Source organism: Magnolia sinica, unplaced genomic scaffold, assembly GCF_029962835.1.
Source record: "Magnolia sinica isolate HGM2019 unplaced genomic scaffold, MsV1 ctg100, whole genome shotgun sequence".
In the NCBI taxonomy this organism is placed as follows: domain Eukaryota; kingdom Viridiplantae; phylum Streptophyta; class Magnoliopsida; order Magnoliales; family Magnoliaceae; genus Magnolia; species Magnolia sinica.
The window spans coordinates 167,202-239,290 of NW_026682755.1; the positions used below are offsets into that span (position 1 = coordinate 167,202).

At 41.1% G+C, this 72,089-nt stretch overlaps 3 protein-coding genes across 4 annotated transcripts in view; 1 reads left to right on the forward strand and 2 right to left on the reverse strand.

The window, feature by feature from the left end:
- The first annotated feature begins 17,566 nt into the window (after nucleotides 1-17,566).
- On the forward strand, nucleotides 17,567-32,968 carry LOC131235981 (heat shock 70 kDa protein 6, chloroplastic-like). The gene is made up of 9 exons (XM_058233086.1): nucleotides 17,567-17,812; nucleotides 17,970-18,607; nucleotides 19,616-19,868; nucleotides 21,686-21,765; nucleotides 21,885-22,027; nucleotides 22,135-22,233; nucleotides 31,370-31,559; nucleotides 31,737-32,135; nucleotides 32,428-32,968. Exons 2-9 carry the CDS (start codon nucleotides 18,041-18,043, stop codon nucleotides 32,818-32,820), a joined length of 2,124 nt encoding a protein of 707 aa, XP_058089069.1. The 5' UTR covers nucleotides 17,567-17,812; nucleotides 17,970-18,040; the 3' UTR covers nucleotides 32,821-32,968.
- Nucleotides 32,969-35,286: 2,318 nt separating this feature from the next.
- On the reverse strand, nucleotides 35,287-42,852 carry LOC131235983 (uncharacterized). Of its 2 annotated transcripts, XM_058233088.1 has the most exons (4): nucleotides 42,590-42,852; nucleotides 38,648-38,697; nucleotides 38,157-38,458; nucleotides 35,287-36,370 (listed from the first exon to the last, which is right to left on the reverse strand). In XM_058233088.1, exons 3-4 carry the CDS (start codon nucleotides 38,308-38,310, stop codon nucleotides 35,619-35,621), a joined length of 906 nt encoding a protein of 301 aa, XP_058089071.1. In that variant the 5' UTR covers nucleotides 38,311-38,458; nucleotides 38,648-38,697; nucleotides 42,590-42,852; the 3' UTR covers nucleotides 35,287-35,618. The 2 variants fall into 2 exon arrangements, with proteins under 2 accessions (XP_058089071.1, XP_058089072.1); XM_058233089.1 differs by lacking the exon at nucleotides 38,648-38,697.
- Nucleotides 42,853-71,580: 28,728 nt separating this feature from the next.
- The window catches only part of LOC131235980 (F-box protein At3g07870-like), a 1,137-nt gene continuing 628 nt past the window's right edge, over nucleotides 71,581-72,089 (reverse strand). Inside the window, exon 1 of the mRNA XM_058233085.1 lies at nucleotides 71,581-72,089. This exon is cut by the window's right edge and continues 628 nt beyond it. Within this exon, the coding sequence (XP_058089068.1) occupies nucleotides 71,581-72,089 (509 nt within the window).

A 72,089-nucleotide genomic window follows, 5' to 3' on the forward strand; every position in this document is an offset into this window, starting at 1 on the left:
CGCTGTCAGAAGTCGACGTCGAATGATGTCAACTTTCTCTGAAGTCACCTGCACCAACTCCGGGCCAAGCAAACTACGCTCACCAATTTCTTCCCAGCAATGTGGTGCTCTACACGGGCGACCATACAGCGCCTCATAGGGAGCCATGCCGAAACTCGCCTGAAAACTATTATTATACGCGAACTCTGCATACTGAAGACAATCATCCCAACTGTCCTTGAAATCCAAAACACAAGCTCGCAACATATCTTCCAGGACTTGATTCACGCGCTCCGTTTGCCCATCTGTTTGCGGATGAAACGCGGTGCTGAACTTCAATTTCACACCCATTGCTTCTTGAATACGAGTCCAGAAGATAGATGTGAAACGCGTGTCTTTATCAGACACAATCTCCAGGGGAACTCCATGCAGACGTACTATCTCCTTGATATACAACTTAGCCAACTCGTCTGCAGAGTAAGTGACTCTGATCGGTAAGAAATGCGCCGACTCCGTTAATCGGTCGACGATCACCCAAATAGAGTCATATTCCTTCCTTGTCCTCGGCAACCCAAAAATAAAATCCATAGAGATGAAATCCCACTTCCATTCAGCTATGGGCATGGGCTGCAACAATCCAAGAGGTCGGCGATGCTCTGCCTTGACCTGCTGGCACGTGAGACAATGAGAAACAAATTCAGCAATCTGGACCTTCATATTGTCCCACCAATAACATCTCCTCGTATCCTGATACATCTTCGTGCTACCTGGATGTATCGCAAGTTTAGAACTATGGGCTAACTCGAGAACCTCCCGTCTCAAGTCAGGGATGTCGGGAACACATAACCGCCACGAAAACGTAGGCCCCCATCGAACTAACACTCCGGTCGGAGTTCCCATCTGTACCAACCCGCCGCCTCATCTTCACTAAGAGCTCATCATCTGCCCGAGCCGCAACGATCCTCTCGTCGATAGCGGGTGTACACGAATGTGTGCGATAACCTCATACGGCTCAACCACCGTAAGCTTCGCTCAAAATCGCGCACGAACTCCAACATCTCCCACTCTGCTATCATCGGAGGAGCAAACTTCAAAGCCGTCTTGCGACTCAACGCATCTGCCACAAGGTTCGCCTTACCAGGATGGTAAGAAACATCGAACTTGAAGTCCTTCAATGTTTCCATCCATTTGCGCTGCCTCATATTCAAATCACGCTGCGTGAATATATACTTAAGGCTCTTGTGGTCGCAAAAGAGCTCGAACTCCTCACCATAGAGGTAATGTCTCCAAAGCTTTAATGCGAAGATGACGACCACTTCCAAGTCGTGCGTAGGGTAATTCTCTTCGTGTTTCCTTAATCGACGCGAAGCATAAGCAATCACCATGTCCTTCTGCATAAGGACACAACCTGGGCCCACGAGAGGCGTCGGTATATATAATATACTTAACCCCTTGCTCGGCAATACTAGCACGAGGCGGACGTCAACTTGTCCTTGAGCCTGAAAAGCTAACTCCGCTGCTCACTCCAAGCAAACTTCAAATCCTTCCGTGTCACCTACGACAACGATCTGAATCTTCGAGAAGTCCTTAATAAAGCGTCGATAATATCTGCAAGGCCAAGAAAACTCCTCACCTCGATAACCGAACCAGGTTCCTGCACTGCACCTACCTTGGCAAGGTCGACGGCTATACCTTCCTTGGACACCACATGTCCCAGGGAACTTGACTTCCTCTTTCCGGAAATCACACTTCTTGAATTGTGCGAAAAGCTGATGCTCCTAAGAGTACCCAAAACCGCTCTTAAGTGCTCCTCGTGCTCTGCCCGGCCGAATAAATCAAGATGTCATCAATAAATACAATGACGAATCGAAACAGAAACGGCCAATACCCTGTTCATCGGATCCATGAACACGGCCGGTGCGTTCGTCCGATCGAACGACATCACAAGGAACTCATAATGACCGAAGCGGTCCTGCACGTCCCCATCCTCGACGCGCAAACTGGTGATACCCCGATTGCAGATCAACCTTCGAAAAGTACCGTGCCCCCTTCAACCGATCAAACAGATCATCAATCACCGGGCAAGGGGTACTTATTCTTCACAGCGACTTGTGGTTCAACTGCGATAATCAATACACAATCGCAAGGAACCATCCTTCTTCTTCACAAACAAAACAGGTGCTCCCCAAGGAGACACACTGGGCCGAATAAAACCCAATTCTAGCAAACCATCTATCTGCTTCCTCAACTCCTCCATTTCACTCGGAGGCATCCGATAGGTGGGTAAAGAAATGGGCGCCGCACCAGGCATAAGATCGATAGCAAAATCAATCTCACGCTGAGGAGGTAATCCAGGAATCGACTCAAACACATCTTCAAACTCCTGAACTACTGGCGTACTAACCAACGCCGACTCGGCCGAACTCTCCAACAGAGAAGAATAAAAATCAATACGAATAGGGTAACTGACCTGAACCGGGAAAGTAACAGTCTCGCCCTCAGGTCCATGGATTGTCACCGACTTGCTTCACAATCAATCTCAGCTCGCATCCTCGTGAGCCAATCCATACCCATAATAACATCGTAGTGATAAAGCGGTGCGACTAGCAAATCAACACGGATCGATCCACTTCCATGATCAATCACAGCACAACACCAAAAACAAACCACATGCATTCCATTAACCAAAATCGTCGCAATACAAGTAGTGCAGCAATACATGAATCACGACTAGGAAAGCATGAAAACAACAACATCTAACACCTCAAACAACCACAACTACTACAACCACTAACAGCTACAACACTACAACAACACCAACTACAAGCCAACAACGGCCACACACAGAAAGAAACACCAAACAAAGCAAAGACGGCCACGACGATGCTACTCGTCGGAATCAGGAGACGGAGGCGGGGCACCCTTATCCTGCAAGCAACACAGGATAGACTTCAAAGTCCGGGACATCTTCTTGAACTTGTGCTTAACCAAGCCTCGAAGATCCACCATCTCCTGGCGTAAAGCAGCTTGCCCTTCTTCAAGCCGTGTAAGACGGGCATCTCTGGCAACCTGCTCTGCGCCCTGCTCTGGCACCACAGGAGGAGAGCGATCACTCGAATCCTGTGCCTCAATCTCTTCCTCGTCTTGCTCTGCTTCTTCCTCAGACTCCGCACCACCTTCAGCATAACTCTCATCGTCACCACTCTCAGACCCGGCCTCACCCTCAGAGGCAAGCCGACCAGAACCAACCTCCATCAGCTTAAGGGTCCTCAAGTTGACATGGCGAACAGGGACCGGCTTCTCAGCTCCAAGCCTATAGCCAAACTCATGTGCGATCTTGCAAATGAGGCGGCCAAAGGGAAGAGACTCGGTCCGTCTACTCGAACGAGCGATGAGAATAATCTGACGCAGGACGTCGGCACACACAACTTCGCATCCTGCCCCACCTGATATAGAAAATCTACCATCAGGCGCGTACACTCGCTGCGATTGCTCCACCTGGGATACACATTGAACGTAAAGATGTGGTGAAGCAAACGGAAGTCGTCCGTCATGTGAGAAGCCAAAAGACTCTTATTCGGCTGCCATTCGACCAGACGACCACACAAGGATCGGGTGCGACGATCCCTCTCGCGCACACTGTCCACATTCTTCTCGCTGGCATGCACTTCCCCAAGTGGCACCTTCAAGAGTCGGGATATCAAAGCAACATTGACAATTCCAACTCGACCGCTACCACAGGGAATCTTGAACTGCAGAGGATCCAGCGAAGGCTCCAGAATGTTGGCATAGAAGGCCCGAACAGTGCTAGCATTCGCGCGATACTCGCCTTCGAACAAGGGACCCCAACCAGCCCCTTCTAGGCGCTCCAACAAGAAGAACTCTCCAAAGAGCCGCGGATCAACATGAGCCTCAAAAAGGACTCTACGCCCCTCATAGACTCCATGCGACAATTCCGCCAACAAGGTCCTACTGACAGGAGCTCGAGGATCGAGGTCCCGCTTCGTCTGGAATTCGCGCGTGGCGGACGTGCTAGCGGCGGCACCTCTCGGCCTCCGTGCACGGGTTGGGCGGCTCGGCCCGGCTTCATCCACGGGCGCTCTCTTCTTCCCCATCAAGGAAAGAAGGGAAGAAATGGAAAAGATGGCCGTCACAATCTCAAAGAGGGCCATGAGAACTGAGAGAAAGAGAGAAATAGGAAGATGGTGAAGCTTCCACACAACTATGAGCCAAAAAGGGAATGAAAGGGCTCAAATGAGAGGGAAAGATGGAGAAATCAGCAATGGAATGGAAGATTTGAGAATGGAGTGATGGGTTTGCACGAAAATGGGAGGAAGATGAAGATTTGGGAGAGATTTGAGAGAGTTTGGAGAGGTTTTGGAAGAAAAGGAAAGCTTGGAGGTGGGTGTTGTGAAGGAAATAGATGAAAGGAAGGGTTTTAAAATGAAAACCGTGGAGGGGTGGGCCACACAAGCCTCATGGACGATCGGCCCGCGTCGGCCCGGCCCGCCGACCGGCGATCCCTCGCCGAACCGGCGATGGCATCGCCGGTCTCTGGACATATCGGCGATGCCTCGCCGATTTGGCGAGGTCCTCCTGGTCCTCCTTGGTCCAAATGATGTGGTCCCCCCTGGGTCCCACAGAAAATGCCCCGATTGGCCCCTTGTGTAGTTTGAAGCCTATCGGGTCATTCTGACAGAAATCACAGCGATTTCTGGAAGGTTTAAAAATGAATAATGGGAAGATAGACCATCTACACTCATTAATAGAGGGTCTAGAACAGGTTTCGGGTCGCTGTGTGTGATCAGGTAAGGGTACAGACTCGATCTCGGCAAAGGTTTTCAGGAAACTTTCGCCGATAGAAACTACGGAGCACAAACACAAAGCGATGATAGACCCGCACCCAATTACACTATAGTGGCGACAACGTGCGGTGTGTGACCATAACCCAGGTCCGGTTTAATCCAGATCATGCTCTGATACCAACTTGTAACGCCCTGAAATTCGGGGGTCGAGCATAACTCAGCTCCCGAGTTCCAAAACATCACTTATGCAACATAATTAATGAGAGATGTATGTTGACTGTATTAGTGCATAAACATGGGATAGATTAAGCCAAAACACAGATATGATTCAGGGATAAGTGAATAAAGCAAGCGGAAGACTTATAGTAAAATACGTGTACAAGTGTAAGTCCCTGAATTACATATACAACCAGATCATGTAAAAGTGTTATTTATCAAAATTATAAGTACAAGTTACATCATTTCGTTCCCAAAATAGTAATCCCATAGATCCGCGCAACGATCGAGGCTCGCTAGAACCCGTCTCAAAACCGCATATAGGAGAAGGCGGCCTCGTCGTCATCCAGCTCCTGCTCTGCCTCGGGCGTCGCATCCACATCTGCAACATCGGGGCCTAAGAGAGTCCGGTGGGTGTGTAACACCGCCGAAACGTGGGAGTGAGTGATCAACTCGGTGGAACAATAAGGCACATAGGTTAACATGTTATCGTTCAATCAAACAGTAATGATAAAGGAGGACAATTAAATAAATCCTAAGTACTCTTATTAATGCAGTATGAATGCAATATGATGCGTGCCCTCACGCGTACACCCTCGCCGTCTTCATCTTACGTTACGCATGACATCGCCTCAAAGTGCGCCACATCTACAAAGCACATGCAAATGCGGTGCATGGATATGATTACCAAGTTGTGATTAGTCCCATTCATACAGCAGGATTGGGAAGCTAAGATACCTTCCTCATATCACCATCCAACCGTGATCCATACTAGGGTCGTCAATCCTAGACATCTCATACGATCATATAGTTGAGGTCGTAGCAAAGGGCTCGTCACCAATCAATGCACGCCTTTCATGCCCTTACTACCACAGATCGGCTCGTCACCTCCTTGCGGTATCCAGGTATGCTCGAGGTCACTACAAAGGGCTCGTCACCAATCAATGTAGGCCGACAGCACGAATATAGTGTCCCATACCACCATAATCGGCTCACGAGTTTAGTTGCTCACTGGTCACTACGGGGAGGCTCGTCACCCCAGCGTAGGCCGACAGCTCGACCACGGTGTCCCATACCACCATGTCCGGCTCATGAGTCTTAGCGGATCAGGTACCATGGTTATTAGGATTTCACTGGTAAGTTCGGTACCCTAGATTCAAGCAGTAGCGTCCATACATGGTTAACATACACTGGACAATCGGGTTAGTTGACGAACTCGACTAGCACGAGCGCACGTTGAATTGAACGACATAGAGTGCGCAAACACTCCGCGTGGCCAAACCACTGCCGCCAACTCTAATACGACTCGGGTTCGTCTAATGCGTCTCACGTGGCGAAAGCAATCTCAACCACGACCATAGGGTCAATTACCGATTTCCTGGACTAAGGCATAGTCCCAAACATCCTACACTACGACAGATATTCATATGGAATGTAAAACAGTAATGGAACAACCACTCAAATCATGGTGCATACACATCTGAAGAATATCAACTTAACATAAATGTAAGCATAGGAATGCTTGAATTTAAATAACTTGGAATGTAAATGCATAAGGGAAATCATGCGCATCCATAGAAGTATTGAGAATCACTTCTCAACGCCTGCATTTAGTGTAATCAGTTACACGTAGATCATTCATGCATTTCTACAAACACTTAGCATTCATGGAACAACATACATGACGTATGTTGAAACACATGCACTTAGACATTTCCTTTTCCCAAGGAGTTGTCATACATGCATCTAGCATACATACATGACCAATAATCATGGCAAGCACAAGTGCGTATTTTATACGTATACGGTACTTTATAAATACACTTAGAATACACAAATCTCAATATAGCACATGCATATCAGAAAGCAATGCAAACATAACATTTGACATGTGAAATCTCATCCATAACAAGAATAAATCACTAATCGGGATTGAAAGCCTTGAAAACCATAACCTATACACTTAAAGTCCGCACCTTAAGCGAAGAAAGAACCGCCGAACTGATTTAGACCGAGTTGTCTTCGTCAACGGCGCAAGAATACCCTAAAATAAGGATAGAAATGAGATACAACAACACCAAGTCTAATCTAAGCTCTAACACAAATTAGGGTTAGTTTAACTTACCCCAAAGATCTCAGAATCGTCAGAGGAACGATTCAAAGTGAAGGTTCAAAGGTGAAGAAGAACAAGGAAGAATCAAGATGATTCACCAATCAATCTCTCTCACTAACTCTCTCTTTTCCACTCTCTTTCCAAGCTAGGGTTAGAGAAAATTCGTATGGAAATGAGAGCTAGGGTTTAAGGACTATATATAGGCCTTAAAATGATGGAAATAACCCTAGGGTCAAGGTATACTTAGGTTATAACCAAAGTACGCCTTTCTCGATCCAACGAAGCACTTCGGTGGGCCTATAACCACGAAAGGTCGGACTTAAGCTCACCGACCATGGATCTAGGTCAGCTGAGTTTTCGTACCGACCGGCTCTTGAGATCACCGTGGCGGACCACACTCAATTCAATGGTCACGAAACTCGATCAGGTCCACAAGCACTAGGATATGCCTGGGCCAACCATCCTGATCAGAGGGTGAAATTGGGTCAGAATCCAACGGTCAGAATGCTTAAAATCGTCGCGCAAGCGACACGACTCAGATTTCATAAAAAGCTTATTAAATTCCAACCGTTCTCACACTCTTCACTCCGAACTCAACCAAATCGACCCAGAACATCAGATCGACTTGATTTTCGAGGTGAAGACCAAGCCCAACTCAGTGACCGCAACAGCCTAAGATCATCGCCATCGGACTTTCGACGCGCGGTCTAGGTCCGATCCAGATCTTCCAAAAATTTCCCAGAACAACTGGATTTAGCGATGGATCCCAGATTTCAGAGTAACGTAGCGCTCACTAATCTGCACATTTAGAGCCATGCAGATACAATTTAAAGTGATTGATGCGAATTTCACAAGCAATCAAGTAGAGCGCTAATTACCCCAAAAACAACTACTTAAGGAAAGATTAGCACCAAAAATTCCAAGGTCGTTACAGTGAGGGATGGGCAATGCCAAAATTACAAGCTACTATGGACCCAACATATGAGTATATGTCGAATGTTTCTAAATCTATGGTCTTCTTTTATATACGACACAAAGGCGCAGATGAAAATGAATTACAGCTACTGGTTACAACTAAGTCAGTCATGTATAAGATGAGGATGAACAAGACTATTGTAGAAGCTAAGATGTCCACATTGATGAGCGGTGGAGATGATAAGGGCCCATTTAGTTATTACCAAATAAGTAGCTTTTTTAACTTATGGAAAGTACTGCATAAAGAAATCGTAGTTGACACGAGGATTCAACAGAGAGGCAACTATGTAGTGTCCAGATATGAATGATGTGGACAAAATCCTAGGTCCTCTCCTCAAGCTGAAATGATAGACCATCTCTTTTCCACATGCGTAACAATATTAAAGGTATATGATTTCTACAACTCAAATTTTTTTACCTCCCATTCTCATCCCTCTCGGTTGTTAGTAGAGCCAATCAGTGGTGGACGGTTGCTTCGGGTATTAATTGTTACTCTATCCTTAAGGGCCTTATTACCAGTTTAATTTTCTGGAAATTGTGGTTATCTAGGAATGTCACTAGGTTGGAGTGGGAATTAATGAATGCGCCCAGCATCATTCGTTGGGTCCAGCGGTGGATACACATGATTAGTCCATCCTTCAAGGCTCCTAGGGAGACAAGTGGCACGCATGTGCCCTCCTCCAGGCTTTGAGTTTATATCCTCTGCCCATCTCCTAACGACCTTTGTTTCGACAAGAAATGAATGCATTTTGTTTGGGAAATTATCATTCAATAATAATAAAGAAAATAGAAGAACATTCATCATTATAGATTTTATTAATTTTGAGTTTCAATTACATCCTCGTATCTCCCTTGATTCTGAAACAAAGTACAAAGAATTAATGCAAGCTTGAAAGGAGAAGCAGTTTAATGGCAATTTCAGCAGCATTTTTGTGTGTTTTGCATTTATTATAGCGACAGAGGAGTTGTGCGGATCCAAAATCCCTGCTTCAAACCAACATACAAGAAGTGTATTCTTCAGAAGATGAAGTGTGGAGAGAACCCACAAAACTGCATTTCACAACAAAGCTCATGTTGCATCGAGGCGCACAACTCACTCGAGTTGCGCGTTTGCGCACAACTCATCTTCAGCTGTGCGGGTTCGCATAACTTATCTTGAGTTGGGCAGGTTCGCACAACTCATCTTCAATATTCATATTGAGTTACGCGGGTCTCTATAACTCATTTTGAGTTGCGCAGGTCCGCGTAACTCATCTTCCATTCTCTCTCTCTGTACTCCTGACACCTATCTAAAACTTTTGATCCTCCAAATGAGAGGGGGATGGAGTATTTATAGGCTTCCACACGTGTGAAGCATCGATTTACATGTCGTAGGCTCCATTCCGTGTAATACCACCTGCGCAACTATTCACTGCGGCACTATTCACCTGCGCAATTATTCATCGCAGTACTATTCATCATTGCACTATTCACCGTACACTATTCACTGCAGCACTATTTATCGTAGCACTATTCATCACAGCACTATTCACACGCCACAGATTTTCTAGAGAATAGAGAGAGGGTTGTGTAATGAGCAGGGTTACCTATCTTGGATCCTTGATGCACAACAAACCAATCTCCTATTGACTCGTGCATTTTTTGTGTCCCAACAGCCTTTAAACGTCATTAAGTGGTCTAAACCCCGAGTGGGATGGGTCAAACTTAACGTAGATGGATTTGCAAAGGCCAGCCTAGGCCTTTCTTTGGGGGGGGGGGTATGTAAAGGTAGAAATGGGAAGCTGCTTTTTGCCTTCTCATCAAGGTATATGTATGGGTCCAACACCCACGCCAAATCAGGGCAGTGGTTTAGGGGCTTTCTTTGTGCGTTAGTTTTGGATTTTTAAAAGTGGAGGTTATCACCGATTCAAAGATAGTGGTGGGTCTCCTCAACAAGAACTTCCCTACGACTTGGGCTATGTGATATTGGTGGGCCAGGGTCAACTCCCTTAGGCAGATAACAGACCTTAGCATTACTCATATGCTAAGGGAAGTTAATTTTGTGGTGGATAACTTAGCTAAATTGGGAAGTGAATCCCAAAATCTTCGGGTTCTTTAAGAGGTGAGAGATTTGCCCCGTCTCATTAGGGGGCATCTCTTACTGGACATGGTGGGGCTGGGTTCCCTTCGTATGAGCCGACTTTTATAATTAACATATTGGGGGGGCACGCTCTTGAAATTTGGTATGTTTATATATATATATATATATATATATATATAAAGTCATGCTCACCTGCTCACATGCATACCTTTGCACACGTGTCATGGGTGTCTAATATGAATAGTCCACGTGATGTGGAATCCCATGAAACCCCAAAGGACAAATTTTCATTCTAATATAAAATCATGGTTGGCTATAGAAAAGAGAAACGTAAATCAAGGGAGGAAATTGTTTTCATTTTTCATGGCCAACCAATGTTTTGGATCAAAGTAAAAATTGGGCCCGGGGGTTTCATGAGGTGTTGTTTCACGTGGACTGTTCAGATTATGGAGTCACATCACGTATGATGAGTTCTCAAAAAAAGTTCGCACGAGTTCTGTGCGAATTGGTGCGCTAACCATTCGAATTTTGAAGAAAAAAAATTATGAAAAGTAACTTAAACCACCATCACTGTGAAGAGTAGTGTGCTTTAATTGTGATGAATAGATGTGCCATGTTATAAAATCCACCCATAACTTTTTTGAGAAATTCACTTTGTTAACTATTTTATTCATCTCATTTTAGGAGGTGGGCCCAAATATGATATATATCCAGCACTCAAGTGGGTCGCATGACTTGTAGCAGTGGTATTGAATGCCCACCATTGAACCACACCCATTGTTGTGTTGCCCACCATGATGTTTATGAGAATACAACCCATCCACTAGTTTCTCAATTGATTTTAATCGATGAGCCAAAATATAATGAAGATCAAAAACTCGAGTAGACCAGGCAGCTTGAAACAATGTTATTAAACCCCCACCGTCGAAATGGAGAAGTTCAAAAAATTGGTGTGTCCCACCATGATGTTTTTGAGAACCCATCCTGTTCATCATTTTTGTTAGCTCATTTTAGGTCGTGGGCCCAAATATGAGACAAATCCAACACTAAGTGGACTACTATAATCAATAGTATTGAACCACACTATTAAATAGTCATGAGGCCTACATTGATTTTTTGAAACATCCACTTGTCCACCGGTTTCTTCCTATGATCTTATGGGTCTAGGAATGACTTTGTGACCAGTTTGCATGTCATACAATTAGGCTACTTAAGCTTTGGATCTGCCTCATTTTTGGGTCTTTATCCTAACATGATCTGGTAAAATGGATGGGCGGGGTGGATTTCTACGAAACATCATGGTTGACCTATGCATGTGGAGTTGGGTTCACTCACCAATATGCCTCTAGCAAGAGGAGTGAAGAAGATAAGGAAAATAACTTATTTAGTCGAGTTAGTTTTGGATGTCATATAATCAACCCACTTAAGCTTTAGATTTGCCTCATTTTTGGGCCCATCGCCTAACATGATATGGTAAAATAGATGGATAGGGTGGATTTCTAAAAAAAACATCATGGTGGACCTATGCACATGGAGTTGGGTTCACCCACTGATCTGCCTCCAACAAGAGGAGTGGAGGAGATAAGGGAAATAAATTGTTTAGACAGGCCGTGATTGTGGACCCACCTTAATGTATGTCTTGCATATCCATGCCTTCCATCCAATTTTCCAACTCATTTCAGGGCATGAGCCCAAAAAATGAAGCAGATTCAAATCTCAGGTGGACCACACCATAAGAAACATGGTGAATGAACACCCATCGTTAAAAACTTCTTGGGGGTCACAAAAGTTTTAGAGCAAAATAGTCTTTGTGTTTTCCTTCATCTTGATCCATGTGACCTTATCAATAGGTTGGATGGAAAATAAATATTATAGTGGGCCCTTGGAGGTTTTTAATGGTGAGCATTAACAACCATTGTTTCCTGTGGTGTGGTCCACCTAAGATTTGGATTAGGTTCATTATTGGGCCAATATCTAAAATGAGCTAGTAAAATAGATGAATGGAGTGGATATCTAACACATACATTAAAGTGGGCCCATGGTTATGGCATTATCAAACTTAACGTAGGGCTTTTATGTTGAGGTGTTTTAAAAACATACTTACCAAACATGCTTATATGTTGATTAAGTAGAAACCAATATGAGCTACTTAAGGCACAAGTAGCTTATGTTAAGTAACTTACCATCTAAACATGTTCTATATGTCCCAAGGGACTGGATAAGCAGTATCGCACTAGATTTGATTTATGTGAGTTTGGTTTAATTGATTTTTATCCCGCGTTCTTTTTTACTATTTATAAACATTTTAATGATGTCTTGATAATAATTGTTGCTTATGTGGCGGCATCGTGTATTGATGGCTGTAAAGTAGCAGTTGCCTTTAGTCGTTCATGCATTACCGTCATTGAACATGTCATTATCAAGATAGTCAGTTATACATCGTGCATTGATGCTGATGTAGCCCTATTGATTTCTTGTTTTTATTTATGGGTAACCCAAACGATACAACTCTTCGACACCTGGTTTTTAATGAGCCATCCTTTATATATTTGACTTACATCGTAAGGATTTCATGCTTGCTACGTAGCTGCATTTGTAACGTTGAATCTGACGTTGTTAGATCTTGCCCAAACAACCTATAATTTATAGGCTTACATCACACAGAGCAATAAAATCCTCTAAAATATTCAAATCACATAAAAGAATTGATGTAAAATGGACTATTATGTTGAACCCATTTTGATAAAATATTAAGCCGGTACTTGAGCTAAATCATACATTAATAGAACTAAAAAAGTAAGCCCATTATTTTTAAATGTCATTGAATGAAGAGAGACTATTTAAGGCTAGTTTTTTTTATGCCAATTATCCTATTAATGTAAAAAGAAGAAGTCATAATTACGATTTTATCATTACCAAACAAAACATGAAAATCGTGTATCAAATGTTGAAGTATTCAACAGTCAAAAGAATTTACAATCATTGCACTTTTTTATTGCATCACCATAAAAATCTTAAATTCAAATATTAAGTAATGAAAAAATGCCATCATTATGATTTACTGTTAATAAACCGATAAACCAAAGAATTAATGGTTAGAAAATAAGTAAATGTAAATTTCCTTTACATTACAATGGTAATCAGTAAACAAATAAGCCCTTAATATAAACAATTAGATATAAAATACCAGTAAATTAATAATAACAAAATGTTTTAACATAATCTTTCAACAAATATGGCATTCAACGATCAAGTGGACCACACAACAAGCAACGGTTGGGATGGTGGCTCTCACCATTCACAAAGTATGATTATGTGTGGGGCCCACCATGAACTAAGTGCCATTTAATCCAATCAAATAGTTCAATTGACTAGGATGATTAGGGACCACGAGGGACAATTACGACAAGTACACCTACTATTAAAGCTACTAGATGGTTGGTATGGCTCATCTAATTTTAAGATCGAGTTAATTTTTTGAGTCCAACTATGGAAAAATGGAAAATATACGAATTGAATGACCTACATAAATTATGCTAGCCTCACAAATAATACATATATATAATTATTTTTTTTTAAAATAATAATAATAGAGGACGCTGAATCATTTTCTTCTTCTCTTCCAATTGAATCATTTTTTGTCATAGATAGCGTCTAAGGGCCTTTTGTATAGCCGTAAGATGTTGATAGATGTCTTAAATCTGTAATTCATCTGTCTGTCGATGACAGATTCGATGCCATTGAGCAGGCTTCAAAGTCATCGAAGTCGGCTCGATGTTATCAAGATTTTTCAGAAAAATCGATTTGGTTGTTGGACACTTTGGTGCCCTTTAAGATGTCATCGAAGATTGTTCGATGTCATCGAAGGTTGTTCGATGCCATCAAAGGTCTGGTTGATGTCATCAGTAATATCCGGATTTTCATGTTTGGTCGCTGGAACGTTTTAATATGTTTTTTATGCCATCGAATGATAAGTTTGGATGATATCAAAGTATGTTTAATGTCATCGAACGATTCCGCGCAGATTTTCGTATATTGTGAATTTGTGAGATTTGTTTTTAATTTTGATTGAGATTATCCTAGAGACTATATATTTGGGTATAATCGGGATTTAGATGTATCTAAGGCTTTATAATTCGTTCCTAGGATTTCAAGGGCTTATAAAGGGAGATTTGACGCTTATTTGAATCGAGTATTTTCTTTATCTTTTTTAATTTATGCTTTTATAGTGCTTTCTGTTTGCTTTGTGCTATAATTTTTTCCATAAGAATTTTTTCACGTTAAATTCAGAGTATTTGTGTTGTGCTTGGTTGGTGTGATTAAATTACTTCATTTGATTCATCTGTATGTGCTTCCGCGGTCCCCCAAACAGAAGAATGGAGGATATTTTAAAAATGTAATAATTTCTCATCATTACATTTTACTTTCTAAAAACGGTAAACCTTTGTAGAATATAAAATATTTATGAATAATTACAAGGCCCTTTTTCATATGGTATAAATATAATTAAGGTAAGCAGTGGTAAAACCATAATAACGAATAATGACAATTATTTAAAATATGCAAGGATAAAACCCAACACCATATAAGCAAAATCATATAGATGGTCCATGATGTGTATTATATCTACACCATCTATTAATTTTCTCATACCTAAAACGGCATGAGTGCAAAAATAGGTAAATTCAAAGTTCAAATAGACCACACCACAAAAAGCGGTGAGCTCAACTGTGTGTGTTATTATTGTCCAAAGCCTCATTTTTGGGCTGGTGTCTTGACATGATATGATAAAATGAATTGACAACTTGGATAAAACATATATATCATGATAGGGCATATAAGTATATCAAGTGACAACTTGAGTTGCAGTACCTGTCAAAGATTAATATAGTAAATAAAAATTAAATAAATAACAACCAGTCTGCAAACACACCAATAGCCCATATGTGTCTTTCCATGTAAACATAACCCTTTGATGTCCTTTAAAATTCAAAGGTACTAACTATGTGGAGATTTTGTCCAAGAAAGTTTCATTTCGGCCTAGCCTTAGGTCGTCCATGTTCACATTTTAATTTCTTCGATTCCAAGACCACTTCAGGAAACGTGAGAAAGAGAATATCACTGATGATGAAAGGTGATACGTCACTGGCGGGACCAACGCATGCTTAACGTGGGAGGTAAAGGGTAGCGGATTAGGCGACACCCCTGCTTCACCAAAGATGGTGTGGCCATTGCTGTGAGCCTCCCTTGATTTATTTATTCTGTATCCATTCCGTCCATCTATTTTTTCTGATCATTTTAGCGAACTATCTCAAAAATCAAGTATATCCAATCATCAGGTGGGCCATACCATAGGAAATAGTGATGATTGAATGCTCTACCATTAAAATTTTTTTAAGGCACACCTTAATGTTTATGTAGTGTTTATTTGTCATCTAATCTATTGATAATGTGAGACAAACTTGGATGAAGGGAAAAAACAAATTTCAGCTTGATAAAAAACTTTTATGTCCCATTAATAGTCAATCACTACTGCTTCATGTGATATAGCCCACCTGATAATTAGATCTGCTTTATTTTTCTGGGTTAATGCCCTAAAATGATATGAAAAAACGGATGAACGGTTTAGATGTAGACTGCATACACAAAGATGGCCCCCACAGTGACGGTCACACGTCTTGGGTGAGTATGGGTCTCAACTGATCTGTTCCCGAGGAAAAGTAGTCCGTATTATTCTTCCCACGTGAAAATAACCGCACGTAGAATCAATAAGTCCATGCGCGGGTGGACTTGTCACGTTTTTTGCATGCGCGCATAGTACCAGCAGGAGCTCTTACGCATTGCTAGATGTGAACGGAAACGGATTGGCTACTTGGTTGGTGCTATGTGGGCCCCATCATTATGTATGTGTTTCATCCATGCCGTCCATTTATCTTTCTAAATCATTTTATAGTATGAGATCAAAAATTAGATATATTCCAATCTCACGTGGACCACATTACAGGAAACAGTGTTGAATGAAAGTTGACCATTAAATTTTTTTTAGGGACAATAAAAGTTTTGTATCAAGCTGATCTTTGTTTTTTTCCCTTCATCTGGGTCTGTATGACCTAATCACCAGATTGGATTTCAAATAACTTAGGAAGTTTTTAATAGTGGATTTCCAATCACTATTGTTTTAATGTGGTGTGGTCTACCTGATATTTATATTCTTCTCATTTTTGATATTAAGTAATAAAATGATCTTTAAAATTGGATGAATGGAATGGATGAAACACATACATCATGGTAGGGCCCATAGAGCACCAACCACCAGCCACCAGACTGGTGGCTGGAGTAGCCAATCCGCATCCGATGTGAACGGATTAGGTGAGACCCAGACTCACCCAAGACGGAAGGGCACTTACCGCCCCACCTTGATGTAAACATTCCGTGTCTACGCCGTCCATTTGTTTTTTCAAAAATAATTCTAATACAATATCTCAAAAAAATGAAGCAGATCCGACGACGATTAAGTGGAAACAGGGATGATTGAATGCTCTAACATTAAAAGCTTCTTAAGACACATTTTAACAGTTTTTTAGGTTTTTTTAGGCCATCCAATATGTTGTTAAAGTCATGCGAGCTTCTACGAAAGAAAGAATAAAAACAAATATAAGCTTGATTCAAAACTTTTAAATGCATAGTTCAACCCACCATTAGCAGGAAATCCGCGTCCATACACCTGCCGTTAATCTAGTGGGACCACCTAATCACTGAAGAAACTAATGCTCTGGATCGGAGTGGTGTGGGCCCAACTGCCTGATACGCGTCCGAAAGTGGGCACAGAATCGGTGACGCGGCTTAGCTACTACCGATGTGGTTGGGATCTGACCGTGGGGGCCACCTCGATGTATGCATTGTGTATCCACGCCGTTCATCCATTTTTCAGCTTATTTTAGAACAGGGTACCTAAAATGAACCACATAAAAATCTTAGGTGGACCACACCATAGGAAATAGTGGACAATGACAATTAAAAATATTTTGTGGGCTACAAAAGTTTTCAATCAAGCTCGTAATTGTGTTTTCCCTTCATCTAGGTCTGTGTCACATTATCTACGGATTGGATGGTAAATGAAAATTACGGTGGGCCATGGAAGTTTTTAATGGTTAGAGTTCAATGAACACTGTTTCTTATGGTGTAGTCCGCCTAGGATTTTTATGTACTTCAATTTTAGTACTGTTATCTAAAATAATCTATAAAAACGGATAGACGTCGTGGATATACAATGCATACATCTAGGTGGGCCCATGATCAGGGTCCTACCCACATCGTTGGTTCCTGGTCGCAGCTAAGTCGCGTCCCAGAATCGAGCCTCTCGTCGTCCGGATACTCGAAGAAGAGACTCAGGCTAGCCAGAAGCTCCTCGACCTTTCCGACCGGGCAGACCCGAGCCCGATCCTAAGACAAGATATAGCTGCCCGTCATCCTACGGGCAGCGAGTTTTCCAGAACGTCCACATGTCAGCACGCAACCCACCTTCCCTCCATAAAACCCTCGCTCCTCTCATCCTTTCTTATCATCTCCCCGTAGACATCAAAGCTACTCAGAAGTAGAAAAACAGCAAAGGAAAAACCAGTGTTCATTTCCAGTGCTTCTAGGGTTAGGGTTTTTTCATTCTATTTCCAGATCTTTGAATTCTCTCTCTATCGAACTTCTGTTACAGTTCTAGGATTCTGAATTCCCTCTCTATCGAACTTCTGTTACAGTTCTAGGATTCTTTTTCGATTTTCCCGTAATCTCTCATTTATTGAATCAGACCCCTCAGGACCCCTCTTTTTGGCATCCAACACCCTTATTTCTTGGAGACTTACCTGATTACGGTCGAAAATGGCGTCGTCGTCGGCAGCACAGATCCACGTTCTGGGCGGCGGCGCTGGATTCGGTTATTCGACGCCGAAGAGGACAGGGAGCTCCGCCGCGCCGAGGACGGTTTTTTTGGGGCAAAGATTGGGTAGCAGTGGCTTGCCACGGTCGGCTTTCTTGAAGATGGGGAAGAGGAACGGAAGCACCAGGACTACGGTGGGGCCTGTTCGAGTTGTCAATGAGAAGGTTGTGGGGATTGATCTTGGCACCACGAACTCGGCTGTGGCGGCAATGGAAGGTGGGAAGCCAACGATTGTGACTAATGCTGAGGGGCAGCGTACGACACCGTCCGTCGTTGCCTACACGAAGAATGGGGACCGCCTCGTTGGGCAGATTGCAAAGAGGCAGGCTGTTGTTAACCCTGAGAACACGTTCTTTTCTGTCAAGAGGTTCATTGGAAGGAAGATGTCAGAGGTTGATGAGGAGTCGAAGCAGGTGTCATACCGAGTGGTGAGGGACGAGAACGGGAATGTCAAACTTGAGTGCCCTGCAATTGGGAAGCAGTTTGCAGCTGAGGAGATCTCTGCTCAGGTTCGAATCTTCTATCATTTTATCTTTTTGAGGGTTATGCTAATGTGCGCTGAAAGTGATACTGTTCTCTTTATCCTTAACCACCTGTGGTGGATTGTGGTTTTAATTATGGAAATTGTTGATATGGAAATTTTGAGATATTGACATTTGCAATGCTGGAGAACTTTTATATTTGTTATCGGGAAGCTAACAAAAAAATCTTGGGAAGAAAGCATATTGAGAACCCACCTGAAGTAGTTGATTTATTCTCATTGATCGATTTGATTTACTCCATTTAATGGTTTTGAATTAGTTGTATGAATGCTCAGTTTTTTACATAATTGAATAGTGACAACATGTTTGAGCGAGTGCAATACTTTATTGTCTGAAGCAGCTTGTAATTCTACCAGTTGTGTTGTTAAAAGTAGTGATTGGTGCTATTGTATTCTGGAAGAGAATTATTGGTTTCGAGCTCATCTTCTTCATCAGTCCCTTGCTTTTTGTTAGTATAAGGATGCTTCTTTGTATCTTTTAGCTAGTCTGTATTTGGAAGTAAAAGTGCACATGCTTTCTTTGTGAAAAAAAAAATAGTATTGATCATGTTATTTATTGAATGCGGATGGTGAATATAAGATTGTTGTAGGCTCCAAACCATGGCTCAGTTGTAGACAGTGGGTTTCATCATTGAGGTCGTCACAGGTTTGAGTCCATGTAACCTTTCAAAAAAAGAATATAAGATTGTTGTTAATCCGGGAGTCCAGAAATTACATTGTGTTCCTGGTTCTCCTTCAGTAAGGAAGTTATTGCATTTGTTTCTCCTTAATGCATCGACGATTGAGTCATTTATTTACAAGGGAAAAAAATCAACCACAGTAGACCAGCGCCTGTTCTCTAATTTTTATTATATCAAGTTTTACCTATTTATTCACAACTGCGCACCTTTTGGTTGGAGATTTGAAAATCTAGCTGTTTGGGCACACATTTTCATGACATTAAGCTAACATGGAAGCATTATTCTTGTATGTTCAGGTTTTGAGGAAGCTTGTGGATGATGCATCAAAGTTTTTAAATGACAAGGTCACTAAAGCAGTTGTTACTGTTCCTGCATACTTCAATGATTCCCAAAGGACAGCAACAAAAGATGCTGGTCGTATTGCTGGTTTAGAAGTTCTTCGCATCATCAATGAGCCCACTGCTGCTTCATTGGCATATGGATTTGAGAAGAAGAACAATGAAACCATTCTTGTATTTGACCTAGGGGGTGGCACCTTTGACGTGTCAGGTATTAAGAAGACTTATGTTATTGCTTCATCTTGCTTGCCTTTGTCTAACATGATTGAATCCTTCATTCCTTTTCTCTACCAGTGTATCTTAGTTTAGGGAGCTGCAACATAATAAATATTGTCTGGAATAGTTAAAAACCTGTTATGGTGTTCACTGAACTCCCATGGCAACTCACATGAACTGGGTTGCCGCAAGAAAATAATCTTCTTACCACTTCTGGCATTCATATGCATGTGAGTGTACTTTTGAGTATGAATATATTTATGATGTGGCGGCACTATTATATTTGCCACTTGGAGACTCTTGACCCTTTACAGCTTTTTGGAGGCAATTTCTCAACAATGGCTTTCTTTTTTCCCTTTTAAAAAAGAAGTGAATGTCGATGGTCGAGCTTATTATTAAGCTCTGGTAATGGGGTCTGGATGCCTTTTATAGGTGTTCATCATGGTGTACCTTTATCCATGACTAATGCTGCTACAAACCCGTCGTGCATTACAAGCCATTGCATTTTTTGTAATCGTGTGCATGCGACCTTCCTGGTAATGGTTCCTGCAAAAAATTACTAATAGCGACGTTTCTTGGATTCTTTGTCAGCATAATTGGTCCTTTTCTTATTGGGATGTATTTTGACGTATAAACGATTGATTTTTTGCCTTGTCATCGAGTAATTACAAGATACTACTAAATTATAATGGTTATTGTTTTGAATATTTATTTGTATGGATGAGTAGGAAGTCACCGACTGACACCCCATATCCATGGCCATGTTCTGCATGCATGCCTTTTTCCAAGTCACATAAAGACTGTCAGTTACCCTTTGTTCCACATCTATTAGTTAATAATTTTGAATGCCAATGAGATATTTTCATTTCTCACAATAAATCCTGTATGTTTCTTTCTTTTGAACTACACACACACACACACGCATACATACATACTTGGCTGTAATGCTGTATCTGCCTTTCTATTTTGAGTATGGCGATCATTTTTACTGTTGTAGTTCCTGTAATCTCCTCAAGAGTCATTCAAGCTTGTCATCTAGTTGGCACTTTCTGTTATTGTATTTCAGAGTCTGTTCTATTGTGGTTCTAGTGTCATGTTCACATGAAGCATTGCTGCTACCTTTTGCGTCGAACATGTTATGTTGTAGACACTGTTGCTACCTTTTGCCTTGAACATGTCATGTTGTACAACAACTGTTCCGTTAACTTAAAAAAAAAATAAAATTGTTCCCTTCTTTATGTAGAGATTGCCAATGGATTTTTTATTTTTATTTTCTTTAATTCTAAGCATTTGAAAGGAAGTGGTTGTCAAACTCGAGCAACTATTTGGAGTGCTAGCGTCCATCTGTGGTTTGGAGCTTTCAACTAGGGAAAATTTTAGGTATGACTAATATTAAAAAAGAAAAAAAATCAGATATGAGCTTTCAACGCAAGGAAATGGCTCAGTGACAAGGATGCTGATTGCAGAGAATTTTGCTTGAATCACTCAGTTCTATCTTGATTACTAATAGTCCTCAAGAAAAAGGACTTCCAGTATCACAGCAGTCCTTTTCGTGGCTATCAGTTGGACCTATTTAATTTCATAGATTGATGTTAAAGCAACTGCGAGAAAGTCCTTTTCAAGCTAGAACTTGGACTTGGGCCTAGTTAGGGGTGGATAGGAGGGGTCAGGTGGGTGAAATGGGTGTGTATGAGAGGTTGTGCATTGCCTTGTTTGGCATGTGTGCAATTAAACCATCATGTAACTTGTTAATGACCAAGTTCTATGATGTACCTACTGTTTTAACTAAATGTTTGGTTTTTGGGATTGCAGTTCTTGAGGTTGGAGATGGAGTATTTGAGGTACTCTCTACCTCTGGGGATACACATTTGGGTGGTGATGACTTTGACAAGGTTGGATTCTTATCCATCACCATTATTTATGAGAAAAATTTTAAGAGTTGTCACCTTTGGTATTGTAGATGGTAATTATGGTTTGTTGGATTTTAAACATGCACCATTAATTCAAACAGAGAGTTGTTGATTGGCTTGCTTCGAACTTCAAGAGAGATGAAGGTATTGATCTTCTAAGGGACAAACAAGCTCTCCAGCGTCTCACTGAGACGGCAGAGAAGGCCAAGATGGAGTTGTCTTCCTTGACTCAGACAAATATTAGGTTCGTTGATTTGTCTTTATGCTCCCAGGAGCTTGATGGTTCTCATGCAGGTTGTTTTTTATTCCTTATTAGTATCTCTTCCTAAAAATGACTCTCCTTTTTGTCAGTTTACCATTCATTACTGCAACTGCGGATGGCCCCAAGCACATTGAAACAACTCTTACAAGGGCCAAGTTTGAAGAATTGTGCTCTGACCTACTTGATCGGTAAGTAATTTCTTTTCTATTAATGCTATTGTTCATAATCTTTATTTCTTTTTTGAAAGGCAAAGAATTTTATTAAAAGAAGATCAAAAGAATACAACCCAAAGGAAATAAGAAAAACAACACAAGACGCCCCCAAATTGGGGACCTAATCCCATTGTATACCAAAATGTTTATGTAATGGCTGTTACATAATGGTAACAACCATAAACGTTACGTGTTATGGAGCTGAAAGGACCGTCACAGAAAAAGTGCCCCGTTACAGACCATAATGGCCCCATAATGGTCCCAAATCAGTTATTGTTTTCAAAAAAATAAAAAAGGCCCAACAGCCATAACAGCCCGTATCATAACAGTAATGCCGGTGGCTGTAACGGCCACCGTTATTGTTATCGAGCACCTTGCCCAATCGCTGATTAGTAAGAAAGCCTTAGAAATTGTTGCCGAAATAGAGGCACTCAAATTCTTGCCCCCCCCCCCCCACCAAAAAAAAAAACAAAAACAAAACAAAAACCACCCACCCAATGGTCCAAAGACCAGCAAGCAAGGCTTTCCTCCGCTTGTTTCTTCTGGATCTGATTAGCATTCCATCGTGCCATGAAAATAGCCAACCCTTCCGCTAAGTGCGGCATCACCCAAGGGATGTTGACGAAATTCAAAATATCGTCCCCCATACCTCCAACAAATGGGTATAGGACAAAGCTATCTCATAGCATAATGTGTAGTGAATGCTATAGAATGTAGTGTAGCTAAAATGCTACGTGGTGTAAGCTACAGAGCATGTAGCATAGTGGGTAGCATATGCTACCCACAGTAGCTCGTAGCATAATGTGTAGTGTACGCTACGGAATGTAGCGTAGCTAAAACACTACATAGTGTATGCAGGTAGCGTAAGTTATAGAGCATGTAGCATAGCGTGTATGCTACCCGAAATCTCATTTTTTAAGTGTTTCTTCTATGTTAGTTCAACACCTATTTTAAAATGGCAGTGGCTCATTCCCATCACACATGTCATTACATTAGATCAATCTAGGCTATCCATATTGTGGATAGAGTACTTGGATCAATTTAGACCATCCAAATTGTGGTCCATAATGTGAATTTGTGTAAGATATATATATATATATATATATATATATATATATATCTTTGTGAAGATCGTTATGTAAAAACACATTTTTGACATCCAATTGATGTAGAGGCCAACCGCGGTTTATGGCGATAGACAAGATGCATATATAGTTTAATTTGGTCACTGTGACAAGTTTCATTGTAATCTTCTTCATACTTACGAGTGAAGTCCTTGGCAACTAGCCATGTTTTATATCTGTCTATTGATCCATCAACTTTATATTTAACGATGAACATCCAATTTGCATACGATGGTATGTTTGGTTGGTGGAAGAGTGATTAATTCTCAAATATTTAGGGTCACACAGGGCATCTACAATCTTGGTTGGGAAAAATATAGATGATATAGATTAAAAAAAGTATGGTAAGGAGAGAGACTTATGGGAGACATAGTTGCTAATGGAATGATGTGTACAATACTGAGGTCCTTTGTGGAGGGCAACTGGGCAATCCATTTGTTCTGGTTCTAACGTTGAACAATGGTGTTTGAGGCGAGTGGGAATTTTCTTCCTCTAAGAGTAGACCTTGAGTTAATTGGTTGGAGTGGGGTTTAAGACCTCTTAAATATGAGATTCATTAATGAGAGGAAGTGGAAGAGGTGTAAGTGTGTGTATATTGTCTTGTGAATTGAAATAAGGTACGCTCTTAAAGGATGTGACATCCTTGGAAACATATCTTTTCTTATTTACAAGATGATAACATTTGTACCCTTTCTCAGAGTTTTGCATACCCCACGAACACATTTTATTGATTGTGGACCTAGGTTTGTGCGAGATGGTGCACCCAAAACACTTTTGGAGGTAGGATAAATAGAGATGCATGAGGTTGCAAAACTTGTAATGGGTAGTTGCCTATGAAAACATCGGTACTTGTAATGGGTAGTTGCCTATGAAAACATCGGTCAGAGACCGATTGATTTTATATGTACTTGTGTAGCAAGGAGAATAGCTTTATCTCAATTTTTTGGTATTGATATGCCTATTAGTAAAGATTGGGTGACTTTTAATAATGTCGATTTTTACATTTAGCTACTTTGTTTTGTTGCCTTGTGTAAGGGCACAAGGTTTGAAATTCTACATTACATATGCGAAATATTTTTGTAAGTCCTAGTGTATATATTCTCAAGCATTATTAGATTAAAATGTTTTAACCTTGGTATTGTATTGTGTAGTAACTATATATATATATATATATATATATATATATATATATATAAGGTTCTATGCGGTCGAGGTCGAGCTGTGTGGGCCCCACCATGATGCATGTCTAACATCAACACTGTGCATTTGATGGGCCCCCTTTAAATGATGGGATATCCCAAAAATCAGCTGTATATGTAACTCAAGTGGGCCATACCATCTAAAATCATGTGAAGACATGCCCAAAACACATAAAAGCACTTGGTGGGGCCCACACGAAATTTGGATGCATCTGAAGCTTGGTCTGACCCCTCACCCAAGTGGGACACACATGATGGATGGGCTGGATTTGTGAACCACATCTCGGTGGGCCCAACAAATGATTATGAATGTTTTGATGGACGGTAACCCCTCTCAACTTTTGTATGTGGTGTGGCCCACACAAGTCATAAATTGACTTGATTTTTAAGCCCTAGGCCCACCATGGAATGGTGCATCTGATTGATGGGGTAGATGTTCGACACGCATCACGGTGGGCCCACACAACTCGTGCTCATGGGAAATTCCCATGAGCTCGACCGCATAGAACTTTTTCCCATATATATATATATATCTGGAAAAAGTTCTATATATATATATATATATATATATATATATATATATATATATATATATATATATATATATATATATATATAGAGTCATGCTCACCCTACGCACCTATGCACGTGCATACCTTTGCTCACGTGTCATGGGTGTCTAATCTAAATGGTTCATATGATGTGGAATCCCATGAAACCCCATGGGACAAATTTTCGCTCAGATCTAAAATTCCAGCCGACCATAGCAAAGATAAATGAAAATCAAGGGAGGAAACTGTTTTCATTTTTCATGTCCCATCAAAGTTTTAGATCAAAGTAAAACTTGGGCCTGGGGGGTTTCACGAGGTGCTGCTTCACATGAACGGTTCAGATTTTGGATTCATATCACGTATGATGGATTCTCAAAAAAGTTCGTATGTAGTGTACGAATTGGTTCGCAGGTGAGCGTTTCGTATATATATATATATATATATATATATATATATATAGATATATATATATATATATATATATATATATATATATATATATAAAATCAATATTTTTCATAACAATGAGAAGATAAACCATGTAAATCGCGAAAATTCATTGATAAATGATAGGAGACGTAGTTGCTAATGGAATGATGCGTACAAGACCGAGGTCCTTTGTAGAGGGCAACTAGGCAATCCATTTGTTCTGGTTCCAACGTTGAAGAGTGGTGTTTGAGGCGAGTGGGAATTTTCTTCCTCTGAGAGTAGACCTTGAGTTAATTGGTTGGAGTGGGGTTTAAGACCTCTTAAATATGAGATTCGTTAATGAGAGGAAGTGGAAGCGGTGTAAGAGTATGTATATTATCTCGTGAATTGAAATAAGGTATGTTCTCAAAGGATGTGACATCCTTAGCAACGTATCTTTTCTTATTTACAGGATGATAACATTTGTACCCTTTCTCAGAGTTTTGAGTACCCCACAAACACATTTTATTGATTGTGGACCTAGGTTTGTGCGAGATGATGCACCCAAACACTTTTGGAGGTAGGATAAATAGAGATGCATGAGTTTGCAAAACTTGTAATGGGTAGTTGCCTTTGAGAACATCGGTCAGAGACCGATTGATTATATTTGTACTTGTGTAGCAAGGAGAATAGCTTTATCTCAATTTTTTGGTATTGATATGCCTATTAGTAAAGATTGTGTGGCTTCTAATAATGCCGGTTTTTACATTTAGCTACTCTGTTTTGTTGCTGTGTGTAAGGGCACAAGGTTTGAAGTTCTACATTACATACGCAAAATATTTTTGTAAGTCCTAGTGTATATATTCCCAAGCATTATTAGATCGAAATGTTTTAACCTTGGTATTGTATTGTGTAGAAACCATTATATATATATATATATATATATATATATATATAAATCATTGGGGGCTTACCTCACAACTTTTTATAAGATAAACCATGTAAATTGTGAAAATTCATTGATAAATGATAGGAAATCTTTGAAGCCAAATACAGAAACTATGGAGCAACTCCCCATGTGTCTGAATGGTTTAAGCTGAAATGAATTCAATGTCTTTATATTACTCAAGGTAAATGTAGTTTGACAATGCTTGACTGACAAGTTTTACATTGTAAGTAATCAATTTTATTGAATTTTTTAGGGGAAAAAAATGGACATAATGATTACAAAGATATATGACCTGGTTATCAATTTTATTGAATTTTTTAGGAAAAAAATGACATAATGATTACAAAGAGATGATCTAGGTGGGCGTGCCAAAGGGTCACTCAATTTTTTTTATCTGTATATCGAATGCTGAAACACAAATACAGCTAGGTCGTTCTCGATTGAGAAGATAGAGTACTTGATCTTCGTGGCTACAACCAATTGTCTTCTTCATTGCCAGATCCTAGATGACATGATGGGATTAATAAAAAGTAACACAACAATTTAATTGTTTGGTTAGTGATCTTATGGAAAGAAGATTAGATGAAAACAAGGGAACATGCACTGTAGAAGAAATAGACGGGGAATAAGAAAGACAAAAGGTTTCCTTTCTTAGAGCTTGAAAAGGGAACCGTTGGCCAATTTAATATTGAGATAGGAGAGTATGAAATGTATTCATCAGTTGGACCTGTTGTGCAATCAGATGCCTTGAATCAATGATCTAGGATGTTTGGGAAACACGGTTTGTAGTTGCAAAAGCACATGAAATGACTGATTTATTTGGTTAGCAACGATGATGGATGTGTGAAGAGCTGCCACTTTTAGGTCACTAATGGTTTTATCACTTGGTTCTTGATTACTATGGGTGGAAGTATCTTCAATACTACTCACATTGGCAAAAGAATTTGTTTTGATATCCTTTGGCCAAAGATGAGGATGAGGGACCTAACAATATTCCTTTAGATGTCTTCTTCCACAATGTGTGCACGTAAGCTTATATTTGTCCATGTTTCTTCATCTAGTTCCTTGCCCTTAGCATCTTTAGAGTTTGTAGTCAAGGCTAACTATTCTAGAAGGATGGCATGGGAAATATTCCGTTGTCTCGCCTCTATATGTATGTAATTGTATGTAGTAGAAAGAGATTCTTGGGAGAGAATTTTGCATTTGTTGAGGTTTGAAGTTCAAACCCAGATTAACAAGAAACTTAAAAGAGTTGAGAGTTGTCATATTTGAATTTTCAGAACTTCCAGTTCTATGATAGCTGTTTGACAGTTATTCAACTCTTAGTACTTTTTAGTTCAAATTAGCAAAATATTCTTTGACGGTTCCATCTCCTTGTTTGGGATTGTTTATCTCTGTGTGGAGTGATCAAGTTGGGCTAAGTCTTTTTGTTGGGAGTACATTTTAGCGACTTTATCCCACATCCGTTGCTGTTTTGAAGAGATAAGAGCCCACGATTAGTGTTTGGTTGCATGGAGTTTAGCCACCAAGACATTGCAAGCCAGTTTTCACTTTCCCATTCATCATATGTGGGTTCATCAGAATTGAGTTGTTTCTTAGTTCTTGTAATGTATCCAGTCTCTTTCAAGCTCCTATATGCATCCGGGCTGCCTGGGAGTGCTATAAATAATTTGTGCCATCTAGTTACTCCAGTTATTGTAATTTTAGGGTTGTCCATTTGTCAAAATGAAATCTGGGTGTGTTTATCATCTCCTATTTAGAGAATTTAAAAAAAAAAAAAAAAAACTTTATAGAATAGTCAGAGTGCCTGTTAGAGGATCGCAAGCTAGCTTTGCCACTAAAAATTGGTCCAGAGGATGGATCTAATGGTAGATGATGATCCAGGTGGTCTAGAAGGTAGATTTGGTGATGAATGAAGACGATTCCACTAGATCTGGCAGCAGCAGGTGGTCTTGGAGACCGATCGAGCGCTTATTGGAGTATTACATGTCAGATCCAATGCCATTAGGTCGTCCATATGATAGTTCCAGAGACAGCAGGTGGTTCTGGAGAGTTCAATGCTAGATCCTGCAGCAATTGGAGGCCTGCAAGGCAGTTCCAGCAATGTCAGTGACTTCTAGGCTGGATTTCGACAATATTAGAGGCTTCTGGGCTTGATTCTGGCGATGTTAAGAGGCTTTTGGGCTTGACTCTGGGGACGTTAGAGGATTTTGCGTTTGATTTCAGTGGCACCAGAGGCTTCAGGGCTCAGATCTGGCTACAGAATGGCGTTGAGACTGGATTCTGGCGACATCAGAAGCTTTGGTTGTTGATCTGGAACCAGAAATGGCTTTAGGGTTGAAATCCAGCAACGACTAGGACTCCTAGATCCATATCTGATGCCAGCGATGGAGTTTGGTGACTGCAGGGGCTTCTGGTGACAGATCTGGGTGCCAAAAAAAGGGCCGGAATCTGTAGTAGGGGTACTGAAGCTTCTTTGGTGAGATTTGTATCTGGGGATATGCCATTTCTACTTCCAAAGAGGCTGACCGGAGGCCGGAGGAGAAAGACCTTCCGGATGAATTACTGATGCATCTGTAGGGTGGCGGAGAAACACCGGTCTCCTCACTTTCACCATCTTACCAGTTTAAAAAAAAATTGACTGAAAACCTTCAAAATGAAGGCTGAAGAAGAGTAGGATTACCAGGACTGGCTAAAGTGGAGAACGGAAGGAAAGATGGGATCAGTAATGCTATGATACCATGTGAAATCAGGAGAAGAAGAGATAGGAAGAGAGATTTGTCTGTTCTCTCCCTCCTCGATATTGAATTTAAAAGAGAAGACTTCAGGCTAGAGAAATTGTTTTACAAGAGGAGACTTAATGAGATAAACATAAAAAGGGGATTAGATTTCCTAATCCTAATTGTAATCAAAGTATGGTATTCCACATGCGTACGCAGATTTGTGTACACCGCAGGTGTATGCTAATCTCCCAACAGGGGAATAATCCCATGTATCTGGACCGGGTGGGTTGGGTTGAATATAGAGGAATTTGAGTTGAATTCGGATTGGACCCCTCAGGTTGGAATTTGGGTTTGGATTGCAGGTTGGGTCCTCTTGAGGTTGGGCTGGGCCTAAGGTTGATCCTCAACCGGACCCAACCTGCATGAGTTGCACCCTTAGGGCCTGTTTGGATTTACATATACCATTGTGTTGCATTGTGTCCATCTACTGTTAAAGTATACGTTCGACCAAAATCGAAATACATCCACATACGCAGAGGACAGGCGAGTGTTTGGATTAGATTGCTTGTTAGGCAAGTATACAAATGCGTCCAAGTAGCCAATGTTTGGATACGACGTATATGGGCCATGTAGTGTATATACTTTTTATATCAAAGCCGAAATGCATTGCCTCTTACCACTACCTGGCTTTGATGGGTTGATGGTCAGTGCCATGTGGTCCTCAAAATGATGTCTGTGACCCATCCATGCCGTCCATCTATTTTACACTCGTCAGATCGTGAATGAATTAGGCCCTTGTAGTCAAACCATCCTGTCAGCCCATTCATGGTGGGGCTCATATAGCCATCCATCATTACCCACGGATGGAGGTGAGGGAGGCAATCCGATTCGGCTGCCAGGATCTACTACTTGTGGGACCCATCAGGATATGGCCCAGTGCATCATTCCGTACAAACTCAAGGAAGATATGAGTAATACCTCCACCAATGATCAGCTCGGATGTAGCAGAGTCTTACCGCAAAAAAAACTTTCCAAAAACAGATGGTGTAGAAGAAGAAAAAGGAGTGCGGGTTTTTATAATCGTAGACTTCTTCAAATCAAGGTCTATCCATGCCCTTCACTTACCTTTAATGGTTGCATGCATTGGTCATATCCCATCTTCCACACTGACTGAAGAATATTGCAAAACCCTTTGATATGACGTCCTGAGATTTACTTGAAAATCTCCTGATTCAGTGGTATACCGAGATGTGGAAAGTAAAAATCTCTTTCACAAACAGAGGTGTATACGCAGACCGTATACACCCCATTGGAACAAGGGCTACTTGAGTTCAAAGAGGCCGGTGCGACCTAACTCCTGAATTGGCTCATTTTTTCAGGAGAGAAGCGTACCGATACGGATTAGGGAAGGAGGACATCGGTTCCTGAACAATCTGGTTTCAGACCTCCGATCTGGGAAAGGAAATCCCAGATCGTCCCGTTCCAACTCTTTAAAACGAGTTTCGCCTGTGATATGAATCGCAAACCGTCGAAAGAGATTCGGAGGAGGTGACTGACTACATGCAGTAGAAGGCGGACGATGGGAAGAGGTGAGGGAGTAGCATGCAATGGTCATCCATAGATGCGGCTTCCCTTCCGTCCCGGATGTCTTACCCAATACTACATCATGAGTGCATTGCACTGCTCGATGCACTCGCCTTGGACAATATTGCACCACCATCTCTTAATCTTCATTCCGTGACGTATTCGCGGGGATGGTATACCCTGGATTTCAACTTAGTATCAAACATAGTATATGGTCTATTTCGACATTTAATACAATACAAATCAATCCTGACCGTCAATCCAAACAGGGCCTTAGGAGCTATACAGACTCGAATTTATGAAAGAAGTGACTTCCCTTAAATTTGTTATTTTCTTTTAGGGGCTTTGTTTTTGGACATATTTTCAGTTTCATTGACAGATTTCATATCTGTTGTTAGATATCATTGTTTCAGTTTCATCGACAGATCACATCTGTTGTTAGATATCATAGTTTCAGTTTCATTGACAGATTTCATATCTGTTGTTAGATGTCATGGAACAGATGCCTGCTAATTTGGATATTTTTGGCACTTCCAAGTATAAAGCTGAAACAATTTCATGTTGTCTTTGCTAGGCTTAAAACCCCTGTAGAAAATGCATTGAGAGATGCGAAGCTCTCCTACAAGGATTTGGATGAGGTCATCCTTGTTGGTGGATCAACCAGAACTCCTGCAGTTCAGGAACTTGTGAAAAAGTTGACCGGAAAAGAGCCCAATGTCACTGTTAATCCAGATGAAGTTGTTGCTCTTGGTGCTGCGGTTCAGGTGAGTCATGATATCTGTGTTCCAAAGTTCTGTATTTACTCTGATATGTTCCCCATTCTCTCATCAGAAATGGACCTTCATAAGAACTGTCTTGACTCTCCAGATGATTCTGTTGTATGACTGTGCTGATGTTTGGGTATATCATGATCTCCGTTACTTTAATTCACTGAATTCCAGGCAGGGGTACTGGCTGGGGATGTTAGTGACATTGTGCTCTTAGATGTGACGCCGTTATCTCTTGGTTTGGAGACTTTGGGTGGGGTGATGACGAAGATCATTCCGAGGAACACAACATTGCCCACCTCTAAATCTGAAGTCTTCTCAACTGCTGCAGATGGTCAGACGAGCGTTGAGATCAATGTTCTCCAGGGGGAGAGGGAGTTTGTGAGGGACAACAAATCTCTTGGTAGCTTCCGTTTAGATGGAATCCCACCAGCTCCTCGTGGTGTCCCGCAGATAGAAGTCAAGTTCGACATTGATGCCAATGGTATCCTCTCCGTTACTGCTGTTGACAAGGGCACGGGGAAGAAACAAGACATCACTATTACTGGCGCCAGCACATTGCCCAGCGATGAGGTCTGTTATTTATTTATTTATTTTACTGCAGCCGCTATTAATAGTCAATCAGCTCTTAGAAGACTGGGTCTTGCATGTGAAAATATCAATGCTGAAACAGATACTATTTTAAGCTTGTAAAAGTATAAATTCACCTTCATCTAGTTTTGAGTTCTGTCAATGCTAAAAAAATAGAGAGATTTCTGTAAATGGGTTCTTCACTGATCCTGCTAACATGAGCTACATGAGCTTGGAAAACAAAGTCTAGTCCAATGGATTTTGATTGATTGTTACAAGAAAATGTATGTTGCAGGTGGAGAGGATGGTGAACGAGGCAGAGAAGTATGCAAAGGAAGACAAAGAGAAGAGGGATGCCATAGACACAAAGAACCAGGCAGAGTCCCTCATCTACCAGACGGAGAAGCAGCTGAAGGAGCTGGGAGACAAGGTCCCGGCCCCTGTCAAGGAGAAGGTGGAGTCCAAACTGGGAGAGCTCAAGGCTGCGCTCTCTGGTGGGTCGACTCAAGGCATGAAGAATGCCATGAATGCACTCAACCAGGAGGTGATGCAGCTTGGCCAGTCCCTCTACAGCCAACCTGGTGCACCCAGTTCGGGACCTGCTCCTGGGGCCGAGTCTGGGCCAGCCACTGGCAAAGCACCAGACGGCAGCGATGTCATTGATGCTGACTTTACTGATAGCAAGTGAGAAAGGTGAAAGGTGAGCCTTTTTTTTTAAATTTTATTTTTTTGGTTGGTGACCTGTATAGGATACGATTGTAAGAGGAATAATGGGATTAGGACATAGTTTTTCTTTTTCTTGTGGGGTTTTGGAATGAGAAATAGATACTAGGATTTTATGCTGTTGTTATAGCAAAGCCCACAATTGCAGACGCGGTTCTCTGGAAAGGCTTTTAAAGAAAGGAACGGGTGTCTTCTTCTTCTTCCTCTTATTTTTATTTTATTTTATTTTATGCCTTAGATTAGTGTCAATCGGGTGAATATGTAAAGAGTAGTTTGTTTGCGAATCCATTTCATCCCTTTTTTAAGGACCTTTGATAGCAAGGATTTAAGAGGAATTTGACCCCTTAAATCCTCAAAAAGATTCGAGATCTTCCTTTTGGTATTTCGATTGTAAGCCCATAGATATTATGCTAGTGGCACGGGTTAGCTCAATCGAAACCAAGTGTAACCCTGCTGTTCCCAATCTACAGTCCCAAGATTATATTGGTTATGTTGGAAATTTTGTGAATATTTCTATCATTAAATTTATTCACATGTGAGAAAAAAACACACTATAATTCTAATCAAAATCCAGGTTGCCAAACACAATTTCTGAATTTCACATGATTCAAAATTCAAGCTGTCAAACACTCAGATTTTGAATCCAAGCCCCTTGAAAGCCACGCTGCCTGACAACCTCATAGAGCAAGAACTAATGGTCCTGATTAAAAGGATAATGCGACCCAACAATTAGGACTAGCTTTTTGCTTCCTCCTACTTCATAGTGGAGGTTTGCTGGACCTACACTCATCTTGCATGTGCACCCACTATTACATGGTTGCTGGACATGTTAGGGAAAGATGGTGTGTCCCAGAAATGAGGTGGGCTCTTAAGTGTGGCCTTTGGCAAGTTGCCTGTAGAATTAACATTCATTTTGCACAAGGTTTGGCCTGTTATATGAGGGGACAGGTAATTGGTGAGTTGGAGCTGGTTTGCACGCAAGCTGCTGTTTGTAAAGGTGATATCATTTAGGGAGAAGAGTAGACTAGGGCTGTTAACATGCACTCAAAAAGTTCGAAGAGGGCTCTGGAGAGTTGGGCCCAAGTTCGAAATCCAGGCTCGCTGGCTCTTGCTCCATTCTGGTCAGTTTCAATGCTTAAGATTTCCTCTGCTCCATTCTGATCAGTTTCAATGCTTAAGATTTCCTTTACATTTTCGATGGGCTTGACTACTCTTGGAGACTTTTAAGTATGGCTGAGCATTGCCACAAGTTCTGAAGCTCGTTCAGGTGGTTCCCATGAAAGCTGTGCATCGTCTCCTTCTCGCTTAACTGCAGCTTCTGATGTCTTTGGTTGGAAATAAAGAGTTAACACATCTTATGATATATAAACGGCTTTAGTTTGCTTTTCCTGAACCGTGGTATTGTTTCAGTCTTGTTTTGGACACGACCAAGGGCTAATGGCACGTATTTTATTTCCACTGAACAAGTCGTCTTGTTTATTGGTTTGATGCTCTGTTTGTTTTATAGGCATTCTGCCTTTTTGGTCGGTTAATAAAGCTTACCATCCAAAACGAGAGAGAGAGAGAGAGAGAGAGAGAGAGAGAGTATTTGCTTACTATTCATGAACGAGCTGAATTTTCTCGATCCATTTCAGTTCTGCTTCTGAATCATTTTAGAGCATTATATCTACACCGTTCATCTATTTTTAGAGATCATTTTAGAGCATTATCCAAAAAAATGAATCATATCCAAAGATCATCTGGACCACACAACAATTAGCAGAGGAGATAATGATTTTCACCCTAAAACAATTCTTAGGGCCCACCATAACGTTTATTTTCCATCCAATCTATTCATAAGGTCACAAAGACTTGAATAAAGAGGAATTTTTTATTTATTTATTTATATTGATCCAAAACTTCTGTGATCCCAAAAAGGGTTTCAATGGTAGACGTTCAATCCCCTACTGCTTTTTACAGTGTGGTCCACTTGATAGTTAGATCTGTCTTATTTTTCGTCTCAAGCCTTAATACAAGCTCGTCAAATGAATGGACGGTTTGGATATAACACATACCTCATGATCAGACCCACAGAACTCACTGAGGTCAATACAGCAGCTATATAGTGTAATACAGCAGCTATATAGTGTGAGGTACACTAGCCAATCCGCTACCCTTTTTTAGGCATTCCACCTTTTTGGTCGGTTAATAAAGCTTACCATCCAAAACGAGAGAGAGAGAGAGAGAGAGAGAGAGAGAGAGAGAGTATTTGCTCACTATTCATGAACAAGCTGAATTTTCTCGATCCGTTTCAGTTCTGCCTAATTGCTTAGGCTAAACACTTATGGGACATGTTTGTCTTTCTATGCGACAAATCCTACTATTCCATAATCCATTTCCAAGCCAGCCCACCCACCCCCCCAAAATAAATAAATAAAAGAAAGAAAAATCCTGTAAGGGAAAATGTATTGACCCATTTTCAACGGATTCTATATCACGAATTGGTTTCAACAAAAAATTATCCACCCGATGAAAATCTTTTACTCTTTTAACAATAGAATTTCCTCTGCTTTCTTGTGTATTCCCCCCAAGGGATTCTCTTCAAAAGCACCACATCCCTTTTACTCAAACCTGCCAATCCATGATCTTGAAAGAATTGCAAATCCCTCCTACATTAACAACCTTCATTGCACATCTTCCAAACACCACAGACCCAAAAAAAAAAAAAAAACCATTTGAACCAAGACCCACTATAGTAGGCAGATCAGATGATCAGTCTCTCTCTTATTCCCATCTGTGTCTCATGGGGCTCCGTGGGAGGCCATCTCCATCCCCTAGTCCTCCACTCCTATAGGCCCCACACCCATCCATGTGTCCGCATCCTACGTACCCACCACTCACCCTGCATGGCCCAACTGGAGAGTAGTACCTCACAGCCTGCCCCGTCTGAATCCGTGCAGCATCAGCTCGAACTGTCACTGCCGGTGGCATTGGCTTTCCAACAAGCATGTTGTGGTGGAAATGCTGATGGTGGGTGTGCTGGTAAGGCCCATTGCTAAGTAGGTTGGGTGAGCTATGCACCTTGTGCACCTCCTGTTGTATGCAACGACTATGATGGCTGCAGCCAACTACACTGTTACACATGACTGCATCGTGATCCGAATTGTAGGAGGTTTCAGGGGCGATGGACTTGGGTGAAGAGCCTGTGGAAGAGACGGTGAAGATCGAGTGGCCCACGCTGCTAGGAGAACGTAAGATACCATTGATAGCATCAACATAACGCTGCTCTAGCGGATTGGTGGTAGAGTCCCCAGCAATGCTGCTCGAGGTGATGGGGGTTGATGGGAAGAGGAAGGTGCGAAACCGTGGAGCCCCGCCGTGGGATGATGATTTGGACAGGCGATTGTACTCATCGAGCATGTGGTTGAGATCTTCATCACATGTGACAGAGACTAAGGTGTCGAGTTCCTCTGGAATCAGCTGGTACTTGAGGACTAGGTCGCCTTCCAACAAGCCAGTCACCTTCTTCATCAGTTCTGCAAGGAGGAGGAAAAAAGAAAGAAATGTTAACAAAAGAGAGACATGCAGAGGAATTCAATTTGGACAGTTCTCATTGTCTGTGTTTTATCCACATACCGTTCCTCCATTTTGCCAGCTCATTTTAGGGCATGACCCCAAAAATGAGGCAGATCTAATCTTAGGTGGACCACACCAAAGGAAACAGTGGTGATTGAACACCCACCATTAAAAACTTTTTTGGGGGCTACAACAGTTCGGGATCAAGCTGATATTTGTGTTTTCCCTTCATCCAGGTCTGTGTGACCCAATCAATAGGTTGGATGGCAAATAAACAGTATAGTGGGTCCTAGGAAGTTTTTAATGTGGCAGTTCAATCACCACTCACCACTGTTTCCTGTGGTGTGGTCCACCTGAGATTTCGATCTGCCTAATTTTCAGCTCATGCTTTAAAATGAACTGGCAAAATGGATGGACAATGTGGGTAAAACACACACATACATAATGGTAGGGCCCACAACTTTTCCAGCACTGACCAAGAACCGTGCTGTGTGCTACACTATGCAATCTGAGTATGGCACACGTGTACATGATACAGACCGCTCATCAGGCAGGCCAGCCCATCACCATGTGCATACCCATGGGGCTATGGCCAAAATCAGGTTGACTGGGAGATCCTGAGTGCTCTGTGTGGGAAAAGGCGCCAGTGTTACTGTTGAGCATTGTAACAAGCAATTGGGATTTTGTCCAGTTTGGCTGATATTAGGTTTGGCCATGGTGGGGACCATCAGGATGAGCGGCCTAGATCTTGTCCATGTCAACCATGTGTACAATTGAGAATTCATGTGCAGTGACATGTGAGCAATTAGCGCTAGAGTAGAGAAAGAGACGGGTGAAGTCATGTTTGAGTCGAGCCAGCACTCAATGTGCCTAGACCTATAGAAGGGGGTCCACCTATATCAATCCTCACATGTATGAAAGAAATGGACAGTTAAAAGAGGATAACCGTCAGTCCAAACTGAATATCATCTATCGTTAGTTCATGTGAATTACTCGTACATTCAAACTAAGTGGGGTCTACAATGATGTGTGAATACCATCTAATCGGTCCATTAGATATGCCCCAATGTTAGGCCTACATCCCAAAATCCAGCCCGATTCATAACTTAGCTGACCCACAGGGCAAACATTAGGGAGGAGAGACCCACTCTAGAAACTTCTAGATGGAATATGGATCCACCGTGTAGTGTATATGTCATCTCACACCCACTCATCAGGTGTGCCCCACCATGATTAAGGCTAACCAAATCTCAAAATTTTCAAATTTTAAAGTCAGCCATAACAAGTGGATACATAGGCTGTAGAAATGATTGTACATTGCTCATGTGGTGTGTCCCACCTGAGTTTGACAGGGATGATTCTGGGGATGTACCATGCCCACGAGGAGTCTACCCTAATGAACGGTTTGGATTAAACATAAACATTGCGGGTGTGCCCGACTCAGCTCGAATGCACGCAATCATTCCCCTTTTTATGTTATGGGAAAGGGCTATATATAGCCATTCTGGACCGTCCATTCAGTGTTTAAAAAAAAAAAAAACGGAGAATTGGAAACAATAGGATCAGTAGGGCAAATCAAGCGTTCAGATTGTCCAATCAGTGTGATTTTCAGGTTATGCTCAATCTAGGTCGAAGTCCACAAATTGGACGGTCCAAAAACGCGAACGGCGGATTAGAATGCAATGCAATCGGGTATAATGTTGAGCAGGAAAGCATATGAAAAAAGCAGAAGGGGAAGAAACTCGCCTGAGAAGGTGATGTCACGGGGGACAGCCACGACACGTGTGACCCCACCCACGTACTTGAGCTGTCCGTCTGATGGCCTGGGCAATATCTTCCCCCCATAACTGCACAAGAACTTCACCCGATTCTTCGGCGACGATACTGCCTCCTCGCCCATCCCAACTCTCTACTCGCCGATATTCAGGTCCCGACCACGGAACGTGATGTCTTCCCGCTTTTCTATACCTCGCCCTCACCACCAAAACAACCGTCCAAGATCCGACCAGCGACAGAAATTTACTCAATCCTACGTTTCAGTTCCGCTCCTATAAAAGCATGCAACAAATCGCCAAACGCTTCTTAGACACGGAGAAGGGCAATAAATAGAGAGACGGCCCACCTATGGAGAGATAGAATCGAGCACACGTACGCCCTGATGGCACGTGTGCTAGCTTTTGCAGCAAACCGTCTATAAATAACTAATAAATAAATTCGAGTTTGGAAGTTTCTCGAACCTCTCAGATCGGCCTTGCCCTAGATTCCTTTCCTCTTCTTTTACACCAACCTGAAAAATTATTTATTTATATATATCAGATAAATAATAATAAAATAAAGCTCACGGAATTATAAAAAAAAAAATAATAATAATTGAGAATCTCTCTTTCTCCTCAAGTTACAGGGCATCCGCACACGCGTCCACGAGGAACATTCGTACGGGATTCGAGAAGTTTGTTGGAGGATCCTTATTATGAATGTTTATAGTAGGTGTAGCGCGGCAAACGTGAACCAAGAAACGGACGGTTACGAATGAATAAGATAATCAATGCTCTATTTCGACGCGCATGTGCTGCCGTTAATCTGATGAGTGTACCGGCTACTGGTCTTGAACCAATGCACCTTCTGATGAGCGTCCCGGATTACCTAACATACGTTGGCACGTGTGATGATTCGATTACAACGGACGTGGATTGCGTGGGTCCACTGATGTCAGGACTTTGTGGGGCCCACCATGAAGTATGCATTTTATCCACGCCGTATATCTATTTTGGCAGATTATTTCTGGGAATAAGCACAAAATCGAAACATATCAAGATCTTAAGTGGACCACACCACAGGAAACCGTGGGATAATGACATCCACTGTTTAAACCTTGGCCTACAGTGATGTTGCCGGAGCCGATTCGGTACTACCCCACCAGGCTAGAGACGGACGGTCAGGTCAGGGCATTGTGGGGCACACCATTATGTATATGTTTAACCACTCTGTCCATCTATTTTGAAAGATAACGTTAGCACATGATGCTAAGTAGGAGGAAATTTGAAAGTTCATGTGTACCACACTATACGATTCAGCATGGATTAAACTCTTATCATTGAAAACTCGCTGAGGCCTGCCTAATGTTTATTTGCCATCTACCTTGTTCATGAGGTCACATGGACCTGTATGAAGGATAAAACATAAATATCAGCTTGATACAAAACTACATCGGATCCAAGGAGTTCTCAACCGTAGATTTTCAATCCCCACTGCTTCCTGTGATGAGGTCTACTTTCATCTGACTCTGTTTTAGGCTCTGCTCTAAAATGAACTTTCAAAATATATAGATAAAAATAAAACGTATATATAATGATGGACCCCACAAAGCCCTTGACATCCGTCTCAGGCAAGGTCCTTGATGGGAGAGTATCCGATCCGACAATTTATTTGTCATCCCATTCTACTTAATGTGATAGATAAGTAACTTATTTCAAATAAACAAGTTTGGTTTATAATTAGTTATAAGTAACTTCTTTACTTAAAAGTAAATGATAAATAGAGTTAATTTTTTTTTATAGTTTTTCTACTTTTCATGAGTTGTAGAAGAAAAAAATAAAAGACACCAAGAGGAGAAGCTAATAAGTATTTGTTTAAGACAGAAAGGAGAAGCTAATAAGTATTTGCTTAACAAATGTACTTACCTTCTTAATAAGTAGAAATTAAGATAAGTTACTTGTGGCATAAGTAGCTTATCTAAAGCAACTTGCAACCGTCCCCTTATGGTGTGGTCTACTTTATAAGTAGAAATTAAGATAAGTTACTACTGGCGGGTGTTAAATCCCCACTGATTCTCATGGTGTGGTTTACTTTAACTTTGGATATGCTTCAGTTTTGAAATCATACCCTACACCAATATGGAAAAATGGTTGGACAATGGAATTGAAATACATATATCATGGGGGGCCCTAGCGTCCTCGCACCATGTAGCTACATGCACAGTATCCCCTTGGGTAGATTGTCCACTGATTGTCGTACCGAATAACTCAGCGCGCGGGTCACTCAGCACGGTCTGAATAAACCCTATGCCCCCATTTGATATAAACTCTATGCCCCCATTTGATATCTGTGTATTATCTGCATCATCCATCTATTGCCTCAGCTAGTTTTAGAGCATGAGCCTAGAATTGGAGCATATCCTAAAAAAAAAAAAAAAAAAAAAAAGTGGAAATGAAACGCCTAGACATGAAACCCATTAGGGCTCACTGTAGGCAGTAGAAGGTTTCAAGGGTCAATTTCATCATCCCCACTTCCTGTAATCTCCTCGCGATAGAGAAGTCCAAGGAGAATGAACGGGAAAAGATTGAAGAGATCTCGGCCATTCAGCAGGTGGGGCTAAAAAATCGGGACATTCAGCTCATCATGTGCATGTCACGTGTATGGAAACAATGGACAGAAGAAAGAAGTGACCGGCTGTCTACTGTAATTTACACGTGCGGCCCACTCGATGAGAGGACGTCGATATCTACGACGGAGCACGGTGACTCTCACCTGATCGAGTGGCCCATACCCGCACACGTGTTCCATGCAGGGACGTGTACGGTTGGTGGCTATTCATTTCCCTCTTTGATCACCTTGGGTACTTTCCTTCAAGGGAAATAACCACCAAAAGCGCCCTAATTCAGACGTCCTACCTGAAACTTGTACTTGATAGGGACACTCCAAATGGGGTCCACATTCCACTACCCAAATCCTATGATATGAAATAATTTCCAATATCCTAGAAAAGAAAGTTTTAATAAAAAATCATACGATCTTAACCATCCAAACAATAGCTCTACCAATTGGACGGGTGTGATTTGTCAACTGTTGAAACTCGTGATAGCAATCAATCCAAATGGGGAAATACCCAGTGAACGGTCCGGATCATGGAAACATTTGGCCAAAAAGAAAAATGAAAGAAGGAATCAAGATTGCAGCTTTTTTTTAAAAAAAGCCTTTGCTAGGCCCACACGCGTGCAATAAAGCTCATATTCAGGCTACAAAAGTGCCAGCATGGCACGAAATTTCCAAGATCCAGTCCATCCATCTGATTGGAAGCATTGGATAGATGCCCTGCCCAATCAAGTAGGTTGATCTACCGTTCAGTTGGGTCACGGTTTGCAAAAAAAATCGACGGCTCTGAAAAACTTGACTGAAGTTTTCTAAAACCCATCCGACCAATCTGATGGATGGAACAGATCTCACACGTACGTGCCATGCTGGCACATGTACGGCGCGTACACGAATTCTATTGCAGACGCGTGTACCCTTAGCACGAAATCCCTATATATAAAAAACTACTAAGATAAAAAGGAAAAGATTTCCCATGCGATCTGGCTCCGAACTCGCAGCCGCGTGATGATCCAAAGCGTTCATCCAGCTTATATGCTCCACGGAGGAAAGAAAAATCTACTGAGATCCTCACCATCTATTCAAGGCAAGTAAGAAACTGCTTTTCTGGACCGTTGATTCTAACTTACACGGTATGGACGGTGAGATATCTGATCGATTTATAGTGGATCCTTCTGGATGAGCAGCTAGGATCATCAGATGGTGAGGCAGAAGGAGCAGGCATCGTGGGACCGCCTCCCACCAAGGTTTGAAATCGGTGTGTCAGGTATCGTATCGTTCACCAACGATACAGCCACGTATCTGCCTGTATCGGATATTTCGGGCCGATACATCGGTATCGTTTCGGGCGATACGTACCGGTTCCGGACGATACTCTCTACAGTCTTTTACAGCAAAAACTGCTAGATCGCACAAATCCTCTAATGGCGAATAAAACAGCTCAAATCAGGAAAGAGCAGAAATCAAAGCTCCAATAACGATCCTTCCAGATTTTAATCGAATCTGCTATAAAATTCCTATCCCAATGGCTCCCCTATATAAAAAAAACGCACTAAAGAAGAAATCGCAAAAACTAACAGAAATCGAATCTCCCATGTCCAAATCGCGACCGACTCAACAGCAAAATCCAAAACCTGTAACGGAAATAATCTTCCGATCGAAGAAAAAACCTCAATAATCATAAGAAACGCTCAATCTACGAGATAGAGAGTACTCCGAGATGGTGAAAAGAGAGCAGAAATCGAAAATCGATACCGTATATTTCTACCTCAGCTACGAGGAGAAAGAGAGCAGCAATCGTAGATCAGTACCGTGTGTTTCTTCCTCAGCCACGAGCGCTCGATCCAGAGAGAGAGAGAGAGAGAGAGAGAGAGAGAGAGAGAGAGGTGTTTGGAGAAGCGACTGGAAATCTGGTATTTATATGTTGGGAATTAGAAAAGGGAAGAGAGAAGGGAAAGGAATATTCCAAGGAGAGCTGAAAAGAAATGGGAAAATACGTTTTACTCCTTTCCTCGCTATCCGGGAATGGAGGTTTCTCAACGTCTCTCCTTTCCCTTTCTCTCTTTTCTTTTTTTCCATTTCTAAGACAAAAAAACCAACGCCTCTTTTATACGCTTCTCCCACTTGCATTTCGGAATAATGCCATTGATGACGTAAATTACCTATATACTCTTCCCCTTGAATATAGGCCCACCTCTCTCCAGTAAACTCGGCTGGGTAAACTGGGGATCGGGATGGTGAATCTAGTGGTCCCCACTAGGGATGGCCGATGGTCAAGGATTCGCCCAAAATGTATGAAGCAAAATGGATGGCTAAGATTGTCTGATTTGGGTGAATTTTGAACCACAGGCCGTCTAGAGGTATCGAGCCCACCATGATCTATGTGTCTTATGCACGCCGCCCATCCTTTTTACCAGCTCATTGTAGACCGTCACCGAATTGAAGCATATCCAAAGCTCAAGTGGACCACACCACACGAAGCCGTGGTAATCAAACACCTACAGTTGAAAATGTCTCGAGGGCTAAAGAAGTTTTGGATAATCTAATATTTGTGTTACCCTTCGTCAATGTCTTTGTGACCTTATTAACAGGTTATATGACAAATAAACATCAATATGACCTTAAGAAGGTTTTAATGGTGGACATCATTATTCCATTATTTCCCATGGTGTGGTCCACTTAAGATTTGGATGTACTTTAATTTGGGTTTATGCCCAAAAATAATCTGATGAAATGGGTGAACGATCTGGATAAGACACATACAAAGTTTCACGCTCAGGATGGTGATTGTGGTAGCGTGGGATTCTGACACAGGGTTGTCCCCGATGAGGTCGATCACCATCTTCCTCACTGATAACTACTCGAATCTGGAGTTTAGGAACATAGTAACAAAAATAAAAATAAATTCTATAAAATTTGTAATTTAATTGGTTGGTGAAATAAACGAACCCACAACCCTTTAAAATGAGATATTAAGCCTTGGAAGAAATTTTGGAATTAAACTACAACTAAAGCTCTTTAAAATTCATAACTTACTATAAATAATAAATTTACTTTTTAAAATAAGTGTCCTATGTAGCTTACCCATGTTATTCTCCTAATTATTCTAAGCACTTTTCATGTTGGACATAACTCCTAAAGCCCAATGGATGAAGAGTTATAATCAAACTAAAATTGACTAAAAATAGTAAAAATGGAAATAAACATGGAATTTGACCGTCGATATGATGGAATCTCGCAAATTTGGCATGGGTAACTTGGCTGGTTGCATAAAGTAGCTCATCCTACCCCAAAATCATAGATGGTACGTTGAGTAACTCATTCTGGTTTGCGAGATATGCCTGTTTTAAGGTTCTGACGGTCTTGATGACTTCTGCCTTCGATCAGGCCTTTTTTACCCATCTTGAACATGAAAGTGTCCATGACTTGCTCTACATAAGTTCCCTCCACTTTAAAAGAACTCGTCTTTAAATTCTCGTGTTGCTTTGGTTCTTAATACTCGGTCTGGTGCATCATAACGATACCCAGATCAAAAGTTATGATCAATTTACAGTCCACCTTCTTTTGGTTCAACTATGCCGGGAATGTATCTGTGATACATTTACATCAAACCCCTCAACTTGAAAAAAACTCATCCTCGAGTTACTTAAGGAACTTGACTCATGATTCTGAGATAACTTCTGACGTCGATGTTTATTAGTCATTTTCTTGTATTTGACATTAGGCTCTTGAGCTGACACAACACATGTACTCATGCTTTCCTGGACTTAACTAGTATCGATCGGTTCATTCCTTCCTGCCTTCAAGATCTAACATTCTTTCCAACTCACCTGACAGTGAAGGTGATTGAACAGGCTAGCCCTAGGGACAAGGACTATGTGATGTTAGATGTACCCCATTGGGGGCAATCCATTGGGTAAATTTTCAAATCAGACTTCTTTAAATTCGCTCAGGAAAAGCCTTAAACTTGGAGGAATGTATAGGGGTTTCGAATCCTCGCCCATTACCACTACGAAGTATACCTTATCGGCTTCCTTGGATTCCTCCACCAATCCTCGAATGGTCAAGAGGGAGCTTCCCTTCACTTTAGAAGCTTTGGGGTGTTTCTCTGGTGTTATAGGGGTAATGATTATCTTTCGACCGTCCTTAACAAAGACATAAACATTGTCTCGTCCTTGGTGGGTCGCATCAAGGTCTTACTGCCATAGTCGACCGAGTAACATATGGCATGCTTTCATGCCTACCACATTACAAAGTATCTGATCTTTATAAGTTTTACCAATTGAAAACGAAATAGTGCATTGTTTAGTTACTTTGGTCTTGTTGACCCTTTTAATCTCACTAATTGAAGAAGGAGAATGATATTTTATGATGGATAGCTGCAACTTGTCCACCATCACTTTCGAGACGATGTTCTTGCTACTACCACTGTATATGATTACATCACAGACTTTGCTGTTGACGGTGCACCATGTATGGAATATATTATATTGTTATGGATGTAATTCTTTCCGTGGGGTGTACATTAATCACCTCATGACTAGAGATTCGCCACAATCCTCGCCCATCCATTCTTCGTCATGTGCTCCTTCTTCAGTGGCTTGTTCATCTTCATTAAAGTCAGGGTCTTCTTCTGCGGCTTTACTTTCAGTGCCTCATTTGTTAATGGTCAAGTAGGCTGCGGGGCGTTAAAGCCTAGATGGGCCACTCCCACTAGTTACAGAAGGTTGAGGATGTTATGCTATTAGTTCTTTTCCTCGTGTCAGTTCTTAATCCTAAATGAGACCCGTCATGGGGGGCCGAGTTGAAGGGTAAGGCTGAATATGAACTATTGTAAGATGTGTTTCTTCCCTACTTGCTAACTAAATTACTTCATCCACGGTCCTGACTGGGTGCAGCTGGACTTGGTTCTGAATCGCCGATTGTAACCCACTTATAAATCGTGTTACCTTTTGTGATTCTGTTGTTGACAGATTGTTTCATGTTGCCAACCACTGAAATTCTTCAGTGTAATCTGTGACGGTTCAATTCCCTTGTCAGTAATTTTGGTATCGCTGGAACAATACCTGCTCGTAATCACTAAGGAAGAATCTTGATCAAAGAAGGCGTCTCATACGAGACCATGATGAGATGGGTGCCTTGTTTTATTAAGCACGTGAGAGTTGTAATTACTCCCATCATATAGAAGCATCAAATTTTAATTTGAAGGCTACCAACTTCACATTTTTATGCTCTGATACATCTATGTAATTGAAATATCGTTCTACTTCGGCAAGCCAGTCGAGAAAATCTTCTATATATATATATATTTACACACGCACATACACCCCCACACACTCACGCTGGTGGAATTTCACCACCTATGGGTACTCGAACCCTTGACCCGGAGTTGAAACTCCTGAGAGTCTACCACCCGGGCAAGAGTGAGGACCCAGGAAATCTTCTATATATAATAATCCATTAAAACTAGAAAGTTCGGCCTTACCTCGATAGATCTGGATGATCTGCTCCATGGACTGGTCATCGGGCAAAGAGATCATCAAAGTCCTTATCGCTAAAACTCGCATTATTTGGTATAGCCCTACGATTCACCACTGGTAATGCTCTATGAAAATCAGGGTTGTGCCGTATAGCAATCACGGACAGTTGAACATCACCTAGGGCTCAGGACGGAATTAGCATATCCTCAAGATGATCGAGGGTTACCTGCAGCTCTTCTATGGTCAAATGACTCTCCCGGTGGAAAGACTCTATTATTTCTAAAAGATAGTGAATCCCTGAATCACCGTCTATAGGATTTTGGTTCATACCTTCGTTGTTTGTTATCCGCCCAAGATGAGTCCTCGCTCTGATACCAATTGACGCAGGGATGAACGTGATGAGGTCGATCACCGTCTTCCTCAATGATAACTATTCCGAATCCATGGAGTTTCTCTGGACTCCTCACAGAGACTTCTAGAATCAATGAGGAAAAAAGTAAGAAAAATAAATTCTATAAAATTCACAATTTGATTGATTGTTGAAATAAACGAGTCTATAACCCTTTAAATAGAGATACCAAGCCTTGGAAGAAATTTCAGAATTAAACTACAACTAAAACTCCCTAAAATTCGTAACTTACTATAAATAGTAAATTTACTTTTTATAATAAGTGTCCTATGTAGCTTAGCCACGTTATTCTCCTAATTATTCTAAGCACTTTTCGTGTTGGACATAACTCTTAAAGACCAACGGATGAAGAATTATAATCAAACTAAAACTTACTAAAAATAGTAAAAACGGAAATAAACATAGAATTTGACTGTCGATATGATGGAATCTCGCAAATTCGGCATGGTCAACCAGCTGGTTAGATAAAGTAGCTCGTCCTACCCCAAAATCATATATAGCACGTTGAGTAACCCATTCCATTTTGTGAGATATTCCTGTTCTAAGATTCTGATGGTCTTGATGACTTCTGCCTCCAATCAGGCCTTCTTTGATCCATCTTGGACATGAAAGTGTCTGCGACCCACTCTACGTCAGATTTGTACTGACCCCTCCAGTATCAAGAATATAGGTATGGGATGGTACTGATGAAAGCTTATGAGCCCCATCATGTATTTGTTTTATCCACCATCTTATCCATTTTTCCATGTCATTTTAAGCCATCAACCCAAAAAGTAGATCCAGAGCTCAAGTGGATTATGCCAAAAGAAACAGTGGGGATCCACCCACCCTTTAAAACTTCTCATGAGCCACATAAGTTTTAAATTAAACTGATTTTTATGTTTTCCTTCCATCCAGGTTCATGTGACGTTGTGAACAGGCAACCATGGGCATTTAATTGCTAATGCTTCCCGTGGCACGGTCCACTTAAGCTTTACATCTGCATGCCTCATTTATGGAATCATGCCTTAGTATTAGCTCGCAAAATAAATAAACAGTGGGACCAAACACATACATAATGGTGGGCCCATAATGTATATCATGGAGTGCCCCAATAGCTTTTTGGATCTTGACCAGTACCAGCTTAGTACCGGAGGGGTCGCTATCAAATCCAAGTATGACCCGGACACTAGGCTGCCTACATGGTTACCCCATATGGTGGGATTTGGCTGAGCCACATGCGGCTGTTAGGGATGACAGGTTCAGTAGGTACTCAACCTATCAAACAAGTTTTGCATTAGGCCATCTCGGACAGCTGCATGTGGCCCAATTAAATCCTACCACATTAGGTCACCATGGATGTCGGTCAGGGTCATCATGCAATCCAAATTGATTGTATGATGAAAGTGACGTGGATTGCTTGGTGATGTAACGGGGCGGGATTTAATAGAGCTACGCTATTCGAGTTGGGCCCATATGCAAACCATATTTGAAAAAGAAGCAATGGTAATATGGTAGGATTTGATTAGGCCACGTGCTACTGTTAAAGATGAGCCAATTGATGATTATTAGATGGGACCCACGTGGACGAGCTGATGACCTCCTCCCTCTCCCTCTCTCTCTCTCTCTTTCCTCGTAATAGTTTGCGAATTTACTTGATTCAAATACATTGCATATGTTAGAGAAATATCTTTATTAAATAAAAGTAATGGAATACATTCCATGCATGCCCCGTCATCTTACTGTACATGTAAAGTACCGAAAGACACGTGGAATCCGCAGCATGGTTCGGCGGGCAAAGGCTTCAAATATGTATGATGAATGACTCGACCAGGAAAGAAGATGTTTCTTTAATTAAAAATGGACTATCAGTGAGCAACTCAAATAAAGATTGGATCCAATTTCAAGAACAAGAAAGGAAAGTCTACATTCTCGACTGGCAAATGGAAATTCTACATAGCTGTTTGTTTTTTAAATGCCAATTATAAATAGTGGTAAATAGCTAATAATAACTATAAGGGGTGTTTGAATGAGAGAAAAAATACTTATATAATTACACCTCAAAAACCACATCCAAATGCAAGAAATTGAACAAGAATCGGGTATCATTAAAATCTATACATCCCACCATGATGTATTTGCATGATCCACGTGATCATCTGTTTTACCATTTTATTTTAGGGCATGAGCAAAAAAAATGAGGCAAATTGAAAGCTAAAGTGGAACACACCACCAGACAAGAGGGTGAATGGCATCCATCATTCAAATTGAAACATTCCTAGGGCTTACAGAGATATGTAGCTATCATCCAATCCATTTATAAAATCACATGGATCCAAAATTTTTGTGGCCCTCAAGAAGTTTTCAATGTTAGACATTCAAATCACACCATTTCTTGTGGCCTGGCTCACTTAAGCTTTGGATTTGCGTCATTTTTTGGCTCATGCACTAAAATGAGCTAGCAGAACATATGGGCAACATGGATAATTATACACACACACATGATAGTGGGCCCCACAATTTTTACATGCCAAAATGAATCTATTCTCCACTTATATCACAGTGGGCCCCACAATTTGTACATGCCAAAATTGTATGAATATATTCTCCACAGCCCGAAGCTTTACAAACGAGCTCCCTATCACGCATCATAACCACTGCTGAAATTACATGTATCACTAGTCATGATTTATTTATCATAAATTACATTAGTAAATAAAAAATCAAACAGCCCCTTAATAATAATCGGCTCAATACCTCATGTACGTTCATTCTAAATAAAGCTAATAATGATTTTAGAATTTATAATTTTCTTTGCAACTAAAATAAGAGAAAACTTCAAATTAAGGATTTTTTTCCTCATAAATTTCGACTATCTAAATAGGGCTTTTCCATGAAAATGTTAAAAGTTTCCCATAATATAAGTATAACTTCTTTTATGAAAGATATTAACTCACACAAAATATTTTGGGAGAATCTTTGAAAGGGGAATGAATTTTGAGACTTTTTTTTTTCTACAAATAAATATTTTTTCTTGAAATATAAATTCAATTTCAAAACATTTAAGTCCCAACCGTCTAACTTGAAAGATAAAGGAAAAGAAAAAGAAAAAGCAAAAGAAAATTCATTACATGGTGTGCTATGAGAGTGCTGCAAATTTTCAAAATTTCAAATTTTTTAAATACATGTTACCAAATTGCGACTCTCACAAACCTCCCTTGGGTGGGCGGAGATGTGCGCATCGACTGTTTGGCCACTATGTTGAAGAAGAAAGAAAACTAAATTTTCTTTCGATTTTGATATTTTTAAAAGCAGTTACCTGACTGCAATCATGTCTTAGGATCGGGCACCAGTTGCCGGTTCTAGCCATTGGATTAAAGAAGTAATTTGAGATTAACTGACCGTTGCAAACATCAATTAAAAATAAATCATAAAAAAGTGACAAAAATAAATAAATTAAAGATGGTTTTCTTTCTTCAAACGTAGGCGTACAACAATAAATCCAGTAATCAATTGTTGCTTGAACCCGTGACTCGTGTTGGAACTCCAGCAAGTCTATCATTGAGGCAAGACAACAGGTGCTTGTTACTTAACTAGATGAAAAGAAAATGTAAGAATTAACTTGATCCAAAACTCAAATGGGCCACTGTGCATAACCTTGAAGTTTTAGGTATAATTTTTCATTGTTCCCATTGGTATGACATATCTAAGTTTATCATCGGACCGACACTATATGGACAATGAGCATGAGGGTTCTCACCTGATAGACTGAGTGAATTTTACATATATAACGTGGTGGGCCCATGGAGTGGATTTTACATATATAACATGTTGGGTCATAGAGTTGTGTGTTCTATAACTGAAATCCTCTCTAATACCAGTTTTATGCCCTGTTTTGTAATGTAAAATACGTAAGTTCTTTGGTGTTCAGTAGTTTTATATGTAAAATCCAATCTATCCATCAATCAGGTTTTATCCACAATCTGAAATCCTCTCTAATACCAGTTTTATGCCCTGTTTTGTAATGTAAAACACCTAAGTTCTTTGGTGTTCAGTAGTTTTATATGTAAAATCCAATCTATTCATCAATCAGGTTTTATCCACAATCTGAAATCCTCTCTAATACCAGTTTCATGCCCTGTTTTGTAATGTAAAACACCTAAGTTCTTTGGTGTTCAGTAGTTTTATATGTAAAATCCAATCTATCCATCAATCAGGTTTTATCCACAATCTGAAATCCTCTCTAATACCAGTTTTATGCTCTGTTTTGTAATGTAAAACACCTAAGTTCTTTGGTGTTCAGTAGTTTTATATGTAAAATCCAATCTATCCATCAATCAGGTTTTATCCACAATTTTAGGTGATAGGAATATAAATCAGTCACATTCATAACTCAGGTGGACCTCACCAGTGGAACAACGGGGGTAGGATGCCAACCATAGGTTTGCATGTGGGTCACCATGGTGTATATCTTTCATCAAACCTGGTAGCCATGTGTAACTCACCAGGGTGAAGTGAAGAGAAAAAAAAAAATCAGTTTGGATGATTGAAAATGCTGGCGGACGACACCGCGTGGTGTTTGGCGCATGGTATTGAGAAGGATTAGGTGCGATGGGATTGAAAAAACGTAATTTTTACATGGCAGAGATTGTCCCTGTTACCACTGACACAAGATAAGCTTAATTCCATGCTATGTTTGTAATACGATGGTATATTGAATGGATATACCCACCATCATTTGAAGCTATTGAGAATGACACATGTGTTATATTTAAACCGTTCATCTATTTTGTAACCTCATTTTATGGCATGTGCCTAAAAATGAGGCAGATCCAAAACTTATGTGGCCCCAAAGAAGTTTTCAGTGGTAGTTATTCAATCCCCACTGCTTTCTATGGTGGGGTCCACTTGAGCTTTAGATCTACCTGATTTTTTGGTCCATGCTCTAAAATGATCTTGAAAAATGGGTGGATGGTATGGATATAGCCCACACTTCATGGTGGGACTCACACAACTTGCTAACATTAAGTGGGATTGACACGGGACTAAATCGCCTAATCCCATCTAATACCATGCACCAAACGCCCCATTCCCACACCACCGGTTTTCCGAGAGTTGATCTTTTGTATGAATAAGGTTTCTCACCTAATGGATGGAATCGATTTACCCATACAAGATGGTAGACCCCACAAGATGAGGTGCTTTATGCCGGTAGAGTAAGACATCTGGCAAACAATTCCCACTGTGTTTAGGCCCAGCCTAGTATTAGTTCCTTGAAAGATAGATTGGATGGATGCAAATTGCCTTTGCCCTCACTTATAGGAAGATCGTGCATACGGAGGCTACATGGAGACCTACTGTGATTCCTATGTGATCTACTCCGTCCATCAGTTTTGTGAGCTCATGTTAATACATTGGTACAAAAATGATGTAAATCCATCACTCACGCGGGGCACACCACAGGAAATAACAAGAATTAAACCCCACCATTGAAATCATTTGAACCACATAACTAAGCTAATATTTGTATTTTCAGATCATTTTGATGAGAATAACCTTAATTATTAACAGTTTGGCTGGCATATAAATATCGATCAGTCAGGCTTTAGAAAAGTTTAAATGGTGAGCCTTTTCATCTCATTGTTTTCCAAGTGGCCTATTTGAGTTTTAGATATGATTTATTCTCAAATTTGTATTGTAATGTTAGGGGGGTAAAACTGACAAACAGAGTAGATTTCAGATACTGTGTCGTGTTCTTTGGCATGCTTGCGTTGGTAAAGTCTTGCTCGGCAAACTTTGTAGGCCCACCATGATGTAGTTGCCTTATTCACGCCGTCTATCCATTTTGTCAGCTCATTTTAAGAAATAAGTTTGAAATTGAAGCATATCCAAAGCTTAGTTGGACCACACTATAGGAAATAGGCGGATTTGAATGCCTATTGTTAAAATTTTCTTAAGAGCCATATAAGTTTTGAATCAAGCTACATTTTTGTTTTCCCTTCATCCGTATCAATGGACCTTATGAATTAGTTGGAAGACTGACGCAGAGGAGGACGTGAGGTCGAGCACCGTCTTCCTCAAGAGGATAACTATTCCGAATCTACGGAACTTCTCTGGACTCCTCACAGAGACTTCTCGAATCCACAAGGAAAGGAAGCAGAAAATAGAAATAAATTCTAATAAATTCGAAATTGATTGATAAATGATTAAAATCGAGTTCACAACCCTTTAAATAAGGGTATCAAGCAATGTGAAAGAAATCATAATCAAACTAAAACTCAAACTCCTAGAATCCGCGACTTACTATAAATAGTAAACTTACTATTTATAAACGGTCATGATGTCTACTAGTGAGCAAGGTTTTCGGCCAAAAATAGTAAGTGTCCTATTTGGCTTCACCAAACCGTTCCCCTAATTATTCTAATCTCTTTTCACGTTGGGCGCAACTCCTAAAGCCCAACGGATGAAGAGTTATAATCAAACTAAAACTTACTATTTATAGTAAAAACGAAATTAAAGCAGGAAACAACCGTCGATCTAGGGGCTTCTCGCAATTCCGGGTTGCATAACCCAGCGTAGCGGGGTTGGTTGGCTAAAGTAGCTTGTTCTACCCCAAAATCATATATTTTACGTCAGCTAACTCATTCCGGATTGCGAGATACGCCCGATCTAAGGTCCGATGGTCCGAATCACTTCTGTCGTCGACCGGGCCTTTTCTGATCCATCTTGGCCATGAAACTGTCCGCGACCCGCTCTACATCAAAGACAAATAAACAATACCATAAGGTCTACGAAGGTTTCAATGATGGATGTTATAATCCCTTTATTGTCCACTTTACATTTAGATATACTTTAATTTTGGGCTCATGCCTTAAAATGAGCTGAAAAAAAATATAGATGGCATGCTAAGGCACATGCATCATGGTAGGCCCCACAGAATTTTTTTAAGGTAATGAATTATTCTGTATACAATGGGCGTCCTTGAAGGAAATGTGGGTAATGTGGATTATTTAAAAGAATATAATTATTAAGAGATTCTTATAGCACTCTTAGTTAAATTGAGACTTTTATACAACCCAGTCGATTGATCTGGACTGTCCATTAGATACAGCATGAGTTGCATGTGCTACCATGCAAATATCATACCAATAAAATGATCTTAACTAACTGGTAAATGGCCTCCAATGTGGACGGTCAAGATCATTTAAAATTTTAGTTCTAATCAATTATTCTTTCCATCTATTTAATAGCTGCCATCACGAATTACTGATGATTCTAAATGTTGGCTTCCATTAGTCAATCTTGACCATTCCATCCATAAGTTGGAAAATTGATGGCTACAAAAAAAGGGCCTAATTTAAGATAGATCTGATCCTCAAATTCAGTCTCACTTTTGCTTGGTAGCCCTTGAAATGTGTTCTAACTTAATGGACGGTTTAGATCAATCTAGTGGGCTGTCGAAATTACCGATACCAGCAGCATTATAACTTATATGCTTCCAGAGCACTGATGCTTATATATATATATATATATATATATATATATATTCTGTTCTAACTAGTTTAGCAAATACTAAAGCTAGTTAATCTCCTATTAACTGGCCAATCATACGGCGGTTCGTAATTGTCGACCGACTCCCGAGACTCTGTCGCGACTTTGGTGAAATTCACGAAATAGCGCGTAAGGGGCATTTTAGTCATTTCACACATGGCTGGCAGGTCATGGCGGTTGACAGCGTTCCACGAAAGAACAAAAAGAAGGAAACGCATAGCTTCACACGAACCGAGAGGCACGTGTGGAGGTAACTGGAATGAAATCAATCCACTCCATTCATCATGTGCGTTGCCTTCTGGACACCATGGAACCCCAAAATAAGATGGTTCAAAAACTCAGGTAGGCCACACCGTTTGGGATGAAATTCTCACAACTAGTTGAGTGTGGGGCCCACCGTGACATATTTCATCATCTGACTCATATTAGAAGAACAAAGGGAAGGTCCAAAATAAATCTGCTCTGAAACAGGTGGGCCACACCACTTTTAGGCATTATTTGTACTGTTTCCTGTCGCAAGGCCCACGGATGAGTGCGATTTTGAGGTTTAAGGCCATACATTAGGTGGCGCACTTAATGGACGGTTTGGATCTAATTAAAATTAAGTCCTTGTCCCCAAAGAAGCGGTAGGCGCGGCCTAATGCGGCCATGCGGGGTTAGGCAAGCGTTTTTCAGAAAAGCGTCTATCCCGCAACGATATCGCTTGTCCGAACCTTAAACTGCCGAAAGCTACTGCCACGTGTCGCTAAAACAGCATTGCTTCCCTCGTCAATATCAAGTGTGATCCGGGCCTCACCAAAGATGGTGCGGCCCTTACCGTGGGGCCCACCTTGATGTATGTATTATGCATCCACGCCGTCCACCCGTTTTTCCAGATCATGGTATGATAATATGCCAAAAGTGAAGTAGATTCAATTATTGGTTGGACCATCACATAAGAAACAGTGGTGATTGACCATTAATGGACCACAAAAGTTTTGGATCAAGCTGATATTTGTTTTTGGCTTATGTGACCTTATCAATGGATGGTAAATAAACACTACGGAAACATTAAGTTATACCGTAAGAAGTTTTTAATGGTACGACGGTCAATCACCACTGTTTCTTATGGTATGGGCCAATTTAATAATTGGATCTTCTTAAAGTTTGGAATAATGACCTAAAATGATCTGGAAAATGGATGGACGGCATGGATACATAATACATATATCAAGGTGGGCCCCACGGTAAGGGCCGCACGGTCTCTGGTGAAGCTGGGTCTCACATAATCCGCCTCCCCTCACCACGTGCCGCGGTCCCACCTCTCCAGCGTGGTGTCTTTTGCTTCACGACGTGTCTTGCATGCTGCGTGTCGAATTGCGTACGTGGCGCGCGATTCGAGGCCAGGTGGTCCCCAGGGACTACGGCCGAACGGTCTGGCGTGTGGGGCCCACCTAACTCGGATATCAGAGGTGCGTTTTTATGGGACTGTTCGGGCTTTCTGCTTACACGAGTGGACTGGAGCTTGCGTTTACTCATTCGAGCGTTGATGTGGCGGGGCCTAACTTTGGATAGCACACGAATACAGACCAATCAATCGCTGACATCAGATAGATGGTTAAGAAAGAGAACAAAGCAACGGTTCAGATTCAAATAAGCCGTACGAAGCCCATTGGAACTGGATGCGGCGAACCAGGGTAATTGCTGAGTTCGGTGAGACCCTGTCTTGAAGGGCGCTCATTGATGGAAACGGATTGGCTACTCCCACTGCCACCAGCCAATGGGCTGGTGGTGGGTGCTCTGTGGGCCCCATAATGATGTATGTGTTTCATCCATGCCGTCCATCTATTTTTCCAGATCATTTTATGTTATGAGACCAAAAATGATATATATTCCAATCTACCACATTATAGGAAACAGTGTTGAATGAGTGTCAACCATTAAAAACCTTTTTGGGGCCATAAAAGTTTTCGATCAAACTGATTTTTGTTTTTTTCCCATCATCTGGGCCTTTATGACCTAATCAACAGATTGGATGTCAAATAAACAGTACATTGCGCCTTAGGAGGATTTTAATGGTAGATATCCAATCACTATTGTTTTCCTCTGGTGTGGTCCAACTGAGATTTATAACCCTATCATTTTTGGGATAAATCCATAAAATGATCTTTGAAAATAGATGAACAGAATGGATGAAACACATACATCATGGTGGGATCCATAGAGCACCGACCATCAGCCAAAGGGCCGGTGGCAGGGGAGTAGCTAGAGCTGGGCATTTCATACCCGAACCGGTGGATCCGGCCCGATCAGACCCGATCCGACCTGATTCGAATAGAACTGATGGTTAAGATCGGTCAGGATCGGGTAGCGTAATCTAGTTCCGAATTATTTTCGGGTCGAATTCGGATAGTCCCTGTTCCGAACCGACCCGATCCGAAACCCGATCCGATTGGATCCGATTCGGACCGACCCGATCCGGACCGCATTTATTAGTGTGTGTGTGTGTGTGTGTGTGTGTGTGTGTGTGTGTGTGTGTGTGTGTGTGTGTATATATATATATTTCGTTTTTACTTTTACCACTTAAGCTTTCGCCTCGGCTCCAAAAAATCCCGCCCAATATACACTTGAGCTCGTACCTATCACTCTATCTCTCTCCATCTTTCTATATCATATATTCTCTTTCTATATTTGCTTCTCTATTTCGGTTGAAGAAAGAAGGCGAGAAGGAGGTTTCGGAGCCTGGACTTTGCTGCTGGAGAGAGATAAACTGAGAAAGTTAGCAAGAAGGCGAGAAGCCAACGGACTCAGGTAACGTTAGCACGTTTTGTGGATTTGATCACGAGGTATGTGTTATATCCAAACCGTCCATCCAGTTGGCGAGCTCATTTTAATGCTTGAGACAAAAAATAAGGTAGATCTAACCATCAACTAGACCACCCTGCAAATACTAGAGGGAGATTGGACGTCTACCATTGAAACACTTTTTAGGGTCATAGGAATATGAAATTTGTTTTTTCGTTCAAGCATGTACCTGTCGCCTTATGAAATATGTTTTTTCAAGTAGTTGTTTCCGCATAAACAGATTGGATGTAAAATAAACGTTATGGTGGGCCTTAGAAATTTTTTAAGGGTGAAAATCATGATATCTGCTGCTATTTATGGTGTGGTCCAGGTGATCTTTGGATATGATTCATTTTTTGGATAATGCTCCGAAATGATCTCTAAAAATAGATGAACGGTGAAGATATAGTAAACACGTCACTGTGGGCCATGTAACGTGTATCTCCTTCGAACCGTTCGTACAACTCGGAGCTTGAGGCACGTCAGTGCTCGTTTCGCATGACACGTACCTAGATTAGCTAGGTAGGCTAGCTGGTGCTAGCTACAGAGCAAACACGGTACACCCGCCCGTGGCTGATGGTCGGTGCTCTGTGGGCCCCACCATGATGTATGTGTTTCATCCATTCCGTTCATCCATTTTTACAGCTCATTTTAGGGCTTGATAATAAAAATTATAGGGATATAAATCTTACGTGGGCCACACCACAGCAAAATAATAATGAATGGATATTTACCATTAAAATCCTCCGAAGGCCCACCGTACTGTTTAATTGAAATCCAATCGGTTGATTTGGTCATGAAGACCCAGATGAAGGGAAACAATAAATATAAGATTGATCCAAAACTTTTATTACCCCTAAAAAGTTTTTAATGGTCAAAATTTACTCAACACTGTTTCCTGTAATGTGGTCCGTTTAAGATTGAGATATAGTTCTTTTTCTTTTTTTTTTTCTATATCATAAAATGATATATAAAAATAGATGGACGGCATGGATGACACACATACATCATGTTGGGGCCCACAGAACATCGAGCATTGTACTTTGGAGTTATAAAACTTCTCCAAGAAGCCTCTTTGACATAAAGCTTCTTCAAGAAGCTATCTGATGTACAGCTTCTTCCAGAAGCTAAGGGCCTGTTTGGCCGGCTGGAGTAGATGGGCTTAGGTGGGATGGAATAGCATCTGGTCTTGTGCCATGTTTGGGAAGAGTAGAAAAGCTTGGGAGTAGGTGAGATGGAATTGTATCGGGTCCCGTGCTAAAATCACTCACTGTTAGCAAGTTGTGTAGGTCCCACCATGATGTGTGGACTATATCCACACCATCCACCCATTTTTCGAGATCATTTTATAGCATGGAGAAAAAAATCAGGTAGATCTAAAGCTCAAGGGGACCTCACCATAGAAAGCAATGGGGATTGAATACTTACCGTTGAAAAATTCTTTGGGGCCACATAAGTTTTGGATCTGCCTCATTTTTAGGCCCATACCATAAAATGAGGTTACAAAACAAATGAACGGTTTAAATATAACACATGTATGTTATTGTCAATAGTTTCAAATGATGGTGGTATATCCTTTCAATGTACTACCCTATTACGCACGGTAACAGGGAACAGTCGTTGTCATGGGTAATAATGAGGTTTTTTGAATCCCATCCCACCTAATACCGTGGGTTCGGTTTGGCCAAACAGGCCCTAAGCGTCTATTTTGTCCTATTGAGTTAATTATGTGTGGCCCATTTTGAGCTTTTTTTGGTTTATCCACACCATCCATCAGTTTTTTATTCAAACGTCACTCAAACCGATCCGACTCGGTTTTCTGACCGAGTCGGAGTCGGATCGATTCAGACCAGCAATGGTTAGGATCTGTTTGAGTTAAATGATTCGGATCCGGTCTCGAATCTGATCGGGTTCGGGTCAAGACCTACCAATTTCGAACCTGATCGGGTTGGACCAAATCCGATCCGACTCGGTCCGATGCCCAGCTCTAGGAGTAGCCCATCCGTTTCCCTTATTGATCGCCCTCGCTCATGTGTAGAGCTGGGCATCGGACCGAGTCGGATCGGATTTGGTCCAACCTGATCAGGTTCGAAATTGGTAGGTCTTGACCCGAACCCGATCAGATTCGGGACCGGATCCGAATCATTTAACTCGAACAGATCCTAACCATTGCTGGTCTGAATCGATCCGACTCCGACTCGGTCAGAAAACCGAGTCGGATCGGATTGAGTAACGTTTGAATAAAAAACTGATGGATGGTGTGGATAAACCAAAAAAAGCTCAAAATGGGCCCCACATAATTAACTCAGTAGGATAAAATAGACGCTTAGGGCCTGTTTGGCCGGACCGAACCCACGGTATTAGGTGGGATGGGATTCAAAAAACCTCATTATTACCCATGACAGCGACTGTTCCCTGTTACCATGCGATAAGCTTAATCCCTTTTTTTGTTTGTAATAGGGTAGTACATTGAAAGGATATACCACCATCATTTGAAACTATTGACAATAACATACATGTGTTATATTTAAACCGTTCATTTGTTTTGTAACCTCATTTTATGGTATGGGCCTAAAAATGAGGCAGATCCAAAACTTATGTGGCCCCAAAGAATTTTTCAACGGTAAGTATTCAATCCCCATTGCTTTCTATGGTGAGGTCCCCTTGAGCTTTAGATCTACCTGATTTTTTTCTCCATGCTATAAAATGATCTCGAAAAATGGGTGGATGGTGTGGATATAGTCCACACATCATGGTGGGACCTACACAACTTGCTAACAGTGAGTGATTTTAGCACGGGACCCGATACAACTCCATCTCACCTACTCCCAAGCTTTTCCACTCTTCCCAAACATGGCACAGGACCAGATGCTATTCCATCCCACCTAAGCCCATCTACTCCAGCCGGCCAAACAGGCCCTTAGCTTCTCGAAGAAGCTGTACATCAGATAGCTTCTTGAAGAAGCTTTACGTCAAAGAGGCTTCTTGGAGAAGTTTTATAACTCCAAAGTACAGTGCTCGATGTTCTGTGGGCCCCAACATGATGTATGTGTGTCATCCATGCCGTCCATCTATTTTTATATATCATTTTATGATATGAAAAAAAAAAAGAACTATATCTCAATCTTAAACGGACCACATTACAGGAAACAGTGTTGAGTAAATTTTGACCATTAAAAACTTTTTAGGGGTAATAAAAATTTTGGATCAAGCTTATATTTATTGTTTCCCTTCATCTGGGTCTTCATGACCAAATCAACCGATTGGATTTCAATTAAACAGTACAGTGGGCCTTCGGAGGATTTTAATGGTAAATATCTATTCATTATTGTTTTGCTGTGGTGTGGCCCACATAAGATTTATATCCCTATAATTTTTTTTTATCAAGCCCTAAAATGAGCTGTAAAAATGGATGCACGGAATGGATGAAACACATACATCATGGTGGGGCCCACAGAGCACCGACCATCAGCCACGCGCGGGTGTACCGTGTTTGCTCTGTAGCTAGCACCAGCTAGCCTACCTAGCTAATCTAGGTACGTGTCATGCGAAACGAGCACTGACGTGCCTCGAGCTCCGAGTTGTACGAACGGTTCAAAGGAGATACACGTTACATGGCCCACAGTGACGTGTTTACTATATCTTCACCGTTCATCTATTTTTAGAGATCATTTCAAAGCATTATCCAAAAAATGAATCATATCCAAAGATCACCTGGACTACACCATAAATAGCAGCAGATATCATGATTTTCACCATTAAAAAATTTCTAAGGCCCACCATAACGTTTATTTTACATCCAATCTGTTTATGCGGAAACAACTACTTGAAAAAACATATTTCATAAGGCGACAGGTACATGCTTGAACGAAAAAATAAATTTCATATTCTTATGACCCTAAAAAGGGTTTTAATGGTAGACGTCCAATCTCCCTCTAGTGTTTGCAGGGTGGTCTAGTTGATGGTTAGATCTGCCTTATTTTTTGTCTCAAGCATTAAAATGAGCTCGCCAACTGGATGGACGGTTTGGATATAACACATACCTCGTGATCAAATCCACAAAACGTGCTAACGTTACCTGAGTCCGTTGGCTTCTCGCCTTCTTCTTGCTAACTTTCTCATTTTATCTCTCTCCAGCAGCAAAGTCCAGGCTCCGAAACCTCCTTCTCGCCTTCTTTCTTCAACCGAAATAGAGAAGCAAATATAGAAAGAGAATATATGATATAGAAAGATGGAGAGAGATAGAGTGATAGGTACGAGCTCAAGTGTATATTGGGCGGGATTTTTTGGCGCCGAGGCGAAAGCTTAAGTGGTAAAAGTAAAAACAATACACACACACACACACACACACACACACACACACACACACACACACACTAATATATGCGGTCCGGATCGGGTCGGTCCGAATTGGATCCAATCGGATCGGGTTTCGGATCGGGTCGGTTCGGAACAGGGACTATCCGAATTCGACCCGAAAATAATTCGGATCTATATTATGCTACCCGATCCTGACCGATCTTAACCATCGGTTCTGTTCGAATCAGGTCGGATCGGGTCTGATCGGGCCGGATCCACCGGTTCGGGTATGAAATGCCCAGCTCTACCCATGTGTACCACCTTGAAACAAGAGCGGATTAGGTGAGACGGAGGATCCACCGAGGTGGGTGGGACCCCTGACTGTAGGGCCCACTGCGATGTATGTGACTACATCCACGCCATCTGCCCTTATTGAAAGCTCATTTTAGGGTATGATAATAATAATAAAAAAAAAGCATTTCCAGATCCCAGATAGACCATAGTAGAGTAAACAGTGGTGATTGACCATTAAAAACTTCTTATGGGCCACAAAAGTTTTGGATCAAGATGATATTTGTAGGGTATCTTAATCTAGGTGTTTTTTTTTTTTTTTTTTTTTTGTTGAAAAGTGACGATTCTATATTGATAAGAGATATATATTATAAAAAGGAAAATCAACCCAACGAGCAAATTACTCTATTAAGAAAGACAAATTACAACCCTTTAGAGAGGCAACATTGGAGGCCCATTCCACCGAGAGGAACTTCACCCTATTGACTAAAAAATCTGTCAATTTTGAAGTATTCCTGAAACATCTCTCATTTCTTTCTTCCCAAGTCCATTAGATAACGAGAAGGGACATTCTCCAAATCTCCTTTCTTTGGTTTCCTAAATCAGGTGTTTGTGGCCATATCAACAAGTTGGATGTCAAGAATAAATATTCCAGTTGAATTCACGAAGTTTTTAATGGTAGGGGTTTGACCAGCACTGTTTTTGTGGTGTGGTCCACCTAAGATTTGGGCATACTTCATTTTTAATGGTAGGGGTTTGACCAGCACTGTTTTTGTGGTGTGGTCCACCTAAGATTTGGGCATACTTCATTTTTAATGGTAGGGGTTTGACCAGCACTTTTTTGTGGTGTGGTCCACCTAAGATTTGGGCATACTTCATTTTTGGCATCATGCCCTAAAATGAGCTTTCAAAATGGTGGGACAGTATGGATTTAAGGCATACACATCACTGTAATCCCCACAGCGAGGGGTCTCACCCTCCTCAGTGGATGGGGTCTCGCCCTGGATCCACCAATGTGGGTGGACCCGACTATAGGCCCACTGTTAACTGTGTGACTACATGCACCCATATATCCGCATTGAAAGCTCATTTTAGGGCATGATCCAAAAAGAAAGAAGTTCGAATTTCCAAATAAGCCAGAGCACTGAAGTGGCGGTTTCCTGTGGACCACAAAAGCTTTAAATTAAGATATTATTTGTGTGGTCTCTTGATCTAAATGTTTGTGACCTTATCAATAGGTTAGATGGTAAATAGACATTTAGGTAGAATCTGATTCCACAAAATTTAATGATGGGAATTCAACAATGACGTACGGTTTCATGTGGTGTTGTCTACATAAGATTTTGGCATCCTTCGTTTTAGTATCATGCTCTAAGATGAGCTTTCAAAATAGTTATACAATGCGGATTTAAGGTACATACATCAACGTGAGCCCCACAGTTAAGGGACCCACCTATTACCCACTGTGATTTATGTGACTACATCCACACCATCCATCCATATTTAAAGCTCATTTTATGGCATGAAAAAAATGATACAGTTTCAAATCTCACATAAACAATAGTACAAGAAACAGCGGCTAAAGCAAATGGTCTAATCAAATCAAGTTGGGCACACCAAAGGTGCCCCACGGCACTGAATTTGATTCGGTACCCATCTTAATGGGGTTGGGAAACACGCATCTAGTTGAGCCCCAACACGATTTGATTGAGCCACGTGTCATTGTTAGAGGTAAAGCTTCTTGTTGAAAGTGGTTCAAGTAGTGACAACAACACACAGGACTGGACCAGTCAAACATTGCCGTGTCCGACCCTCAACAAATTGGGTGTTTGGTCAGCCTTATGGGATAACAGGCGCAACCTAGCTGTAACTACAGTCCAACGATACAAAAGGAACTGTAATTGTGGGGCCCACTTTGATGTATGCATTGTATATCTATGTTATTCATTCATTGAGCCAAATAATTTTATGACATGGTTAAAAAATGAAGTAAATTTAAATCTTAGGTGGACCACACCATACGAAATGACGGTGATGAAACGTCCACTAAAATTTCCTGGGTCCACCAAAATGCTTATCTTCTTCCCAATCTGCATACAACGTAGCTCACAACAAAAAAAAAAAAAAAAAAAAAAAGTTTTTAGTGGTCATTCACGACTACGAGTGGGGTGGTCCACTTGAATTTGGAACAGCATCAAAGATATACAACTTATACATTTGAGGTGGGCCCCACGGTATCGTTGGATCCGGGCTCGCAGCTAAGTCGCTTTCCATGTTGACAGCTTGGATCGCTGACACTTGGCCCCACTTGTCCATACTGTAATGGACAGTGTATACAGACTAGGGCTGTCAACGGGCCGGGCCTGGTCTCGGCTGGATTATGAACTTTTCGGGTCGGGCCGGAGGCCGGGTTTATTTAAAATTATTCTTTTGTCTAACCCGAGCCCGGTCCATTGACACCCCTAGTACAGACATTCCCGTAGAATTGGGTAAGGACACGCACGGAGAACCGCACGCATCGATGTGCATGCACATATGTTGCAATAGAATGCTTTTGTGAGATCTGACCTTCCCATCAGATGAAATATACTACTTAGATCTTCTGCACAAATATCAGGTTATTTCACACTCATGTGGGCCCCACCATAATGAATTGAATAGCTAACAAAAAATGAACCATCAGTTACTTTGATCGTTGCGGACCACCGAGGAATGAAGTGTCTGATTTTCTATAGAGAATATATGAATATGGTTTCCAACCTTATGGAAAGATTGGATCTTACATAAGTTTTCATATTTGGACGTGTGATCGCGTGTGATTGTGTACGGTCCTACGCGCGTGTAGAACTAGAAAATCTTTTGTGTAATCCCTCAAAGCTGGGCTTTAAGCAAGAGGCTCTGAACATTTGCGTTGCGAGTCATTTTAAGCAAGCAATTAATTGGAAATCAGAAATTAGCTGGCGTATTAAAGAGGGTTATTTAGTACTCTGGAAGAGTGTAAAGGTTCACACTCGTGCATTCGGAAATTGTACACTTGGCATGCATCTAGATCAAACTAAACCGTCCAAATACTTGGATTCTCAATTTAAGATCCAGATAAGGTATGGCCCACTATTTGAATAATCCAAACCTCTATAATGGATTTTTATTCTATTCATGCCGTTGATTTTTTTATTTTTTTATTTTCTGTTATTACATGAAATGTGTAGAATTTGCAAGCGCTTGTGTATGAGCTTTCACTTTCTGCCAGAGCATCAAACTTTTCATGGGGGAATGCCATTGCTAGCCCGACCGGTACGTGGTCCGTGCATTCGCTGGAGTGCACTTCGAAATTTGAAATAGACGTTGCCGTAGCTTCACCCTCACACGGAAGCGAATTGCGTACTACGTGGGGCCCACCGTGATTTATGTATTTTATCCACTCCGTCCATAAATTTTAAAAGATAAGTTTATGGCTTTAGCCGAAAACTTAAGAATATACAAATCTTAAGTGAACCACACCACATGAAAGAGTGTGAATTGACTTCTACCGTTGAAAATTTCTTAGGGGCCACAGAAGTTTTGGATCAAGCTGATATTTGTATTTTCCCTTCATCCATTTTTGTATGATCCAATAAGTAGGTTCGAGGACAAATAAACGTTACTGTAAACCCTAAGAAGGTTTAAACGGTGGAAATCATTATTCCTACTGTTTCTTGTGGTGTGATCAACTTGGGCTTTGGATATGTTTCAATTTTGGGCTAAACCCTAAGGGTCTGTTTTGGGCAGTGGGGTTAGAAGGGATTAGGTGGGATGGGATTCATCTGGTCCCGTGACAATTCCACTCCATGTTTGGAAAGAATGGGAAAGCTTGGAATTACATTAAATGGAATTGGGTCCCGTGCCAATTTCACTTAATGTTTAGCAAGTTGTGTAGGTCCCACCATGATGTGTGGGCTATATCCACACCGTCCACCCATTTATCGAGATTATTTTAAAGCATGGGCCAAAAAATCAGGTAAATCTAAAGCTCAAGGAGACCCCACCATAGAAAGCAACAGGGATTGAATACTTACCGTTGAAAACTTCATTGGGGCCACATAAGTTTTGGACTTATCTTATTTTTAGACCCATGTCATAAAATGAGGTTACAAAACAAATGAATGGTTTAGATATAACACGTGTGTTATTCTTAGTAATTTCAAATGATGGTGGGTATATTCATTCAATATACCACCGTATTATCAACAAAGCGTGGCATTAATTTTATCCCATGGTATTAGGGGACAATCCCTGCCATGGGTAATAATTATCTTTTTTGAATCCCATCCCACCTAATCCCTTCTAATCGCACCGCCCAAACAGACCCTAAAAGGAGCTGGAAAAAGCGGATGGACGGCGTGGAAAAACCACACACATTCACGGTGGGCCCCATAGAGTTTACTCAGTACCATAAAAGCCTACTGAGCGGATTGCCAGCATCACCCGCCACAGGAATATCCTCGTGGCACGTCGTGGCCCAAGATCTGTGGGGCCCACAAAAATAATGTATGTGTTTATCCATTCTGTCCATCCGTTTTGATTACTCATTTTTTAACACGAGCCTAAAAATGATGAGATCCAAAGCTTAAGTGGACCACACTACATAAAACAATGGGGTATTGAATACCCACCCCACCGTTGAAAACCTACAAGGCCTACTGTGATGTTTTATTTGCTATACAACCCGTTCATAAGGAGGGAAATCATAGATACAAGCTTGACCCAAAACTTGAGGCCCTATGAAGTTCTCAACCATGGGTGGGTATTCAATACCCTATTGTTTTATGTGGTGTGGTCTATTTCAACTTTGGATCTGCATCATTTTTTGTCTCATGCCCTTAAATGAGCTTTCAAAAGGGATGAAGAGTATGGATAAAACACATGCATGCTGGTGGGCCTCATGGAGCTTGGGCCAATCACATGGTGTGTGATATGACTTATCCACGCCGTATATCTGTTTTACTAGCGGATTTTAGGGAATGAATAAAAAAAATTAAAGAACATCCAAAACTCAAGTAGACCACACCTCAGGAAATAATGGGAATAATAACATCTACAGTTGAAATCTTCCAAGGGCCCACAGTAATGTTTATTTGTCGTCCAACATTTTAGTAAGGTCACGGAGAGTTGGATTAAAGGCAAAACATAAATATCAGCTTCATTCAAAATTTTTATAGCTCCAGGAAATTTTTAACAATAGACGTTAAATCCAAACTGTTTCATGTGGTGTGGTCCACTTACTCTTGATATTCTTCAATTTTGGAATAACATCCTAAAATTAGCCGATAAAATGCATGGACGGTGTGGATAAGACATACATCACGTCGGTCCCCACAGATTTAACATCAAGTCCAAATTCTGTGTTAACGGGGCCCACCTGATGATCGTATGAGCCAATGTTTTCAGACATCAACACAATCGGGATCGCCTGCTGAGGGTCTACAGTCTCGCATATGTATACTTTTTTCCACGTGTAAGTCAACCGTAAGCATCCATTGTCCCCAGGAGCGCTCTTGATGCATGTACCTTACATCCACGCCGTACATCCATTTTGACCGCCCATTTTGGTTAAGGATTAAAAATATGAAGCAGATCTAAACTCAGGTGGACCACACCACAGGACATGTGTACTTTTTTGGGATTATTTCCTAAACTGTGCTGGCAAAATGGAAGAACAGAGTCTATAAAACGGAAACGGATTGGCTACTCACCCCTGCCACCAGCCCTGTGGCTGGTGGTCGGTGCTCTGTGGGCCCTATCATGATGTATGTGTTTCATCCATTCCGGTCATCCATTTTTAAAGATCATTTTATGGCTTAATTCCAAATATTAGTGGATATAAATCTCAAGTAGTCCACACCACATGAAAACAATAGTGATTGGATATCCACCATTAAAATCCTCCTAAGGTCCACTGTACTGTTTATTTGACATCCAATCTGTTGGATAGGTCATACAAGCCCAGATGAATGGAAAAAACAAAAAATCAGCTTGATCCAAGACTTTTATGACCCCCAAAATGTTTTTAATGGTCGACGTTCATTCAACACTGTTTCCTGTAATGTGGTCCACTTGAGACTGGGATATACCTCATTTTTGGTCTTTTATGTAAAATGATCTTTAAAAACATATGGACGGCATGGATGAAACACATACATCATGGTGGGGCCACGGAGCACTGACCATCAGCCATGGCTGGTGTCATGGGGAGCAGCCAATCCGTTTCCAAACATTGTGGTGGGGCTCGCAGAACATCATCCAGTAGCCAGTCGCTGCATTGAGAATATCAATGTGCTATTGCATTCTTTTTATGGTAGTTCTAATGTCAGTATGTATTCTACATGTGCTTTTATTTTTTTTTTTGGGTAATTTTGCTAGCATAATCAAGGGCATGACCAAAGTTGTACACGGACAGAGCTTTTTTAATACATGTCCAGTCACGTGGCTTTTATTAATGTTAGCATGTGATATGTTTAATATATATGTGGTAACTATATATTATTAGTGTTGGTCTAAAATTCAGTCTTGTGGTAACCGTGTGAAATATGTGAGTTTGCCATAGTCAATTGGGTCCAATTAAAACCAAAGCCATCGATCTTGGTGTCAAGATACACCAAGATCAAGCAGTGCAGGGTCGAATGTGTGAATTGCCATTTATTGGGTCAATTGATGAATGTGATATAAGAGAATTTAAATTTACAGAGGCTGGAGATATTTTCTGATTAGTTCTTTTTTTGCCTAGAAAATCAAGAATTTTCGAAAATACAACAATTGTTTGATTGAACAGAAATGAAATGAAGATGAATGTGAAAAAGTGAGACTTACCACTACAAACAGAATCACCAACCTAATTGAGAACAACAGGATGTTTCGTTGAGCAGAGTGCTGATGAGCGAAGACTGAGTAATGTTGAAATTACAAGCCATTATCGACACAACGTGTGAGCATAGGTGGATGATTCCTAGAGTTATAATTTTCATTTAAATTCGACACATGAGCGTAGATGGAAGGAAATTACGATTACTCGCTATCACTAAGTCGATCTAGCTTAAGGTAGGAACATACTAAACTAATCCTAGACTAAGAATTCCATGATTGTTGAGCGATGGAAGAAGCTAAGCTAAATGTCTCAGGTGACGGTATTAGTAGCTTTGCACTAGAATTGATGTGTTCGGCTTTGAACGATTGATCATGTATCATTTCTTCTATGTTCTTTTCAATTATTTATAGACCTTTTGTTGAAGTCATGAGAATATCCATTGCCTACGTGATGCTTTCTCACATTGCTAACTATAAAGTAATCGGTTACATTTACTTGATTGTGCTTGGCCTTTTTTGAATGCATCCTTACATTTACTTGATTGTGCTTGGCCTTTTTTGAATGCATCCTTATCCATTTGAAGATCTTATGAACTTTAGCACGGACGTAACCCCAATAGTTACAGGCTCTTACGTGCACAACACACCTTCTCGAATATTTACTTATGGATGAGGTGACTTTTGTATTATTTACAGGCCACCCTGATGTTTGTGAGAAATCTATTATGAATTGAAAACAAAAATATTATCTTAATTCAAAACTTATGAGGCCCCACAAATATCTCAACTATCGACATTCAATTCTCACATTTTCGACCCACTTGAGTATGGGATCCAGCTCAATTTTTTGCCCCATGTTTTAAAATGAGCTCACAAAATGGATAGATGGGATGGATTTTTCAAAAACATGTGGCCTCACCTAGGTTTCTAGCACAAGAACTTCCAAATAAAGCCTTTTGCAGGAAATCCACATCCCCTTCATCCCCGTGGCAATGACTTTATAAATGGTTTGAATGGCATATAAAACATCAAGGTGGAGCCCAAAAAGATTTCAATGGTAGGCATTTCTTTCCCTACTTTTTCCTCTCTTGTGGTCCACTAGAGTCTTGGTTCCAACTCATTTTTTTTTTTGTTGCATGCACTAAAATGAGCTCATAATATGAATGAACTCGGTGGATTTCTAACAAACATTAAGGTGGGCCCACCTAACTTTCCAGCGCAAGAACTTCCTGTGAAAAGCATCTGTAGGAAATCCACGTCCAAATCTCTCTATCCTTTGGGTCAGGTCAGTTTAGCCCAACTCAATGGGTTTAATGAATTTTGAGTGGGTCAGGTTGAGCCACAAGGAAATGGATTGTGAGGTCGGGTTTTAGAATTCTAGGCCTGTTTGGAAATGGATTGCCACTCCTATTCACTTCCAACGTTAAATAGGTCAAGATCAAAGTTAAAATCTCCCCGTTGGGAGATGTTTGGCGACCCCAATGATAGTGGGCCCATCTGATCAATGGTCAGATTTGGGGACTTCAGGCCACACAAGTACAGTTGCATTTGTGAGGCTCCATACTCCAACCATAGTGGAGTCCGTGACTTGGATGGTTGGGACCCAGTTACACATTCAACTGTGCGATCAGGCCAGTAGGTGCATTGATAGGGTTGGCCATGCTCTGAGGAGATATTATGCAATGTTCCATGTGAGAGATTGGACACGCACGATTCACTCCATTTTCATTTCTTACAAGTGGGGTCCATTTTTAATGATCCAAACCATTGAAATCATGGGCCACACCATGACAGTTCCAATTCAACCACTAAAAGGCCAAATATTCTGCAGATAGAATCTTCAAGTTGGGGTTTTTGGTGAATGGCCCACTCGAGGCGAGCCCATCACACCAACGTTTTGGATATCACACAACTGGATGTCTAACCAATGATCCTTTGAGTGTGGACCCTTTGATCACTAAACTCTCTCCTCTGAATATAGCCAGAGTAAACATTCCAAGAAACCGAAGTGAGATATCCATGTATAAGGCTGCAAACATTACAAAATCCGGTGAACCGCACATGATGAGATTGGATCCAGTACAAGCTTGTAGCTTAAGCTTAAACCACGTCTGTGTGGGGCCCACCATGAAATGCTCATGAAATCAATCTATCCATCATGTGTCCGCTCATGTTTTCCATTCAAATTTCAGGTGTGCGACACCATGTAAAATCACGACTAGAACCTCCAAAATCACCACATGTTGTGGCCCACCAGAGTTTTGACATAGCATGATTTCTGGCATTCGACTTCTGGTGCATTCATTCATCCTAGTGGGGCATCTTCTAAATGGATTGGATTGCGTATACAAAGCAAAGTTGCCCCACATACAATATTTTAGGAAGGCTTTTGATGGTGGAGGTCCCCATCCTATTATGGTGTGGCCCACCTGAGTTATGGGTTAACCTGATTTTCAGTCCCAATGATGACACGAGGGAGGAGCACAAGATGGACAGATTAGATGCCATGTAAACATCATGGTGGGCCCCACACGTGGCATTGTAGGTCAAGCTTAACCTCCCCTAAAATCTCAAAACTGTTTGCAACAACATAAGAGGGAAAAAAAGGAGTTGGAAAATGCCAAAGGGCCATTTGTATTTGAATGCATTTGAGAAGATTTACGGGGGTTTTACTCCAAATCCATTGTTTGGTTATGTGTAGTTAGATGTAAACAAATTGGAAATACTCAAAATATACATTTTTGGTATGCTTTAAAATCTCAGTATAATATAAGAGAAATGCCTTTTCAAGCTCCTTTTTAAAGACAAGGCATATATAACAAAGGTGTTGCCAGGCTGCTAATCCATTGCATATGTGGCAAACTAATGATACCCAAAATCAACCAATTATTAACTGCAACAATTAAATCACATCAATGAAATGATCCGAGCTGTCCAAACATTAGCCATTAAAACAAATGGTTAAAAAGCATTGATAAGTCACTCATTCGTGATCCTTATATAATTTGTGACTCTCCCGAAGTTGGGATGTTTCCTCATTTTTCAGCTAGAGTATATATTTCAATAGACATATTACAATTATTCTGTCAAACATCATATAAACTAATCTGGGATATTAAAGCTGATTTAGTTACTCAAAGTATCTGTGATTGTTGCGAGGTTGGCATGAGACTAGACTATTGACATGAACCAGAGCCGGCAATGTATCCATCTCAATCAGCTGAATGCCGCAGCTCCCATCGAATTTGATTATCCGCTCTAGCTTGAAATCGTATAAGTAGAATCCACCAATGTCCATACCAAGGCGCTCAAAGATTATAACCTCACCATTCCTAAAACTAGCAATAAGAAGAACCCGATCGAGCGACCCGCCCCAACGCAAACAATCCACACCAATGCTAAGCTGTTTAATCCATTCTCCACTATATAAATCCTTCAAGATCCACACATCGAATTGGGCCAGGGATTCGCGGTTCGCGAAAGATAGAGACTCACCGAATTCAAGAAAATGGTAACTTCTCCTGCTACAATTGGGAAATGGAGTCTTGTGGAACTTCTCATTGCCCACATCCATTGAAACTATGTAATCCATCCCAATTGCCCAATGCAAAATCCCACTTGCTGAGATTGGAATACGTA

Excerpts from the sequence above, each read along its gene's own strand:
- LOC131235981 (XM_058233086.1), top strand. The coding sequence starts at position 18,041 with ATGGCGTCGTCGTCGGCAGCACAGATCCACGTTCTGGGCGGCGGCGCT. Across the intron at positions 19,869-21,685 it reads TGGCACCTTTGACGTGTCAG|TTCTTGAGGTTGGAGATGGA; the intron begins GTATTAAGAAGA and ends TTGGGATTGCAG. Across the intron at positions 22,234-31,369 it reads TGCTCTGACCTACTTGATCG|GCTTAAAACCCCTGTAGAAA; the intron begins GTAAGTAATTTC and ends TGTCTTTGCTAG.
- LOC131235983 (XM_058233089.1), bottom strand. The coding sequence starts at position 38,310 with ATGGGCGAGGAGGCAGTATCGTCGCCGAAGAATCGGGTGAAGTTCTTG. Across the intron at positions 36,371-38,156 it reads CCGTGACATCACCTTCTCAG|AACTGATGAAGAAGGTGACT; the intron begins GCGAGTTTCTTC and ends TCCTCCTTGCAG.